Source organism: Talpa occidentalis, unplaced genomic scaffold (genome assembly GCF_014898055.3).
Source record: "Talpa occidentalis isolate TD23 unplaced genomic scaffold, MPIMG_talOcc4v2.1 talOcc4.2, whole genome shotgun sequence".
Taxonomy (NCBI): domain Eukaryota; kingdom Metazoa; phylum Chordata; class Mammalia; order Eulipotyphla; family Talpidae; genus Talpa; species Talpa occidentalis.
In genome coordinates, this window is record NW_023602073.1 from 35,523,224 (window position 1) to 35,593,538 (window position 70,315).

Genomic DNA, 70,315 nt, shown 5'->3' on the forward strand with positions numbered 1-70,315 from the left:
GGAGACGGGCCCAACCCCATCCATCTGGCCCCTCCCCACCCTGACCTGTGTCTCTCCCTGGTGACTTTCCTGCTCCAGCAGAGGCGGGGCTGACTCCACTCCTGCCTGTACTCTGTGTTTTCCTGAGGAATAATGTCCACTTCCCTACAGAAAATAGACACCCAGACATGAAACTTTTTTTTTTTCCTGGATTGTTTTTTTGATGGGTTAATTGAAAAGATTCTTAAAATTTAACAGGATATAGGGAGGAGCCACAAGGACCAGCCTGAACTGCATGCAATTGCTGTGCTGAGTCTGTGCAGGTCAGTGGCGGGAGAGGCTGTGAGGAGCCAAGGGGAATGGGGGCTGTGTCCAGTCGGGGCTCAGTGCATCGTGGGCTTTGATGTGGTCACTCCTCAGGGTCATCTCTCTGCTCCTTTGTCCCTGTCCTTCAGGAGCACCTGTCCCAGCAGGGCCTGCTATCACAGGGATTCAGATCCCACCTGGGCGTCCTGTCTCCAGGATGTCAGTAGGGCTGCGTGTGGCTGGATCAGGGTTTGCTAAGGTCTTGTTGAGGAATTTTGCTTCTGTGTTCATCAGGGATATTGGTCTGTAGCTTTCTATTTTGTGTGTGATGTCCTTCTCTGCTTTTGGTATCAAGGGAATGCTGGCCTCATGAGATGTGATGGCAGCGTTCCCATTTCTTCTATTTTTCTGAAGAGTTGAGGAGTCAGGTGTTAGTTCATCTTTAAAGATTTTGTAGAAGGTACTGAAAATGTCTGGTTCTGGGCTTTGTTTTTTGGGAAAATTTTGATTCGTGTTTCAGTGTCTTTGCTTGCAGTTGCTTTGTTCTGAATCTTCCTGACTCAGTCTCAGAAGGTTGTCTACTTCTAAGAATTTCTCAGTTTCTTCTAGGTTATTTGAGGTTATTCAATCAATTGACATATAGATAATTAGTATTTTCTTATTATCCTCTCTATTCCTGAAATGTCTGCTATAATGTCTCCCCTTCATATCTTATTCTATTTATTAGAATTTTTTCCCTTTTTCCCTCCTTGAAAGTATAGCAAAATATTTGTCTGTTTTGTTTATTTTTTGTCAAGAACCAGTTTTTGGTTTCATTGATTTTTGGATGCCTTTGATTTCTGTTTCATTTATTTCAGCTTTAATATTTTTCCTTCTACTGTCTCTTTGTTTCATTTGTTCTTTCTAGCTATTTTTAGGCATAAGGTTAGATTCTTTCCTTGAGCTGTCTTGACTCCAGGTGTGGCCTGAATTGCTCTATATTCCCCTCTTAGTGCTGCTTGTGCTGTGCCCACTGATAGGTTGTCATTTGTCTCAAGGTATTTTTAATTTTCTTCTTTGATTCCCTCCTTAACCCAATTGTCATGTGGTAGTGTGCTCAGTCATTATGAATTTATTGACACTTGTTCTGTGACCCAACAAGTGGTTTATTCTGGAGACTATTCCCTATACACTTGAGAGAACTGTGGAGTGCAGTGCCCTGTAGATATCTATTTAGCCCTTGGGGTCTAACACTCACTTAGAGGAAATTTTCCTTGTTGATTTTCTGTCAGGTGATGTGTCTTTGATCAAAGTGGGGTGTAGAGTTTCTTTACTAGTACTGTGCTGCTGCCAATATCTGTTTTCAGATGTGTTCATAGTTGCCTTATCTATTTTGCTGCTCCTTTGTTTGGTGCATGTGTATTGATGAGTGTTATGTCTTCCTGATGTAGGATTCCTTAATCAGATGATGGTCATCCCTGTCTCTTGTTACCTTTTTTAGCTGGAAGTTTATTTTATATTTTATGGCATTTTGGGGTGTCCCATTTTCTTGTGTTTTTCCCAAGAACTATTTTGATCCTGTCTCCTGGAGGCAGCATAAAGTTGGGTTTTGTTTTTTGGTGCAACCAGTCACAGTGTGTCTTTTTCTTTGGTGAATTCAATTTGTTTCCATAAAGGGTGATGACATGATGACTTACTACTGCGCTTTTGTCTTTAGTCAAATCCAGGCAAGAAATGTGTGGTATCTGGAGAGGGTGGTGAGGGCTCCAGGGTCACTGCCTCCTTGGTCCCCTGGTCAGTTTGGAGGATGGTGTCGGTCCAGAGGCCCAGACATTAGCCAGGTGGCTGGGGTTCAGATCTGGGCACTGCCATAACCCCTCAGTCTCCATATTCTTGTCTCTGAGAGGGTGTTGGGGAGGGGTGTCAGGACAGTATCACTTCCCAGTTCACAGAGTGCTGGGGAGGAATCTCCAAGGTCACATGGAGAAAGTAACTGCTGAGGTCATGTAGTCAGCCTTTCATCAGCTCCCTGAGCCGCTTCTGTTCCTGTGCCCACATCTGGCTTTCAAGGCCCAGCTCCCATGTCCCCTTTCTGCTGAGGAAGGAACCTCCCTGGCTCTGCCCTTGGCCTCCTCTGAGGCAGCTACTGCAGCCCTTCTCTCCTCACACACCCCAGGCTGCAGGGCCTCCTAGGTGGGGTCATGTGTTTCTCTGTGACCTAAACACCCTGTGGAGTATGTTCCTGGGCACCAGCATGCATTGGGTTAGGGTACCCCAAATGTCCACTGCAGGTCTGTGTCAGCAGAGTCGCCTGGGATGTGTTTAGAGAGAAGTTCCCAAGCCCATCCCCAGAGGCAGAGAGTGGGCTCTGGCTGCCCAGGGCTGGGGAGGGGAAAGTGGGGGTGGTGCCCATGGGCCCAGGCCCAGGAAACAAGGTTGTTGTGGTGATGGGGATGTTCTCAAGGTAGAGTATGGGATGATTGCTCTGCTCTGCACTTACCAAAAGGACATGACAAGTGAGCCTTCAACAAATGACTCAATGGTCAAAAGTTATATTTCAATAAATTTGCTTTAAAAACATTAAAAAATGGGTCCACAAGTTGCCCTGTGTCTGTCCTCCACTGTATCCTCATCGAGGGCTTGTGGGGCAGGAAACTGCCTCAGCCCACGAGGAGCTGAGCACAGACAGTTTCACTGCACAGATGCTGTCAAGGTGCTTCCTCTGCATGGTCCAGAGTCACGCGATGAGATGCTGACGTCACGCTGCTTCTGTGATGGGAGACACTTTTAGGGGCCTTGGGTGGGAGGCAGCTTATTTTTCATGTGGGCAGAATGGAAATAATTAGTGTCCAGAAGGTCTATTGTGTTGGTTTTCAACTTTCAATTTTCCACCAATTCTGGGATACACAGGAGGGGAGACAGTGCCCCCGTGAGTGTGTCTGACTTGCTGGCTCTTCCTCGTGAGGAGAATGAAGCAGAAGGGACGCACCACGTCACAGAGTCAGGCTCACAGGGGCTGAGACTTCCCGCCCGGGCTCCCCCCGTCCCTCTCTGGGGTGACTCCCTGCACACGGTGGACCCTCAGCTAAGGGGACGCCCACAGGACAAGGACCTGAGGGTTTTCTCCGGGAGCCACATGCATGAGCTCTGAGGCAGGTCCTTCCACGCTGATCACGACCGTTCAGATCCACCAACATCTCGTCCCCATCGCAACCTCGTGGGACCCGGAGCTGGAGCCTCTGAGAGAGGCCCCTCCTGCCGCCTCCCCCTCAGAGACTGTGGAGACGCCAGATCTTTGTTTTAGGTGCAAAGTAGGAAGTGATTTGGTACAAACCAGTAAAATATTCAGGCGATAAAGTGATCAGTGGCTGTTTTCTCACAAGAAACAGTGGAGGCCAGAGGAGCTCACGTGACAGTCAAGGTCCTGATTGCAATGAGCTGTCAGACAAGGATTCCACGTCCTCTGAAGTGTCCTTCAAAATATGTGATTTTAAAAAATTAGTTCTACCGTTTTTAGATTCCCATTTAATTTTGCTGTTTTGTTTCTTTATACTATCCCCAGAGCGGTGTCTGCAGGGTCACGGCACAGAGGGGCTGTCAGCAGCCTGGAGCTGTGAGCAGGGCTGACTCTGACCCGCCTGCAGGGAGTGGGGCCTTGGAGGCCCAGAATCAGGCCCCAGGGCTGGCCCTCCAGGACAGCACAGGCCTTTCTCCTCTTGATTCCCTGAATCACCTCCTCTTGATTCCAGGAATCTCCCTGCCACCCCAGCATTGGGGAGTTGGGGGGGATGTTGTGGCTCAGGAAATGGGGGCCTCCTCCTAACCATCTGTCCTCTCCTGGTCTCCTTCATCAGCCTGAGTGTGCGTGTGTGAGTCACACCAGCCCTGCACGGACAGGAAAGGCCCAGAACTTAAGTGATTCCCTGGTCAGTTACAGCACCAGCCCCTCTGCAGTCCCACCAGGGGAGACAGAGACTCTCCCAGCCCCAGCCAGAGCTGCGTCACCCACACAGACCTTCCCCTCACAGTGTCCCCGATGCTTCCCCTTCCTGGCCCCACCCTTCCTGGTGCCCCCACCACTCCTTTTGGGCCCCATCCCCTAGTCCCCATTTTCATCCTCTGCTCCATTTCCAGGAGCTTCCCCGTCTTCCTAGTGATGCCCTGGGGGCTCTCCTCAACCTCACCTCATTCAGGGATGGAGAATTTTTAAAAGATGTATATTTATTTATTTATTTCCTTACAGCGTGGGTCATCTTTCTATAGTTATTGTTCCTCTTAGGTGCGGCCCTTCCACCAATGATCCACCACACACCACCACCAGCTCCCCGGGTCTCTCCCCGGCTCTGATCACTCATGCTCCCCCTGCTGCAAGACGTGGATGGTGGTTGGCCCAGGGTCTTGGTGTTTTCCTGGAACCTTGTCCTTTTCCTGGGCGAGGCCCTGGGCTCCTGGGTAGAATTGAATGTTAATTCCCAGGAGGAGGCGCTTTCACCCCTGGAAGCAGAAGCAGAAACAAAGTACAGAGACTCTGGAGTCCACGGATCCATCCGAGACTGAAGGAACCTCTATATCTGGGGATCAGCCCATAATCTGGGAATCAGCTATTAGGACCTGGAAACCTGCTTTTGTCCTTTGTCCATAGGACTAAGAAAATTGAAGGACTTCTGACCTGACACTGGACTTGGGCGCCCCCTTGTGAGCAGATCCCTGTCCTGCCGCTGGGGGCCCAGGGAGCCCGGGGAGGGCCTGGCTGAGCAGGAGAAAGGGCAGCTCTGGGCGCCTGTGCTCAGCCCTGTGGCCACACGGGGGCGCTGCCGCGCTGCTCCGGATTCTGGTGAAGCCTCCAGGACGGGGCGGGGGCTGAGGTGGGCACAGCTGGGGATGCTGGAGGGCGGCGTCCTGGCGGTGAGATGCTCTGTGAGGAGTCAGAGAAGCAGGCCTCAGAAGAGAGGAGACTCCGGAGCCTGCCTTGTGTGTGAGGTTTCCAGCTTTTCTCCCAGAACCCCTCTCTCCAGTCCCTGGATACCTGGGAAAACTGGAAAAGAAAAAAAATTTCCATCTATAACCTATTAAATATTGAGAGTATTTTTAAAAATAACATTTAAAGAATACTGTTCGATTTACAGAAAAGTTGCAAAAGCAGTACAGGTCTTGCTTACCCCACACCATTTCCATTTTGTTAACATCCTACAGGAGTACAGATTTTTTTTTTTTTTACAACTAATGCAGCAATGTTGACATAATAACTAAACGCCATACTTTAATTCGTTTTTGCTAATGTCCATTTTATGCCCAATAATCCCATCCAATTTGCCTGGATGACAGTTTCTCAGACTTTCCTTGTTTTTATATCATTGACACTGGTGAGGAGTGATGTTTGGGAGAGGTGTTGGGGTCACAGTTGGGGGTTCTTGGGTTACCTCTAAGAAAAGCTTCACCAGAGTCCTCATTTCAGTGGCATGAGGGCACACACACACACACACACACACACACACACAAATGGAAAGAAGATGATGCTTACACAAACAAAATTGGCAAGAGGAGCTGCCCCTGGAGAGAGTGGGTGTGTTAGGAAAAGCCTGTTAGTGGAGGCTCATTAGAAATCTGTTGGTGTGTGTGATGTGGAATTACACATTTTTATAGGTGTGAAGCTGTATTCCAAATATTTATACAGTGTTACAAACTAGTGTAACACACACACATATATATATATTAATTATTGCCTTTGGGTATTGTACTCACATAACTGCTAAACGCCATGATCCATTATGGAGGTCTTACTATGTGGCCTCTAAGTTGAATCATAGTCTCTAGTATACTGTCAGCTTCCAATCCTCAGATATGGAGGAAATTTCTAATTCCGTTTGCTCCTCAGTTGATCTATATAGCCAACATCTGCATCAATAATAAAGAAAATCCTTGAATTTCCTCAAATTGTGTCCTGGAAAATATTCCTCAAATTGTGTCCCCTGCAGTTATTTCATTGTTTTCCTTTCCTTTCCAGTCTGATTTGGCTAATTTTAATGCCAAATTAAAATTCCAATAGGGAACAGCGATAGAGAACGAAATAGATGAGATAGTAATACATCAACTCCTTAAGTATTTTCTTGTAGCCCTAGGAAAATCAAGTGTCCTCCACGGTGGTGAAAAGAGGAGATGATTTCCTGATGCAGGAGCACTCACAATGTAATGGAAACGCAGGGTTGTATTGCCATGGGTTTGATCCCTAGCCCATTTTGGAATAGGGCCGGAGTCCTGTGTCATAAGCCTATATAACTAACCTGGGTGCCGGGTTCCAAGGAGGACCATGGATTTGTGGTTCATGGGTGCACACTTCTCTGCCCCACCGAGGGCATATTGTGGCATCATCCTTGTAGGGACTTTGGGCCCAAGACCTGTTTCCTGTGGTTTCCTGAGGGGAGGTTCCCCAAAATGTGTTTGCATGGACTAGCTGTGAGCCATCCTCAAACTTCTATAATGGATTTTCCCTTCACGTATTTCAGTTGTATTCTGTTGTATAGTGATTTGTGGACTAGGCAATGTAGCAGAAGTAAACTGAAGCAAGTCGATTAAGAGTTGATAAATGAATGTAATGTCACAGGATTAGCTGATTGATTTATTCTCAAAATGTTTATAATTCAGTTAGTTTATGCTTTAGTTTGAGTGACCATGTTTATCCCTTCATCATATTGCTCTGTACTATTCTCAAATAGTTTCTCATTTAAAGCCATTTCTCCTTGATCTGCTTTGCAGACTTTCCAAAGAAAGACTGCCACCTTTTTCCAATGTATTTTTTAAGCATAGAAGAACTGGGGTGTAGTCCAGAGGTAGAGTGGTTGAGAGGATTCACCAGAGAGAGTGGGGAGCACAACAGGCAGATGTACTGAAATACACTGCTCAAGGGAGAAGCAGGCATGACAGGAGAAGGCTGCTGCACCCTCTGTGGCTTAGCTCCCTCGTGGGGAATTGAACTCAGGCCACAGCAGTGATAGAGCTGAGACTTACTCCCTAAGCCACCAGCGAGGCCCCTTTTCCAATAATTTCTCACTGCATTGTTGACCGTATAGAATTTACTATAAAATGAATGTGTCTTGACTGATCAATGAATCATGTCACAGGCAAGTTTTAGATTTAAATTAATTGGTATGCATGTGTAAGGACTATATACTACATGGTTGACATGAACAGATTTTCTGGTTTTTAAGTGACTCTGAAATTGAAAAGAGTCTTTTTGGTAAATGTCAAAGTTAAAACTAACATGAAAATATTTAACCTTTCATTCTTATTATAGCAAAATGGAAAATAACAAATGGCAGGGTTTCACATGGTAGCCCTGAAGGATAATGCTTTTTAGATTCCTTTTATCCATCTCTTTTAATAAATAGCCCTTCATTACCTTTTTATGTTACAAGTTTGCATACTGAACCAGATTGCAATGAAATAACAGTCTAATGAAAAACACTATGTTTGAAATAGATGTAGGTCATTCTATGCCCATAAATTTTTAAGTAGGTGATGGAAAATTGGTCTCCAAGTAAGAGTTTTGTTTTATTTTCAAGTTAGGCTATAGTTTTTTCTGTGAGCAAACCATTTACTCTCTCTGGTATTACCTTTCTTCTAACTAATTCTGTGAGTCATAGTCTCCTCCGGTCCTACCGATATTATTGCAAATAGCAAGATTTAATCTGGTGGGTTTTTTTTAGTAGCTGAGTAGTATTGGTGTGCTGTGCGCCGTATCTTCATAAGCAACTCATCTGTTGTAGGACCCTTAGGTTGCTTCCAGAACTTTAGTATTGAAAATACTATTACCATGAACATAGGAGTGCACATATCCCTTCATATTAGTGGTTTTGTATACTTCAGAGAGATATCTAAGAATGGGATTGCTGGATCATCAGGTAGAACTATTTTTTGTATTTTCAGAAATATCTATACTATTTTTCTAGGAAGGGAAACAGTCTTCATTTCCACCAACAGTGGAGTAAAGACATGGATATAAGTTCTGAAATCACAAAATACACAGAAAAACAAAAATGACTGAGTTCCTTAATCAGCCTTAGAGATGACTTTTGTCATCCGGATTACATTGGCAAAGGAAACGAAAGCAAATATAAACAAATGGGACAATATTTTCTTTTTAAATTTTTTAACAGTTTTTTTTTTTTTAAAGATTTATTTATTTATTTATTCATACAAGCACTGGGCACAGTCAGAAGCGCAGGAGGGTGAGAGAATTCACCAGAGCCAGAGTGGAGAGCAGAGCAGGCAGAATGAAGTAGTACACTGCTGAGGGGAGCAGTGGGCGGCAGGAGAGGTCTGCGCACCATGTGGGACCCTTGCCTGGTGGCTGGGGATCGAACCGGCGCTGCAGAGGCTGGAGGCAGATTTGCAATCCAGTGCTCAACCGCTGCACCACCGGGAAGCCCCAAATGGGACAATATTAAACTAAAAAGTTTCTATAGCGTGAAAGCAACCACTATTAAAAAAAAGACAAGCTAATGACTTGGAGAAAATACTTACATATGTCAGACATGGGCTTAATATAGAAATTTTATAAAGAATTCATTAAACTCATCACGAAAAGAACAAACACCTCCATTAAAAAGTGGACAGAAATGTTGAAGAGCGACTTGTCCACAGGAGACAGAGATGGCAGCAGGCCCATGAACGTGTGTTTCTCCTCTCCTATTCAGAAAGCATATCAGGAGCAAAATGAGCGATCATCTCCTATTTGTTAAGAGGGTTATCATCAAAATAGACAAGAAACAAGTGATGGTAAAGTGTGGAGAGAAAAAAATCTTTGTAGATTGTTGTTAGGAATTTCAATTGTTGCAATCATGGAAAATAGTGTGGCAATCCCCAACAAAATTAAGAATAGAAATATCGGGCCTCCCCTGGTGGCGCAGCGGATGAGCACTGGGCTGCAAAGCTGCCCACAGCGTCTGCAGCGCCGGTTCGATCCCGGCCACCAGCGAGGGACCCACATGGTGTGACAGACCTCTCCTGTCGTGCGCTGCTCCCCTCAGCAGTGTATTTCGTCACTCTGCCTATTTTGTCTCCGTTCTGGCTTTGGTGAATTCTCTCACCCTCCCACACTTCTGGCTGTACCCAGTGCTAGTATAAATAAATAAATAAATCTTAAAAAAAAAAAAAAAAAAGCAAATAGCAATTACATCTACCAAGTTGCTCAGGATAGAAAGTTTGGCAGCATCTTTAATTTCTGTCTTTCCCTCACTTTCTATATCCATCCAAAGCAGCCCTATTAGCTAACATCCTAAGCAAAGTACCACTCTGACCCACTCCTCTCTCTTTGTCTACTGCAAGTTTCTCGGTTGTTTTCCTGTTGCATCTTGTTCTCCTACAATCTAGTTTCCCCAATGCAAAGAGATTTTCCTCAAACACAAATTATTCAATTCACTCCACTCGCCAACACCTCTCTCCGTTTTCACAATTATCATGACGTTCAGGCCATCCCCCTGAATTAGGAAGTTCTGAGTGACTAGTTTCTGGGAATATCTTTGAGCTTGTCTCACAATTCCTTCTCCTTTGTCCACATGAAACACTGACCTCCTTTTTCTTCCTGCAGGGTGATTCAGTCCTTTCTGCCTCTCTGTGCTCCCCTCTGCAATTGTGCTTTCTCCCAAACTTTGCTGTATGCATCCTGGTCTGTCAATAAAGTTCATATTGTCATTTATTGAAGTCTTATCATTTCCATGAAAGAATAATGTTTTCCTAGCTTTACAGATACATACATTTTATTAAAAATATCCTGATGGGTTTCATATTTTGATGTTATCCTAAATGGCATTGAAAATTCAATTGGTTTGTTTCGATCCTTTGTACAGTTCCTATCACCATTTGTTATTTCTCTGTTGGATATTTTAAAACTTATTTATATTGCTTTTATTCCCTGCCACTGAAAAGTCAGTTTTATCACAACAATCTCTCTATATCCTGATCACTAGAACACTATCAATTCTACAAAAGTACAGTGTAGTTTCTCAATAATTAGTCATTGTTTCTTTTGAGTGAATATCATATATAGGTAACCTTGGAAAAAGTAATTAACCTCTCTAAATCTCCTTCCTCAGATATTAATATATTTGTAAGTGCACATATTGATATATGTAATATACATAGAATTAAAACAATGATACTTATACTTCCTGATATTTATCACTATTAAATCACTTTATTTTGGTTGAAGTGTTAAAAGCAACCTAAAAAACAAAGTATTCTGAATTTCCTAACATTTTTGTTTAGTTTTAAGCACACTGGTACTGTTATGACCTATTGGATTTGTTAGTATATTCCTTCTCAAAGGAACTTTTGTGCATATAGTATTATTATTTAATGTTATTTTTCTACTAAACTGACTCCATGACACAATTATAGCCCCCAAAAAAGAAAGACAGGCTGAAAAAGAATCCTGAAATTACCTCTTGAAAATTTTAGAATTTAAACCTTACTAGTTCATTGCAACAGTAGCAACTGTGCCTCCGTTTTTTTTTTTTTATTTTTTTAAAGAAGTATTTTATTTATACAAGCACTGGGTTGCAGGCCAGATGCGCGGGAGGGTGAGAGGATTCCCCAGAGACAGCCGGGAACAGAACAGGCAGACTGACTGAAATCCACTGCTGAGGGGAGCAGCGGGCGGGGCAGGAGGGGTCTGCGCGCCACGTGGGCCCTCGCGGGCGCGGCAGAGGCTGTGGACAGCTCCCCAGCGCGCGCCCAACCGCCTGCGCCCCCTGTTTGCTGTTCTCCCCACAGTGTGAGCGCGACAGTAAAGCATCTGCACAAGGCAGGGCCAGGATGGGGACGCCTGGAAAAGCCAAAACCCAGGCCGGGATTGCTCGGGACAGATGAAAGGGCCTCTCGGGCATTCCAAGGGTTGTCGTTAAGCGGCAGCTTCTTCGTTAAGGCTGAGAAACCGCTGGCGGTTCCCTCTGCCAATGGCTGTGGCCTGTGGCTCTGACGCCACAAAGAGCCCTTGTGACGGCACCGGCACCGCCTGCATCAGGCCCGCCCGGACTGCGCCTGTGTCCTCAGGAGCCGGGAAGCTCTGGACAGTGACCTGTGCACTCCGGACGCCGAGAGAGACAGTGAGAGCCTGTTTTGGGGTATTTGGTTCTCTTTTGTTTTATTTATTGGCTTATTTATTTAATTATTTGTTTAGGTTATTTATTTTAGTTATTTTATTTTTCTTTCTTTGTTTTTTTCCTTATTTTCCTTGATTTTTTTGTATTTGCTTATAGTTTTTTTTCTACTTTTTCTTTTCCCTTTTATTTCTTTGTTTTTTATTTTCCTTTATTGTTTTGTTATTGGCTTTTTTTTCTTTATTTTTTTACTTCAGTTTTTAGTTTTTTGATTTTTATTTTTCGAGTGGTCTCGCCCATTTTCCCTTCTGTTCTTGTTTCGTTGTTTGTTCTTTCTTCCCCTTTGTCGTTTCTCTGTGTTTTTATTTTGGTTTGTTTGTTTGTTTGTTTTTTCAGGTTTTAGTTTGTAATTGTTGTTCGTTCTGTTGTTTGTTCTATTGGTCTTTGTTGTTCTGTTTCATTCTTAAATTTAGTGGTTGGTTTTTAATTAGTTTGTTTTTAATCATATTTTTACGTTGACATCTCTTTTGTCATTTTTTGTTTGTGTGGTTTCATTTATTTGTGTTGTAGTTAGTATTGCTAGTAAGCTGAGTGAGGTTAGTATTGTTGGTAGAGTTAAGTTAGCATTGTTAGTATTTAGTGAGGTGAGTGAATCCTTTCTGAGTACTATTAATACTAGATTAATAGTCCATTTGTTAATATCGTAGGAGAGTCAGCTGTCAGCGGAGGGAGCGCAAGGGCTGGGAACACAGTCAGGGCTGGTGAGGGTCGTCAGCGTAGTCAAGCGCACAGGCGCTATGTCCCAGGGACGTCAAGGGCAAAGCTACCTGGCGCTGCGGAAGCTGGGGCGGGGCTCCCACGCCAAGGTGACGCTGGCGGTGCACGTGCTCACGGGCACGAAGGTGCTCATCAGGGGCGTCCGCAAGTCCGAGCTGCCCGACCTCCGCCTCCTGGCCCGCGAGATGGGGTGCATGAAGGCCCTTCACCACCCGAACATCGTGGAGCTCTTCCAGGTGGTGGACACCGGGCCGGAGCTGCAGCTCGTCATGGAGTACGTGCAGGGGGAGGACCTGCAGGCCTTCCTGGACAGGCGTGGGCGCCTGGGCGAGAGCGCGGCCCGGCCGCTCTTTCGGCAGATCCTCGCGGCCCTCAGCCACTGCCATGCCAAAGGCATCGCGCACAGGGATGTGAGGCCCAAGAACATTCTGCTGACCGGAGAGGGAAAAGTCAAGCTGGCGGACTTTGGGCTCAGCGTCCAGGCCTTCAACCGGGCGCTGAGCACGTGCTGCTGTCGCCCAGAATACAGGGCCCCCGAGGTCTACCTTGGCCAGCGCTACAATGGCCCCAAGGTGGACATGTGGAGCCTGGGCGTCCTTCTCTACAGAATGCTGACCGGCAAACTGCCCTTCAGGGCGCCCCACCTCCCGGTGGTCAGTGTGCACGTCCTGGGCGCGTACCTCCAGCTGCCCCACTAACTCACGGAGCAGTGCCAGGACCTGCTGGCCAAAATGCTGGAAAAGGACCCCTGGAGGCGCCGGCCCCTGGAGTGCATCCAGCAGCACCCCTGGATCGCAGAAACGAGCGAGGGACTCCTGCCCTTCAGCGAGCCGTGGCTCAGCCCCCAGGACCCGGCCATAATCAAAGCTATGGAGCGCCTGGGCTACGAGAGGCAGGAAATTCGGGAGGCCATTGACGCTGACAAGTACGACGAGGTCATGGCCACCTACCTGATCCTCCGCTCCAGGAAGCAGGCGGGGGAGGAGGACTCTGAGGAGGAGGGGCAGGAGCGGCCCAGGCGCGTCACCTTCCGGGTGCCAAAGCGCGTCCCCTTCTGGGAGCCCGGTGACCCCGATTCCAAGGACAGCCTCCCACAGCCTGAGGTTTCGGGAAATACCCCAAGGCCGGGTATCCTGGAAAAGCAGGAAGTCCAAACAAGGGGAAAGGAAGCCACCCCGGGCACCAGGGTCATCTCCGCAGGAGTCCCTGAGCAGGAGGACGCCCAGAAGCACACCACCGCCGCAGGGTCAGGCCGCCTGTTAGATGATGCCCCGAAGGGCAGACCCTCTGCGCTAGGCCCGGTACTGGAGGACGCCTGGGGGGACACCAGCACCTCTGTGGCCAGACCCCAGCAGGAGGACACCAGGGAGCACAGTAGCACCTTGGTGTCAGTCCTCCAGCTGGAGGACACTGGGGAGCACGGCAGCACCACTGAGACAGGCCCCCAGCTGGAGAGGGACCAGGAAAGCAGGGCCAGCACCATCTGTCCAGCTCCACAGGCCTCCAGCACCCCCCTAAGACCTCCCCCAAGACGTGGCTGGCCTACCAGTGCAGTGGCCCCTTCAGCAATCATCAGGGCCGGAGACAGGGTATTAGAAATTATCCTGAAATTTTGTTGCTGCTGTGCAGCATTCGAATTGCAGAACAACAAAGATTAAAAATAGCACCACACCAGACAAAATCCTCCCCACCCCCAAAGCACAACCACTAAGTGGCCATGGGGAACAGGAGTACACCAGGGAAGGTTGAGGCTCTGGAGAAGCTCAGGGGCTGGGCCCAGTCACAGGGGCCAGGAGCAGCATGAGACGCACGGGACTATAGCAGAGAAATGTGGGCAAAACCGATGTCCCTGGAGCACAGATGTCCCTGGAGCAGAGCAGGTAAAGGGCCAGGAGGGCCACGGAACTGGTGAAACACCTGGAGGGGAACAGAGCGGGTGAGTGGTGGGGTGTGGAGGGGTTGGGGAGAGCTGAGCATGTACAGGGCCCAGGAGGGGTATGAGGCTTTGTGGGTGGCCCCAGGGCCAGAGGCCCCTGGGCCAGAGGCAGGAAACCTTGGGCCTCTCTTCCCCATCATAGGCTCAGTTCCCTGAGGACCATACTGCCCCCTTGCTGGGAGAGACCTGCTGCTCTATCCTGGGCACAGGGATGGCACAGAGGGTGCAGGAGCTCTTGCAAAGGCTTGGGTCCAGGTGGTGAAACGTGCAGATTGCAAGGAGCAGATAGAGAGGCTCTCTAGCTCCCCTTAAGAAAGACTCGGGGACCAGTATATTAGAATCCGAACAGGACTCTTCAAGGTGGACAGAGTTTATCCACAGACCAACCTTACTCCACCATGACCTGCTCAGCTGGAATATTCGCACATCTTCTTACTCCAGGAAGCCCTAGGCTATGATCAGTTTCAGTCCCGCAGTGAGCACGCCTAAGTGTCCATTGTGACCTCGAACTTTTGCAGCTTGGGATTCTTACACAGTGTCAGCCCAGCTGGAATTTCCCCTTTTAAAAATCCTCTCCAGGGCCTCCCCGGTGGCGCAGCGGTTGAGCGCTGGGTTGTGATGCTGCCCGCAGCCTCTGTGGCGTCGGTTTTATCCCCGGCTGCTCCCCGGCCACCAGAGGAGGGTCCCACAAGGTGAGCAGACCTCTCCTGCTGCCCGCTGCTCCCCTCAGCAGTGTACTTCGGTCCTTCGGCCTGCTCTGCTCCCCGCTCTGGCTATGGTGAATTCTCTCACCCTCCCGCGCTTCTGACTGTACCCAGTGCTTGTATAAACAAAACAAACAACCAAACAAATAAATAAATAAAAACATGCCCCTATGGGAAAAAAAAAATCCTCTCCAGACCGCCACCCACCCCTCCTCCTCCCTGGATTCAAACCCTGCAGGGTGACCTTAGCCAAATTGGAAACATTAATATCGCCCAACAGATGCAGGCTTTGGACACCAGTCTCTGCCAATTAAATCACTGGGTACAGGAATGAAAAGCTACAGGGGCTGTCTACCTTAAATTTGTGTTTTTTCATCATTGTTTAGATGATGTTCAATTCCCTTAGAAAACTAAGGTTTTGCTAAGTCTGGCAAATGCAAGTGAAGTGAGGTAGGTGTGTTTGAAAAAAGAAATGTATGGAAGAGGGATATTCTGAAGGGCCTTAAGATAATGTAAAGCCAGATGGGTAAAATGAAATGGCATTAGAATGAAAGCAAGCAAAAGAAAGTGTTGAAGGTCTGAGAGGGAGGTTTTGGTGAGAAATCGTGTGTACTCAGGTGTCTCCCCCTCCTCCAACACATTCATGGGCTTGCTCATCTGACCAGCAAAGCCCCCTCTGATCGCTACTTCATCAGCCGAAGCTGGGGCCAGGACATCCAAACATGGACCAGCTCTCCCTTACTGCCATGGATCCTGCCCCTAGTAGGCCCAGTGATCATGATGATGCGTTTCTTTGTTTCTACACCCTGTTTTCTCTTCTTTATCCAGGCCAAGCTCTCTGAGATGAGCCTTTGCTCTCCCAGACCCGGGAAAGCCATTCCTGTTATTGACAGATGAGCAACAGGGCGTTGCTCTAGGGGTTCTGGGCCAACCTGGGCCAGTCCAGTGACCAGTTGCTTATTTCTCTAAACAAATGGATCCCACTGTAAGAGGATGGCAGCCCTGCCTGCGTGCACTTGCGGCAGCATCTCGTCTCGCTAGACAGGCCTTAAAACGCACACTGGGCCAACCTGTAAATGTTAGTTCTCCCCATCGGCTCCAAGACCTGCTCTCAGCCTGGTAAATGAGCCTGAGCAGGGCCTGGAGCCGATGGGGAGAACTAACATTTACAGGTTGGCCCAGTGTGCGTTTTAAGGCCTGTCTAGCGAGACGAGAAGCTGCCGCAAGTGCATGCAGGCAGGGCTGCCATCCTCTTACAGTGGGATCCATTTGTTTAGAGAAATAAGCAACTGGTGACTGGACTGGCCCAGGTTGGCCCAGAACCCCTAGAGCAAAGCCCTAGTGTCAAAGACCCTCTCATTTCCCTCTCCCAATCCTCGACTCTCCATCCTGCTAGGCCTCACGGGTGTTCCACTCCCTAATGCAGATAACACCCTCTTCTTACTATGGTGGACACCATCACCAGTTGGACAATGGACCTGCCTTTATCTCAAAGATTATTCCACAGGTCTCCTCCCTGGGCATCACCTGGGAACTACACATTCCTTCCCGACCGCAATCCTCTGGTAAGGGAGAACGGGTAAATGGTCTGACCAGAGACCACCTAACCACTGAGCTGTGCAAATCCTGGGTGGAGCTGCTCCCACTGGCTTTAATGCACCTCTGAGCCACTCCCTGTGGCCCCTTGTTCCTGAGCCCCCTTGTATGGATGTATGGCAGACCTCCTCTTACTAACCATGAGCTCCCTGTCCAACTTAAACTGTTGGCTGCATATTTTTCATACTTCTCTGCTCAGACAGCTGCTCCAAGAACACACAGACCGTTGTCTGCCACAACCTGTGCCTCCGTCCCCTGATGCACCTGTCAACCTGCTGTGTCCTGGAGACCAGGTTCTTCTGAAAGCCATCTCTCCAAAAGCACTTCCGCCAAAGTGGATGGGTCCACACACGATCATCCTGACTACACCAACGGCTGTCACTGTCTTGGGCAACACGTCCTGGCATCAGCTTTGCAGGGTCAAACCAGTCCCTGTGGACAATCATTATGTATGCAACCACATGGGCCCAACTCAGGCACGCATCACTGTGCCCCTGGTCCAGGTTCCACTCAGCCTACAAAGCAGAGGCCCTCTTACTCTCCCTCCTCTGTTTCTAATCCCATGACTTCAAGCCACTTCCTGTTCTTGTGTCTATACCTGGAGATTCCAGACCAGCACAGCCTCAGGCAAGGTATTAGCACTCACAGGGCCTCTGATCCTGATCTTATTTTTTCTTTTTTGCCCCATGCTTACTGTATTTCATCCAACGCTGGATCCAAGACCCTCCCCGTAGCACCTTTAACCAACTCCTCCACCCATATCCTCGCGTCCCTGCAAAGACCTTCTCATAACCAGGCCTGAGCCCCCACCCCAGTCTTCGCCCCCGTCCAGCAGGAAGTAGCCAAAGAAAGAACCATCGCCCCTTTTCCTATCAACAAAAGGCTGGTATGAAAGGTCGATGCAGGGGCCAGGAATGGGGAAACCCACATAGAAACAAGATGGTCCTGACACCAGTACCCCAATTCCATCAAACCAAAACTGAAGACATAAGCAGGGGAAAACAACTCGGCTTCACGAAAAAACAACTTTGTTCCACCTACACCTGTTTCCCCCCTGCCAACCCAGTTTTCCTGCCTAACCTCTCCTCACCCTATGAAATGACATCTCCCCCCAACAACGGGTGTGACTTCAGGGACAACCCACCTTGGATCAGCAGAGCTCGCCCGGGGACGCAATGAATTTTCCCTTCCTTTGAGAAAGTTTAGCCTGGCTCCCTTTTCTTTGCCACGCCAAACATTTCATCTTGGTTCCTGAAACCTGGAAGGCTGTGTCCCCTGGTGCCAGGACCGCCTTCCCGTCCCTGGGACTCTCCTCTCCATGGCAGACGCCTCACATCCACCATCGGCCTTGATCCTTGGGGTGAGTCACTGCCTGACCCTCCTTCCTAGGAGGCCCTCACCCCTGGTTATCCGGGTCCTCTCCTCACCCCCATCCAGGTTGACTGTTCCATAAACCACGGGCCTATGCCAGTCGACCCCCATTGCTCCTGGTTCTGGATTTGAGGACGCCCGTGCAGCCCAGGTGTCCCAGTCCAGGCGACAACCTAGCGGTGGAGACGTCCCCCTCGCTCGCCTGCCCCCATTCCAAAGGCCAGGACCGGGTCGTGGGACACCGCGATTCGGGGCCTGTGCCCCCATAGGTTAGATGAGGAGGTGAGAAGCTGCGGTCCTGAGTCTGTACCCCCATTCGTTGGGGAGAGGAGCCCACTTAGCCATGGGGTTCACAGATTCCAAGCAGAGCCCGGCCACCCCTCTGGGACGCCTTCTCTCGAACCTCGATCTGCTGGGACTCGGGCCAGATCTGTGCTTAAGTGTCTCGTCTTCTCCTGCAACACTGCCCAGCCTCAGTGCCCATTGGAGAATGGCTCTCACTGGCCGGGACATGGCGCTTTCCATTTCATGGTCCTTACAGACCTAAACAGTCTCTGTCACCGCAATGGAACATGGTCAGATCCCTCATGTCCAGGCTTGTTTTCTCGTGCGCTCCAGTCCCTCCCTCCTGCAAACCGGTCGTACTTTCCAAGTCTCCAGACTCCTCTCACTCCTCGCCCTCTCCGGACCCCTCTTCTGCATCCCTGATCCTCTAGATGTTCAGTCTTCACCTCCTTCAGCTCCCCAATCCAGCCCCCGCTTCCACCTCCCAGCCAGCACACCTGCTCTCACAATCGTCCTTAGGGAGGTTTGTCCCCTTAGGGAGGTTGCGGGGATGAAGGAGCAGGTGGAGTCCAGGATCCTTTCCCTCTGTCTGATCTCTCCCAGATTGAAAAGCGTCTCGGCTGTTTCACTAAGGACCCCACTACCTACACCAAAGAATTTCGTTCTCTTACCCAAGGTTACACCTAAGGTTACACCTATAACCTTCGGTGTCATGACTACACGTTATCCTCTCTTCCACCCTGACCTCTAATCACAGAGAACGTGTTTTTCAGTCTGCTCGAGGCCACGCAGATCAGGCCACTTCACTGACACAACCATACCCCCAGGCCCTGAAGCAGGTCCCCGCCAGGAGCCTGGCTGGGAATCCCAGACTGACACTGACGTGGGTCACGGGGGCAGGGCTCGCTGAGACGCTTCATCCCCTGCCTCTTAGCCGGACTCCAAGCAGCAGCCGGTCTCCAAGGCGGTTAATTTTGACAAGCTGCGGGAGATCACCCAGTTCCACCCCATACAAGGAGGACGGTGACTACAAACAATGGCGAAGAGCATATGGCTGCTAGAACTTTTCATAAACCTACCCGGGATGCGTTGGTTGCGTTACAACTGGCGTAGACAGAGGGACAGTTCAAAGCAGGACGGCTCTACGCAGACGAAACCCTTTGGAACCTCTGGAGGGATTGCCGGGTGGCTGGCTAAGAGCAGATGGTACTCCGTGGCCAACCTCCTCGCCAAGTGGGCACCTCCCCAGGAATGGCCAGAGGTAGATGGATCGGCGGGGCAGTTGGAACAGGCCCTGTATGAAATAGAAGAAACCCTGAATGCATGCAGTGCCCACGATGCGGCAGGAGACGTGGGATGGGTGTTTCTCACAGCTCTGCTTGAGTCCAGGCAGAAAGAGCAATCTAGAATCCAGCAAGTATGAGATGAGATGCGGAAAGAGATGCAGAAACTGCAACAACATTTGAGGATTCTGGAGGAAGAAGTTCAGAGAAACCAACCCACCATTCCGGAGATGCCAGACTCAGAAAGGAAGGAGAGGGAGGCTGGTCCTTTGCCCCAATCTCAGCCGTTAATGGCAAACCAACCTGCAATGCTGGAGATGCCAGATTCCTATGGAGAGGAGGAGGAGGCTGGTCCCATGCTCTGGGTCCGCCCGGTGGTGACTCTGAAAATGAAGCAGCAGTGACCTATGGCCCCAAGGGGTCAGGCTGCTGGACCACCACAAATGACAGAATTTACTACCTATCGACCATACACCCAGGCAGAACTGGTGGACCTGGGCAAACATTTCCAACAGAAACCAGGGGAAACCCTAGGCAGCCTGGCTGCTACGTTTAGGGGACTGGGGGTGGATGGGATTATTTGCACAGCACAAGAGATGGACATACTTGACTGACTTTACACCCATCCTTGCAACAGAGGCTGCAGAACAGCCGATGGTGTTGCCAGGGCAACCACACCCTCCTGGAATGGATAATGGCTGCCATACGGACAGTATGGGCTGATGCGGGAGATGTGCCGGACACAGTAAGCGGATGACAGACGTACGCCGAGCTGGTACAGGTCCTTCGGGAATTGGGGATGCGGCAGGCCATGTTTTATGTGAATACCTGTGGTCCTGACGATGAATGTTTCACAGCAGGGATGAGAGACTTGGTATTAAAGAATGCCCCCTCATCCTCATTTGGATCTCTCATGGCAGTTCTAGCACCCTATGTGGGACGTCAGGTACACGACGTCACAAGAATGATAGCCAGCTTGGGCGAAGTAGAGAGCCGGCACTCTCAAACTCAGAAGGGAAAACGAGTAGTTGAAAAGTCAAAAGGAATGCCAAGGAGGGAAAGGAAACCTCTTGGCATCAAAGAACCTATTAAAGTCACCCGTAACCAAATGTGGACAGATTTAGTGAGAGCAGGTGCAGATAGCACTAAAATACACGCACAGCCCAATGCATATTTGTTGGAATTATGGCAGCAGCTGCAAGAAGACCAGAGGGTCACGCCCATGAGAAGGACTGCTGCTCAAGGGGAGCCTGGAAGCTCCAGGCCTCAGGAGTGCGCCCTGCGCCTGGAAGACCATTTGCTGCCAACCTCATCCTCGGGTAATGGCCTGATCACCTTCAGTAGGGTGAGGGCCAAGGGACCCGTCCACAGGGTACGGGCGGGGACTGGAGGCCACATGTGGAGCTTGCCATCCACTGGTCCCCAACTAACGTGCAAAGCGTTTTAGCTCTGGTAGACACAGGAGCAGAATGTACTGTGCTCTGTGGAAATCCAGGAAGATATCATGGGTCTACTTGTTGTATTGATGGCTATGGAGGCCAGAGTGTCAAGGTGACAACAGTGAGACTATCTCTGGGTATTGGGCGATTACCCCTGAAAGAGTATAAAGTGTATGTATCGCCCATCCCGGAGTACATCCTGGGGGTGAATGTACTATGTGGCTTATGGCTAGAGACCACAGCCGGAGAGTTTCACCTTAGAGTGCGTGTGGTAAAGGCAGTGGTGAGAGGACACGCTAAGCATCCGCCCATACAACTGCCAGTCCCTAGGCGAGTGACTCATTCCAAGCAATATCGGTTGTCCAGAGGGAACAAGGAAATTACGGGCACAATATCAGAACTGGAGAAAGCGGGCATTGTGCGTACTGCCCACAGCCCCGACAATTCACCGGTGTGGCAGGTGAAGAAGCCGATGGCTCTTGGCGCATGACGGTAGATTATCATGAGTTAAATAAGCTAGTTCCCGCCTTGCATGCTGCAGTGCCTTCAACAGCAGATTTGGTGGATCATCTGCTGGTGCCAATGAATGTCTTTTGCCGCTAGGTTGGTACCTCGCCTGGACTAACTTGTGTTCTGTTGTCTTTTGTTGTTATAGTGTGATGTGTACTATTTACTTTTGTGGGCCATGGCTGTGTTGTTTATGTTTGCTAAGAAACAAAATTGTCTATATGTAGATGTTCTGGCAGAAAACCCTGAGGGGGTGGATTGTAGGGTAAGGTAAAAAGTATCAGGCTTTTCTGCTCTCCTGCCATTAGGAGAGATGACGCATCCCTGCGGGCCTGAACGCAGGCCTGATGCGGCACCTGGAGTAGGGTGGGGGTGCGGTGTCGAAGGTGGAGGAGGGCAGTGGAGTGTGCGGAGGAGAATGGTGACTACAAACCACCCGGAATGGGTTGGTTGCGTTACAGCGGGGTCCTGGGGTTCACTCTGGGAAAGGTGTCTGCAGAGCTCCCCTGTCAGTGGCACGCGGTGAGTTTTCCGGGCGAGTTTCTCCACGAGACAGAGATGGTAGTTATATTTAAAGACCAGGTTTATTAGGGAAAGGGAAAGGGGCAGGTTTTGCTGAGAGAGGCCTGCATGGTTGAAGGCGGGCGGCCTTGACAGGTCACAGGCGGGCAGGAAGCTGCTGCCCTGCGGAGGGAGGGAGTTGGTAAGAAGAGGCACCTGCACAGTCCCAGGTGGGCAGAGGGAGTGCTGCCCCGAGCCAGTGCAGAGACTTTACAGACACAGTCCTCTTCTGTTTGGGGGGGTCACTCCTTGTGAGCCGTCAGTTGGTTGCTGATTTTGGATAACCACGCAGAATCCAAGAGGGACCGGAGATACCAGGATGGGGAGTGGAGATTCCAGGATGGGCCCAATCTCCGTATCTTTTCCCTCAGGTCTGTGCTCCACTCCCTAGAGCATCTGATCCTGCTTGGGTCTCACGCCTTGTGATAAGGCCCTAGTGCCTAAGGGTCACGACCTCTACAGCTGGGTTCATGGTCATGCTATTTCCCTCTATCCCTACCTCCTTGTGAGTCAGCTATGGTCTTAGGGCACCTCTGTTCCAGCCTTTCTATTCTGTCCGCCATCAAGGCCATTCCTATTATATTTTGTGAGGAGGGGAAGGTGGGTCCAGAATGCTGGGTGAGTACAGAGTATGCGGCTCTCGTAGCAATCAGAAAATTAATATCTTGCCAGTGACATCCAGTATTACCCCAGGCTCAACCACAAAGACCTTGTCACGGGGAGCTGATGACATCCTTGGGCCCTGTCACTTGTCTTCCAGGAGGTGTCAGTAGTCAGTCTGTTACAGGGCCAGAGAAGATCACCCCAGAACCCCCAAAGCTGCTTGCTCTAAATAGGTTCTGCCATCTGCCGCATCAACACAAAACATGTAAGACTTTAATGGAAAGGAACTTTAACACAATTAGTAAACAATACAGAAAAGACAAAGAATCTGTTACAGGTCAGGGAGAAGGGCAGCCCAGACACCACAAACCTGCCTGCTCTAAATGGGTTCTGCCATCTGCCGCATCAACATAAAACATGAGATTTTAATGAAAAGTGACGTTAATACAGTTAGTAAACAGTACAGGGAAGGTAAAGAATATAGTTTCTAAATCAAGCACCCAAAGTTCCCTGTCCCCTCGTGGGTAAAATTCCACCCAAACAGGATTGGCCCAGAGCAAGGCCCAAAGCCTGTCCCAAGTCTAAAGCACCTTCCAAGGGGACCCACAGAAAAGGATCAGAAACAACCAGACAAGTTTGGGAGGAAAAGAGTAAAACGAAAATCAAGACAAAATCCGCCATTGTCACCTCCCCATGGGTCTCTCACCCACATCTGTGTCACCCAGTCCACGACCAAAAGGCAAGGATAGTTTCTTCATGTGTTTCTTGGCTCCATGCGCCTCCTCCAGGTCTCCTTCTGGCTCCATCCTGCTTCCTTCCTCAGTCTCCTCTGCAACTTCTTCTCTCCCTGCTTAGCTCCACCTTCCTTCGGGTAGGGCAGGGAACCTGGAACTTCCCCTTTGCCTGGGGACCACCCTATTATCCTGGATAACTCATACAGAAACACATATTTTAATTGTCTTAATTTTTTTAGGTGAGATGTCATTAAATTTTAGTTTTCTTATAATTAGAAGCAAAAAGTAAACCTGCAAGCTCAATGATTTTTAGAGAAAGTGATATTAATTATTTAACAAATTCTCATTCTTAAACTTAATAAAACCTTAGTTTTATATGAAATTTGGTCACCATTTAAATAATGACAAAAAATACACACACCAGACTTTGCAACAGACCACATGCTAGACCATGAGAGGCGACCAGGCCAGGATATTGAGCCCTTGGGGGGTCTAGTTCCCTACATTTGGCAATTACAAGTCCCACCTCATACTGCTTAGGGTCCAAATCCAGCCCATGTGGTCTCTACCCATAGCACCTGACCCTACCACTCCCAGTCCAGACAGGGCACCAGCCTGGGTCACTCACCCTCGGGCAGCTCCTCCATGGGCTTGATGTATTTGGTGACCCCAGAGCCCACAGGATCACCATGGGCATTTTCTGTCTGACCCAGCAGGCCTGCTGGGCTCTCCTGTTGCTCTGGAACCGCACATGCAGGAGCAGATTCTAGTGTCCCTTCAGGTCCCCTGGTGACTGTTGGCTTCCAATCAGCAAATTGACTGGGTTCTTGGCCTGTCCCCTGGGCTACAGGGGAGCCCTGTTAACTCCTGGAGAAGGCGCTAGAGATGCAAGAGGACAATCAGCCGCACACCAGACTTTGCAACAGACATGTTGCACATACTAGAGCCTGAGAGGAGACCAGCCCAGGATAGTGGGCCCTTGGGGGTCTCGTTCCCTGCATTTGGCAACTACAAGTCCCAGGTCATACTGCTTAGGGTCCAAATCCAGCCCGTGTGGTCTCCTCCCATGGCACCTGACCCTACCCCTCCCAGTCAAGCCAGGGCACCAGCCTAGGCACTCACCCTCAGGCAGCTCCTCCATGGGCTTTATGTACTCTAGCCAGTTCCTATGGACATGTGCGACAAGCTCAATGTTGCGGGTGCACTTCAAACTGGGCTCTGCTCCGGGTGGGATCCCACAGGGATGGGAGGGCTATGGGAGGGCCATGGGAGGGGCTACGGGAGGCCAGCCGCTGAAATGCACTCCCTGGGCCTCCTCAGTTTCCTGGACACAGAGCACCTTCTGGGAGCAAACAGACACACCTGCTGGGTAGCACCGAGCTGGGGCAAGAGGGAGCACCATGACTCAGGGTCCCGCCACCATCCAGGCTGACCCTGGTGTAGAGATCACACACCTCCTGGGTGGGCCAGACCCTCCTTCGTTGAGCACGCACACACTCACTCTCACAGCTTGCAACCCACACTCACAGGGGGAAAGGGAGGGGTGGGGGGCATCAGAGCCCTGGCCTGGCCTCACCTGTCCCCAGGGTCCCCCTAGTTACCTTAGAGGCAGTGCTGCCTGCTAGCCTGAGATGTCGACACAGGCTCCTCATGACTTTCCTCATGACTTTACCCCTAGGCTACCATGAAGGCCCAACAACCCCAAATTTACATGTTCCATGTATACCACCTCTATTGTGTATTTGGGAAATTCCTAAAATGACCACTTATTTGGTTCCTTCGCTGGGAATCCCCCCGCAGGATTAGCAACAGAGGCAGCAGGCAGGTGAGGGCATCGGGAATTGAAGGGCCAGGGAAGTGAATGGTGTGGCTAAAGTGTTTCCACTGGGGAGATGATTTTCTGCAAGTAAAAGGAGGCCAGGCCTGTGAAGAGACTGGACTTCAAAGCATTAGACAACTTGGGTGAAATGAAACAAACTTTATTAGTATTTCCACAATGAACCAGAAACCTGAATGGAAAGAAAATGAAACCTCAACTTGAAACAATTAAAACCAAAAGATTTTGAACAACAAGACAAGACCCAGTTGTCTTGGGTGGAGACACGGTAGAAGCTAAACAAGGCATGTGGCTAGGGAGGAGGGCGAGGACAGGTTTGGGGTCAGCAGTGCTGAGTGGAGGCACCAATTGCATTGGATGTGGACAGGCAGGTCCAGGGCCATAGGCTGTGTCCTTGGAGGGGTGGTGTCAGGTGAGCACCCTCTATTTTGCTGCAGGATCCCTGCAGGGGCTGGTTCCCCAGGCAGGGCTGCTGCTGGCTTAGAACCCTCTCTTGAACCTTCAGGATGTTGGCCAGAGGTGGCTGGTCATTGTCTGGTTCCTCCTGCAATACTCCTGTTGCCTCAGATTCCTCAAAGAAGTGTGCAGGATCCCAAGTCAGAGGCCTTAATCAGAGACATCCTGCAGGGGAGGAGGCAGAAGAAGGACCAGAGGGAAGGAGGGAGGAGCACAGGGGACTGCGGTGATGGTGCACGGGTTGCCTTGCAGAAGGAACTCTAGGGGACTGTATCTGATGGGGTGAGGGGGAAGCAAAGAGTGTTTATAAGTGAAAAATGATGTAAAAAATAAAAAAAGAAGAATATCAAAAACAATACAATCAAGCCTGCGGGCTCCTGCTCCTGTCTTGGCTGCCCCAGCAGTGGGGGTGTGAACTGCCCACACTGGGCAGCTCCTGAAGCATCCTGGCCTATACCTGTCTCCCGCAGTGGGGCTGGTATGAACACACCAATGCCAGCATGCCCTGCTGGGGCCTGGCTAGGGCCTGGCTCCCCACAAACTGGTGGTGTGAGTTTGTGCCCACTAGGTTGTCCTGCAGTTTGTAGGTCCTGGCCTGGCTTCCCCAACAGGGCTGGTATTAGTTCAGCATCTTGGAGACCTCCGGGGGAACTCTGGGGAGTTTCAGGCTGACTGTGCAGGAGATCAGTGACCTCAGAGACACCAGGATCATCCTGGGCATTTTCTGCCTGACTCAGTAGGCCTGTTTGGGCTCTCCTGTTGCTCTGGAACCGCATATGCAGAAACAGATTCTCCTGTCCCTTCAGGACCCCTGGTGACTATAGGCGTCCAACCCGCCAGGATAGTGGGCCCTTGGGGGTCTCGTTCCCTACATTTGGCAACTGCAAGTCCCAGGTCATACTGCTTAGGGTCCAAATCCAGCCCGTGTGGTCTCCTCCCATGGCACCTGACCCTACCCCTCCCAGTCAAGCCAGGGCACCAGCCTCGGCCACTCACACTTGGGCTGCTCCTCCATGGGCTTTATGTACTCTAGCCAGTTCCTATGGACATGTGCGACAAGCTCAATGTTGCGGGTGCGCTTCAAACTGGGCTCTGCTCTGGGTGGGATCCCACACTAGGCTGAGGGAGGCCTGTCGCTGAAATGCACTCCCTGGGCCTCCTCAGTTTCCTGGACACAGAGCACCTTCTGGGAGCAAGCAGACACACCTGCTGGGTAGCACCGAGCTGGGGCAAGAGGGAGCGGCCATGACTCTCAAGGTCCTACCACCATCCAGGCTGGTCCTGTTGTAGAAATCACGCACCTCCTGTGTGGGCCAGATCCTCCTTCCTTGAGCACGCACACACTCACTCTCACAGCTCGCACACCCGCACTCATGGGGGAAAGGGAGGGGTGGGGTCATCAGAGCCCTGGTGTGGCCTGACCTGTCCCCAGGGCCCCCCTGATTTCCTTAGGGTCAGTGCCGCCTGCTGGCCTGAGACGTCGTCACAGGCTCCTCATGCCTTTCAGCAGAGGGTGACATGCGTTTCAGGGACCTGTTTTTGGGTCACTGTGGGGGGACCTGGGCATACAGCAAGAAAGCATGGTGCCTGGACCAGGAATACCAGTCACGTGAGCCGGGTAGAGTTTGTGTTCAGAACCCAGCTGCCTGGGGACCAGCGTTCTGAGTTCTGTGCCGTGTCATCTCATGGAGGTGATGTCACTTCCTGGGTCCCCTTCTCTGGACTTCCTGCTCAGGCAGATGCCCCCCCCCCATCCCTATGGCTACCTGGGCTCTTCCTGTTCACCCTCCATGCCAGGCCCAGTCCACAACACTGACAGCAGCACAGCCTCCCCGGGCCCTTGGATGGCGAGTCTTAGCCAGGGCCCCTGCTGGGTACTCTGGCCTCTGGCTGCTGACCTGGCTCATCCTCCCTGCCAGGGAGCAGGCCCGGCAGGATCAGCAACTCCAAGCTTCTGTCTTCCATGGGCCTGGAGGAGCTCCAGAGTATGGAGCCTCTCCCTGGGGCAGTCCTGGGGAGTGGGCCACTCCTCTCTGCTGCCCTTGGAGGGTGGTTGGTGTCAGGCTCACAGCACTTGGAGGGTCCCCCCTTGGGGAGGGCACCTGCACACGCCTCACCCAGGCTAGGCCAGCCCTGCTGGGGGCAGAGTCATCTCCCACCCGGTGTGCCCGTTCTCCTGAGAGGTGGAAGCCACCCAAACTCAGCCCTGCTCCTCTCTGGCCGTGCCCTACAGGGGTCTTGTGGGCCCGAATCAAAGGGCCAGAAGCCACACACATCGTGCGAGTGCCGGCCACAGTGTTCCCAGGGCGCCCTCCTTGCTCGCAGATGTCTGCTGACCCTGCCCGGCAGTGTTATTTACTGAGGGCTGGGTTACGGCTGGATGATGAGGCCCGAGGCATGGGGTGTCCACTCCTACAGTGATTAGCTCCTTGCTGTCCTGTCCACGCTAGCTGACTCTCCCTTTCTTCTGTCTCTGTGTTCCTCTCACTCTGATTTTCTCTCTGCCTTTTTGGTCCGTCCTCAGCTCCTTCTCTCTGTTTGTCCCGGTCCTTCTCTTCATGCCCGTTTCTGCCCCAGTGTTCTGTGTCCCCCTCTGTTTCTCTCTGGGTTCCCCGAGTGCTGCTGACTCTAGCTCAGCTCCCCTTAGGTGATCAGACAGTCCCCAGGCCCTGCGGCATCCCCGTGAGAACAAGTTGGAGATGCCAGGGTTCTTCTGCCGGTCGGGCAGGGTTCATACAGCTGAGGGGCTGTGGGGCAGGGTTGCTGGGAGGGGAGGACTGGGTGTGCCCTGTGCTCTCCAGTGAGGGCAGTGAGAGTGAGTGAGGGGATGGGTGCACCCCATGGGGACAGAGGCCCTTCCTGGCTCCAGGTTGCCTGAATGTTGATGAAAAAGTCCTGGACGGCCACAATCCATGTTGCGTGTAAACAAACTGGGCCCTGGGAGGAGGCCCTGAATTTGGCCCTGGAGTCTAATGCAAGGTTTTATTGATGGAACCTCCATCTAAACACGTGGGCTGAGCTATCACGAAGCACAGAACCTGAACAGAGGGCCTGCTGGGAGGCACAGGACAGCTCTGTGCTCTGGCTGTTCTGGCCACTATCCAGGCACCAGCCCTGAGGGCTGCTGATCCATCTCCGGCCATGCGGAGCCACTGTTTGCAGGGCTTGACAACAGGGTTCAGCAGAAACATGGCCCAAGAGGCGAGTTATCTTCAAATATTAACCACTGGATATTTCCGGATCTGCAGACAAAATCCGGCACTATGTGCTGCCATCTACACGTCACAAGCTTTACCTAATGACCTACAACCTGGCATTAAGACATCTATAATTCAAAAGTGATCATTTGTGTCCTAATAATTATAATTCCATAATAGACAACAATCTAGTCAATGAAATTGTAAAGTTGGATATCCCATTACAGCTCCACTCTGGATGACACCCTCTTCCTAAACTACATTCTTCTATAGACACATGTTCATAACATGGACTGTTGGATACAATAGTAATACTGTCCTGATTACACTGATGTCGTGATACAAATCTGATTTGATTAGCTATTAGTCATTTACCCTACTCTACTGTATACCTAAAATTCAAGAGATGGCAAATAATCATTTTTCTTTGGGTGTAGAAGAACGGGGGTGTAGGCCAGAGGTGTGGAGGGATTTCAGGATTCAGCAGAGACAGAGTGTGATTCATAACAGGCAGATTGACTGAATTACACCACTGGGGGGAACTGTGGGCAAGACATGAGGGGTCTGCTGCACCATAGATGGGTTTGCTCCCTGGCCTGGGCTTGACTCAGGATTCAGCCATGGCAGTGCTGAGACTTTACCCCTAGGCCACCACGGAAGTCCAACCAACCCAAATAGACAGATACCATGTATGCTATCTAATGTGTGGTTGGGATGATCCCAGAGTCACCATTTATTAGGTTCCTTCCTTGGGATCCCCGGGCAGAAATGGGAACAGAGGTGGCAGGCAGGTGAGGGCATCATGGCCTGAGAGGGCTGGGCAGTAGTGATTTGGCTAAATGGCTCCCACTGAGGAGTTGGTCATCTGCAAGGCCACAGGGAGGAGGAGGTCAGCCCTGTGAAGGGAATGGACATCAAAGGAGAAGACAACTTGGGTGAAGAGAGAACAAGTGTATTAGCATTTGTACAGTGAACAAGAAATCTTGGAGGAAATACATGAAAATAACTTGAAATGAATTAGGAGACCAAGATTTGGAACTACAAGAGAAGGGCCAGGTGTCTGTGGGTAGAGGCCTTGTAGAAGTTAAAGAAAGACATGTGGCTAGGGAGGTGGAGGAGGAGAAGTTGGGGGTGGAGCAGTGCTGAATGGTTGTCCTGAGTCAGTTGTCCCTAATGAGGACAGGCAGGACAGGGCGGAGGGGCTGGGTCCCAGGAGGGGTGGTGTCAGGTGAGCACCCTTGGCTTGTGCTATGAATCCCTGCAGGGCCTGCTTCCGTAGGCAGAACTGCTCTTCCTTTAGCTCCCTCACTTTAACCTGCAGGAAGCTGGCCAGGGCTGATCCTCCAGCAGGTCAGGTGTGAGCTCAGGATCGCCTGCACAGGCTGCATTCTCTGGGGCACGGCCTTGCTCTCCCAGCGAGGGTGGGGTGAGCTCAGCGCCATCCTCATGGGGTGCAGCATCCTGGTCATTGTCTGCTTCCTCCAGCAGCACTCTTCTTGCCTCAGAGTCCTCAAAGAAGTGTGCGGGATACTAAGTCAGAGGCCTTAATCAGAGACACCCTGCAGGGGAGGAGGTAGAAGAAGGACCAGAGGGAAGGAGGGAGGAGACAGGGGCCTGAGGTGATGGTGCACGGGTGCCTTGGAGAAGGAAACTCTAGGGGACTGTACCTGATGGGGTGGGAGGAAGCAAATAGTGTTTACAAGTGAAAAGTGAAGTTAAAAAATAAAAAAAGAAGAATATAAAAAAAAAATACAATCAAGCATGCAGGATCCTCCCCCTGTCTTGGCTTCTCCAGCAGTGGGGGTGTGAAATGCCCACACTGGGCAGCTCCTGAAGCATCCTGGCCTATACCTGTCTCCCGCAGTGGGGCTGGTGTGAACACACCACTGCCAGCATGCCCTGCTGGGGCCTGGCTAGGTCCTGGCTCTCCGCAAACAGGTGGTGTGAGCTTGTGCCCACCAGGTTGTCCTGCAGGTTGCAGGCCTGGCCTGGCTTCCCCAGCAGGGTCTGGTGAGTGACCCCTGAAAGCAGGGGCGCTAAGGCCAGTCCCACCCACTGCCTCTCTGAGTCCCCAGTTGCACCTGGGTGGGTACAGCCTGGTCTTCCTGTCCCCAAAGTACAGCCATAGTCTGCTAGAGGTAGAGGGATGGGGTGTCCTCAAGGTCGGGGGCTGGGCTCGGGTCTGCAGCCTCACCGGGCCCCAGGCCAGCTTTCATCAGCAGCGCCCCACCTACTGCACAAAGCCCAAGTGGATCAGAGGGTTGGCAGTGTGTTAACTGAGTCATCCCGGGGCTGGCACCCCACGACATCCCTTGCCTATGTTCTCGTTGACCTCTGGGGGGATCCTCATGATCTTCTGGCGGGATCCTGCCAGGAGCCTCTGATACAGATAAGAAAATCGCGGCTCAGAGAGAGGGAGCAGCTTGTCCCAGAGCCACTGCTGATCAGATAACCAAGTCAGCATTTGAAACAAAGTCCGCTGCATTCCCAAGCCAGTGGCCTGACATCCATCATTGCCAAACCCCAGAAATGCTGCGGAAGTTAACCCTTAGGTCCCCTGCCCTCAGATAAGGGATCTGGGTGCAGAGGGGTGTTATGATTCACCCAGGGCCATAAAGCAGGGAAGAGCGGCAGGCTGCTCTGAACTCTAGTCCTGCCATAATCTTGATGCCACAGGGGGACTACCCCTGCAGTGCCAGCCTTGGGGAGGGTGCCCTCACTTTGAGCCTCGATATGAATCTCTGCTGGGACAAACGTGTCCTTCACATCCTGTGGGCTGCTGGGTTCCGGGCCCCAGAAGTGGCATCATCTCAGGGCTGACACCGAGAAAAGGGCTGTGACTGGGCAAGGTGCCAGGGAGGCGCTGGTCGTCCCTTCCCCTCCACAGCCACAGGATAAAGGGTTCAGGGGAACCTGAGAAGCCTGTCCCTCCCTGGGTGGCACTTGGGGCAGATCACCCCAACTTGATGAAACAACTCGGTCCTCATGAAGTCTGAGGGAGAGGGTGTGAAAGGGGTTGGGGGGCGGCGTCAGGACAGCATGTGGAGCAGAGTGTCTCAGGGACAGTAGCTTCTAGAACGGTGGTTCTCAATTGCTCACCAGGGAGCATTTGCAAAGTCTGGGGACATCTGAGGTGGCCACAGCTTAGTGGCTGAGTGCTCCTCAACCTACTGGCTGGGCTGGGTAGGTAGGGGCCAGGGAAGCTGCCCAACATCCTACAGGGCACAGAACAGCTCCCACAATTGAGCATCATCTGGCCCCAAATGTCATCGGTGTCAAAGTTGAAAAACCCTTTTCTAAAGCAACCTCCACACATCCTTCGCCTCCTCCAGCCTGGGTGGCCCCTGTAGCTGGGCTGGGCCGCTTGCTTGCCAGAGGTACTCTGCCAGGTGGTATGTGTGGGGAGTGGGAAGGGGTCCAGCTGTACCCCAAATTCTTTAATAAATTAGATCACATTACTGTCCTGCTTGGAACCCTCCTAGGTCTCCCAGTGCTCCTCTGACAAAATCCAAACCCCTTTCCGTAGCTGCAGGCCCTGGCGCAGGTGACCTTCCAGCCCACTGGCTGCCTCCCCCAGAGCACACCTCGAGGCCTGTTGTCCTTAAGCACAGCCTGGCACTGGCGGGAATATTCCTCCTTGCTCTCCTCAGGGCGGGCTCCTCTCTTCTCCTGTATTTCCTCAGTGGGGCCTCTTCTGAGCCCACTGTGAGAGGCGGCCAAGCTCCCACCCCGCCCTTGTCCCGATCACGCTGGCCGGCCTCACCACTGCTCGATGGACGCTCCACACGGGCAGGCTCTTCGCTGGTTTCATTCCCTGTGTACCAACTGTTCTGGCACGTTTTCATTACTGCTAGTATCCGCCTGAATCCTTATGTGAATTTTCTTATTTTACAGCTTTCCTGTCTGCCTCCCCAACTACAGAATGAGCACCGTGAGGGCAGGAGCTACCTGGCTGGTTGTCTAGTTCCCCAGCACCTGCAACAACAGCCAGCACGGGGCAGGTGCTCGACAAAAGGAGTTCCTCAGGAGTTGGGGTTCCCCACCCCAGCCACTATCCTTCCTGCCTCGGGCTGGGAGTGCCAGTTTTGCCATCGCCAAGGGAGAGAAACACTGTCCCCCCGAAACAGGGGGACACAGTACACCGACAGTTAAGAACATGATGTGGGTTTGTCTCCATGAACACTGGCTGTGTGAAGGCAGCAAGTGGCTTAACTGCGCGGAGCCTGCCTTCTCCTCCATGGAAAGGGGATAAGAATAGAACAGACTTGATAGCATTGCTGGGGCATCTGGCATGCAGTAAGAGGTGAATAAATGCTGGCCAATATATTTCATAGAAGTGATGCTCACAGGCCATCTGCCTGCCCCAGAGAAAATGACAAAGCCTTGGCACAGAGCCTGACAAGCACTCCTGTCCCCGGTGGCAGTCCAGACTCCGCTCTACACTTCCTGGTGACCGCCAGATGTGCAGAAGCTGGAAACTCACATTCTCATACAGGAAACAGGGAGCTCTGAGGCCGGCTTTGGATCTTGCCTAGGTCGAGGGTGGACGGTAAGATCCGGGGACGTTCCCTGTAGGCAGAAGGCGGCACTCAGGTTTTGGGAGGGGGCGGATGAAGCAGGCAAATGGTTCAGCTAGAGCAAGGCCACGAGAGGTGACGGAGCAGCAAGGGAGCCACAAGCCCTAATGGGACGCCTGTTACTGGCAGGCCGGCGGCAGGAACTGAACAGAAGAGCACGAGCCAAGGACATGGCTCCTGATTGCAGGGCATGTGGGCAGGGTAGTCAGAGGGCACTGCCATGGGGGTAGGGGGTACAGCTAGTACATGTTATAGGAGCTCAGTGAAGGCACAGAGCTCCGTGGAGGCCACTGCATGGCACTACCCAGGGGTTGTCATGCTGTCTACAAGAATGGCACCAGTGGAGTCGGGCAGTGCCCAGCCTGTGCAGCACCATGACCGAAGTATCAGGATGAGCTCCCCAGAGGAAACAGTTTGATACAATATGACTCCAGAGAGAGCAGGATCCCCAGAGAATGCCCCCAAGCTCCAGGCAGGGCTGTTACCTACTGTAAGATCTGGGCACCCTCTGGATCCCTCCTCATCGGGTCTCTGAGGAGCTTCAATACACGGAGTCCAGTGGTCTCTCGTAGAACTGCAACCATGTCTGAAAGGAGAGAAGTGGGGACAGATGGAGGGTATGATGCCACATAAGTTACCTGGACTGTTCTGAGCCTTAGTTTCCCACCTGACGAAACGGGGATAATGTCCACCTGCACTATGAGAGTTCATTCCACACAAATAGCAAATCAGAGCTCCCAGGGCACAATATAATCATAGTTATTATTACTGCTGCTCTCTCTGGATAAGGTGACTCTGGCTAGCAGTGTGCTAAAGGGTTTGTAAATCAGAATATCACATCTCTATCAACAAGTACAGGCTTAGGCATCAGTGTTGGGTTGAGCCCAGGTGCAATCATTATCTAGGTGACCTTGTGCCAACCTCTCCGCATTTCCAATGTCTTCCGTGTCCTTTGGGGTTAATGTGCAAGCTCAACAACATCACGCATACAAAACAGCACAGTAAGCAGCCAAAAGGAGTGCTTAGTGAGCACTTAATATCACCATTTTTAATAGGAGCAAAGCTAGAGAATGTTCCATTCATGTTCCACCTCAGCAAGCGTTTATGGAGCATATATAACGTATCAGGCAAAATCCCATGTGCCGCTGACACAATAGGACATGTCTCTGATATCAAAGTTTAATTTCCAGTAGGATATTGTAATTTTGAAAGGTTCAGCAGGGGAAGATGAGGAGGGAAAGACGAGGACGACAGAATAAGTTTAAAGGGGGGCTTTGTTGCGTTCCCCGGGCAAACTTCACAGACCCAAGGTGGGGACCGGTGAAGCCGCGCCTATTGTCAGGGGAAGGCAGGTGTTTATAGGATGGGGAGAGGGAAACTGGGCTTGCAGGTAACGAGGAACAGTTGTTTTCTGATGGTATCAGCAGGTCCTCATTCTCAGCCTCAGGTGGCTTCCTACCAGATGCCTTTTCGCCCTAGTAACTCTGGTTCCCGCCAGACCTTTCAAATTTGACGGGTGCTTACGAATCATCTGTTTAGTCCAGAGGTTCTCCATGTAGCTGGGCAGCAGAAAAGTAGTTTAAAAAGTTTTCCTGCCGGAAAGTAGTGTAAAAAGGCAGGAGCTCAGATCCACGGTCCTCCCTCCCCACTACCCACACTGGCAAATTCGGATTGAGTGAGTTTAGAATGGAGCCTGAAAGGTCCATGCAAGAGGCCAGAATGCAAAAGCCCACCAGGAAGCCCCCTGGGGCAGGAATGCAGGAGCATGCCTAGAAAATTCAGACAATGAACCCCTCCCTGCTCTAGAATCTTTTCCCGCTCTTGCAAACCCAGGCTCCCACCTGCTCTCTCCTCACCCTGTAAAAGCCTGCTTCCCCCTGGCAACGTGTGCGACTCCACACAGGGGTCCCTGTCTTGGGTCCGTGAATTTCACCTGGGGCACAATAAATTTTCCCTTCTGTAAAGGTAGGACTTGCCACAGTGCAGGTTCTCTGATCCCATGCAGACCGGGTAAAGGAGGAGTCAGAGTCCTCAGTGGTTTTTTGCAGGTCTTTTATTGGGGTTCACCAGGCATATGGCAGGCAGGGGTGCTGGCTGTGGGGCTGGGAGGCTGGCAGGCCTCCCAGCCCCCCAGCAAGTCTTCACTCTATCTGGGCTCTCTGGCGTTCGTTCTGCTGCTTCTCAGCTTCTCTTTCGGCTTCTGCTTCGGCTTCTTGGCTTCTACTGGCGTCTCCGTGACGCCGACCTTAAAAGCACAGTCTTAGCCCAGGTGAATCCCATCTACCTATGCCCACACCCTACTCCAGGTGCCGCCATCAGGCATGCATTCAGGACCTCAAGGATCCATCATCTATCCTGATGGCGGGAGGGCAGAAAAGCCTGATATTTTCTTTACCCTACACCTTCCTTTGAGAAAGCTTGGCCTGGCTCTTTCTTTTACCATGCTGAACCTTTCATCTTGGTGCCCAAAACCCGGGAAGGCTGTGTCTCCTGGCACGGGGCCTCCTTTCCGTTCCTGGGACCTCTCCTCTCCATTGCAGACCCTCACATCCACCACCGGTCTTGACCCTTGGGGTGAGTCACCTGCCTGACCCGCCTTCCTAGGAGGCCCTCACCTCTGGGTATTCAGCTCCTCACCTAACCCTCTCCCTCAGTCGGCTGTTCCATAAACCATGGTGGGTCCATGTCAGCCGACTCCAGTTACACCTAGACCCCGAGTTTGGGGACGCCCATCCAGACTAGGTGCCCGAATCCTAGGCAACAAAAGAGTAGTGGAGATGTCCCTCTTGCTTGTTTGCCCCTCACTAAAGGCCAGGACCGAATCGTGGGATGCGGCGATTCAGAGCCTGTGCCCCCCGAGGACGGCCAGATCAGGTTCGTGGGACGCTGTGTTCCTGACTCTGTGCCCCATTAGTTGGTGTAACAAACATATAAAACTTACAAGTAAAATTGACAATATTAAGGTGCCTGCGAGCACTGTGAGTGTAAGTAGCTGAGGTCACATACTGAGGGGTAAAGACTGGTAAAGCAGACGGTGCCTGAGCCTAAACCTGATAAGAAGGTATAAAAGGAGCAGCTCCCTGACGCCGACTCAGAGCAGTCCTAACAACTGGCTCGGAGCTGAAACCTCTCCTTGCTCCTGCTCCTAGCTTGCTCCTGGGTTCGGCACACCAGGAAACCTGCACTTCCAGGCTCTGCTCCCCGCGGCCCCGGTGGCCTGCTCCCTGACAGCAGCACAAGGGGCCTGTCAGCTCAATACCCTGCACGACCATCCGCACTGCGGGCCCTTGAGCCTAGAGACTTCCACGGCCTATGTGGAAGGCCCGGCTAAGACACTTCGCAGCAACTGTCCATAGTCAAATGTACTTTGGGAACTTGGGATTAGCTTGCTTATATGAACTTAAGTGTGTGTGTGACCAATATAGGAATGAAATTCTCTTTGAGTGTCAACTCTGACTGGAGTTTATACGTCACTCTCTTGACACTGTATTGTTTTCTAATTGTATTAAAGTTCTTTTCCAGGGCCTCCCTCCCTGGTGGCACAGGCGGTTGAGTGTAGTGCTGTGAAGCTGTCCGCAGCCTCTTCAGTGCCAGTCCGATCCCCACTGGCCTTGGAACAACCCACATGGCGAGCAGACTCTTCCTGTCTCTCCCACTACTCCAGCTTCAGCAGAGTATTTCATCAGTCTGCCTGTTCTGTTCCCCGCTCTGTCTCTGGTGAATCCTCTCACCCTCCTGCGCATCTGGCCTGTAACCAGTTCTTGCATAAATAAAAAAATAAAAATCAATAAAATAAAGTTCCTTTCCATTAAAATCTCATATGTTTTATATTGATGTGGCGGATGGCAGAACCTATTTAGAGCAGGCAGGTTTGTGGGGTCTGGGGTGCCCCTCTCCCTGCACATCAGATATTTTAGAATGTGGATTTGAGGATGATCTTAAGCACCCAAAGTCCACCCAAATGGAACTGGCCTAGAGCAAGGCCCCAAACCGGCCCCAAGTCCAAAGCACCTTCTAGTGGGGACCCACAGGAAAGGATCAGAAACAACGAGACAAGTCTGGGAGGAAAAGAGCAAAATCAAAATCAAGACAAGAACCGCCATTGTCACCTCCTCACGGGTCTCTTGCCCACATCTGTGTCACCCCGACCACGATCAAAAGGCAAGCGCAGTTTCTTCACGTGTCTCTTGGCTCCACGTGCCTCCTCCAGGTCTCCTTCTGGCTCCTTCCGGCGTCCTTCCTTCTCCATCCCTTCTGCAGCTTCTTCTTCCTCTCCCAGCTCAGCTCCAACCTCTCTTGGGGGGGGCAAGAAACCTGAAACCCCCTTTCCTGGGGACCACCCCATTGCCAGGACACAGTGCTTGGGAATGCAGAAGAGCTCCCTTTGTCCTTCCAGGTCAGCACAGCAGGTATTTTAGAATGTGGATTTGAGGATGATCTTAATGGTTGCTGAATAGTATTCCATTGTGTATGTGTACCACATCTTCTCAATCCAGTCATCTATTTTTGGGATTTGGTTGTTTCCATATCTTACCTATTGTAAATAGTGCTGCAATAAACATAGGGGTGCAGATATCCTTTTTAATTAATGTTTTTGTGTCCTTTGGGTAGAGTCCTAGGAGTGGAATCCCTGGATCATCGTAGGTCCATTTTCAGTATTCTGAGGAATCTCCACACAGCCTTCCACCGTGGCTGGACCAGTTCACATTGTCACCAACAGTGCAAGAGGCTTCCTTTATGTCCACATCCTCTCCAGTATTTGTTGTTTCTGTTTTTTTAACGTGGGCATTCTCACTGGAGTGAAGTGTACCCCATCTTCTTGATCCATTCAAGATCCTCCAATTCAAAACACAATCAGAAACCACTTTACACCTGTGAGAAGGGCCCATATCAAAAAGACCAGACATAACAAGAGCTGGGAGGACATGGAGAAAAGGGAACAGTCCTGCACTGATTTGGGGAATGTAGACTGGTTCAGCCCTGATGGAAAACAGTATCCAGGTTTCCTAGAAGATTAACTGTGGATCTGCCCTAGGACCCAGCAGTCCCATTCCAAGGTATCTACCCTGTCTCAGACAGCCCATGAGAAGTTCTCAGCTCTGAAGGAAGACTCAGAGTCTAAGTGAATTAGCTGCAGGGGGAGGCTGGGGAGAACCCTCTAGAGCGGCTCTGCCTATCACTCTCCCAGCCCAAGCTCTTATTAAAGAAATGAACAAAGGGATGAGGAAATAGCGTGTATTTGTGTTTATGCTTATACACTTGAATAAGTTACTGCTGGAACAAGTTTTTCTAGTTAATAGGGATCATGCCACAAGTCAGCATGTCCTCAGGGAACAGGAGTTCATTTGGGGAAGTGCCGGGGATCAGCCTCGGCAAAATGTCGGTCAGGGGTTCCTGAAAGGATGAGAAGGCATTGGCGAAAATTTAAGGGCTAAGGGGAAGGGGATGAGGTAGTGAGGAGACAATGACACTGGATGAGGTGCAAGTATCTTCTGCTGAGAGACTCAGCAGGTCTTTATTTATTCATTTTTAGCAAGCAGAGAAATTACATCATCATGTGCAAAGCAGAGACAATTAGTGTATTCTATTCCCATGGACTCCTGACTCCTACGGGTCTCAGCTAGATGGTAGCCTTCAAGGTTAATAGATAAAAAAAAACAAACCTAACACTAAAACTTATTTCAGTTAGACCATTACCTAAGACACTGGATAGCCTCCCGTACACTCCTATCAGCTAAAGCCTAGGCATCCAATGACTCTTCTGTTTTTATGGCCTTCAGCCGGAGACCAGCTGCTTCTTAGCTATCAGAATTTTTTCTACCTAGAAACTCCTTAATACAGTTAACTTCATTTAAAAACTTTCCTGAAACCCCACCAACTGGGAGAACATTTTTGCACCCAACACTAATGATAAAGGACTGATCACAAAAATCTGCAAAGAGCTGATGAGACTCAGCAACAACAAAGAAAATAATCCAGTCAAAAAATGGGCAGAAGAGCTAAAAAGAAACTTCTCTGAAGAGGAAATGCAAATGGCCAACAGACATATGAAAAAATGTTCAACATCACTTGTAATCAGGGAAATGCAAATCAAAACTACCATGAGATACCATCTCACACCAGTGAGAATGGCACATATTAAAAAAACTAGCAACAACAAATGTTGGCGAGGATGTGGAGAAAAAGGAACTCTTGTGCACTGTTGGTGGGAGTGCAAACTGGTCCAACCACTATGGAGAGCTGTGTGGAGATTTCTGGACCTACTAAACATAGAGCTTCCATATGATCCAGCAATTCCACTCCTAGGTATTTACCCAAAGGACACAGAAACATCAATTCCAAAGAGCACCTGCACCCCTATGTTTATAGCAGCACTGTTTACAATAGCTAAGCTTTGGAAACAACCCAAATGCCCAAAAGTAGATGACTGGATCAAGAAGATGTGGTACATATACACCATGGAATATTACTCAGCATTCAAAAAAGATAAACACATGCAATTTGCAGCAACATGGATGGCGCTGGAAGGGATCATGCTCAGCGAAATAAGCCAAAAAGAAAAAGAAAAATACCGGATGGTCTCACTCATAGCAGGAATCTAGAAAACTTAAATAAGGGACCAGGAAAATGAATATAAGAAAGTGAAAATCAAAATCAACAAAAAACTATGAACCAGAGACACTTTTTGGGGGGTGGGGGGCGGGAGGGGAAGGATTGGGGTCAGAATGGGGCGTTTGCAATTGTATGGGGGAATATAAAAATAAAATTTAAGATTAAAAAAAAAAAAAAAAAAAACTTTCCTGAGAAACTTCTTTTAAAAAGGAAACTTCTAAAAAAGCAAAAAAATAATTGTTGTGCAGGCATGTACAATAAATTGTCCTCCATTGTCAAGTGGGCCAAATTGTTTAATAACTAATTTCTAAACAGATAATTTTCCGTGCCATTTGCTTGCAGTATGCTGATACATATAATTTATTGTCGAATTTACTTTTTGAGAAATTTTTTCTCTCTTTATGACCAAGAACAAAAAACAAAGGGATGTTATATCTTCAGCCCCACGGTGTGAGGCACAAGGAATCTCCGCCCCCACGGTGTGAGTCCCTTTAGCTTCGGCCCCACGGTGTGAGGCCCTTTAGCTTAACTACTTGCCAGTGTCTTATCTGGCTGGGGCATCAAGGTCCCCTGGAACCCCCTGTGCAGAGTAAGCAGGTGCTCTCAGAGACTCCGGCTCCCTTTAGGGCAGCAGGCGCCAACAACCTGCAGAGGACTTTACACTACTTCAAAGGAAACCTGCACCCCCCTGATCATGCAGCACTATTTACAGTAGTCAAGCTATGGAAGGGGTGGTACATAGATAATAGAATACTACTCATAAAGAAACATAAACTCATGCCCTCTGGGGCAACATGGATGGAGCTAATGGAAATAAGCCCAAAGGAGAAAGACAAATATGTCACTTAGATATGGATATAGAGAAATTAAACAAAGGGCTAGATTAAGCCCAACTTAAAAGCTATCCCTTGAGTCTCCCAGGTGGTGCCTGACTACTGGCTGGGGCTGCAGACCAGCCCAGACTTCCTGGTCTGGCAGCGCTGGATGGTAGACTGACCCTCTCTAGTTTGCCATCAAACTCACTTGACGACAAAGCCTGACTCCTGCTGACTGAATCCCCCATTGTGTCTTGTTTCACCTGCACCACCACTGGGTCCCCAGCCTCTGCTGTTTGCTGGGTCTGAGATGGATCTTGTACTTGATGCTGCATGTAATTTTTTGTTTGTTTTTAAGATTCATTTTTTATTTATTTATGCATACAAGAACTGGGGCATAGGCCAGAGGTGCAGAGGGGGAGAGGATTCACCAGATACAGAGTAGGGAGCAGAACAGGCTGATCCACTGAAATCCACTGCTGAGGGGAGTAGGGGTGAGACAGGAGAGGTCTGCTGCCCCCTGTGGGTTGCTCCCTGGCCAGGGATCAAACTCAGGTCTAAGCAGTGATAGCACTCAGATGTAAACCTTATCCCACCAGGGAGGCCCTGTTTTTAATATATTTTTTACATCTTTTGATATTATTTAAAATAATAGAAGCACTCCTACTGCTCTACTTTCATAATAATCACGCTCCTTCCTCCAAGCCCTTGGCTCAGGTTGGGTTTACATGTGTCTTTGTCACCTTTACTCAGTGTCCATCTCTCATGACAGAGCAAGCTCCAAGTCTCCAGGGTCCTCTCTCTGTTCCTCATTGTGTCTGCAGGGGAGGCAGCTTGGGGAGGCAGGAGCCAGCCAGGGAGAGGGATGCTGGCAAGTGAAAAGGAGGCAAAGGCTAAGAACATTTGGGAGATCCTCCCTGGTTCCCTGAGAAAAGCATTTCTCAAAGTGTGGTTGTGGAATCCTTGAAGTCACCCAGAGCCTGTCACAGGATCCACGAGGTCAAAACTATTTTCAAAATGTGACTTAGACACCATTGGCTTTTTCACTATTTCGCCATCTGCTGAGGTAAAACTTACTAAAAATGGAGCTTATATTACTAACTGCAGTAGTAGTTATTCTTCACAACTACTTACCTCAGAAACACAACTCCAAGCCAGTTTCATTTCAAAGTTTCTTGGTTGAAGCATTAAAAATTATCTTCACTATTCTATCATCCTCATATCCACATTTTACAGCACCTGATGCGAGGACATGCAAGTGCACACAGAACACTCCTGCTGCGTTCCCACCTATTATGTGCCAAGAAAAATATTTACATGAGATGAATTGGACTATTTTTCTTTTTTGTAGGCAATACCATCTTCACATGAAGGAATGAATGACAAAATCTGTGGCTATTTGATTTGGTTAATTAGCAGACATTGTCCTTAAAATGAGAGTGTGCTCCTTTAAGAAAATCAACTGACAATTGATAACTGACAGTCACTTCTCCTTGACCAAATGCAAGTGCTCAGAAAAAAACAGAATCATGGAAAATTGTGTCCTATCACTAACTTGACAACTTCCAGTACTACTTTTACTTTTTGGATTTGTGGTGAAAAATAAAATGAATTTTTTAAAATAATTTGATTCTGGTGTAATGAACATTGAAGAGCTTTATTAACTTGTGGAACAATATATTACTTTAAAAAAATCACACATTAAAACTAACTGCAGTTAGTTTTATGCAAGAGAGGACTATGAAAATGTAACAGAATAAGAAATATTCAATGACATTGTTTCAGGTTTCACTTTGCAAATAACCTGGGAGAAAATACCACCTGTATAGATTTAATTTAGTATCAAAGTGGAATATTCACAATAATGTGAAAACACTACTCCAACATATTTGTGTGAGGCTGTAGACATTTTTTTCATAGACTCCCACCAGAACCACAACTAAATGCAGAAGGAAACATGAAAATCCTGTCTTCTAATGAGACAGACAAGAAAACCAATGAGACAGACAAGAAAGACAACTGCAAACATAAAACACGTGAAAGATCCACTCTCCTCATTGCCCTGATTATTTTCAGAAAGAAGTTATTTAACAGGCATTGATTATTGATTATCTATCAACAGGCATTGGATTATTACTATTATTCTAAATGAAACAGCTGCATGATCAAACTCAGCTTTATTCCCAGTGTGGTCAATATGGGGAGCAATACCTCCTGAACAAGATTATACTTGGCGTCCTCCCTAATCTGTAAGACTGGACACGGATCCAGGAAGGAAAATGACTGAGAATCACTGACCCAGTCCTTGGGCCTGGAATCAGGGAGACAGGGTGACAAGCTTTGGGTGAGGAGAGGAGGGGCCAGAGCAAAGCCCCAGGTCCCCAGTCTGGTTCTCATAGTTCCAGGCCCCAGGGCTGTGTCTAGGGCAGGAAGGTTACTGTTGGGGACACCCCACTGCCCCCTTAGCCTCCCTTCTGTCTCCACCACCTGTGCTGGGCCCTGGACACTTGTGACTCCTCCCCAGTTCTCAGTCCCCAGTGCCTGGAAGGTTCCCAGAGAACCAGTCAGCATCACTGCCTGCCCAGGTAAGTCTCCACCCACCAGCCTGGAGTCAGAAGCTCCCCAGACCCCAGCAGTGCTGATCATGGGGTCCCCAACTCTCCTCCTGCTGCTTCTCTCCAGGGCTCTGGCCCAGACAGACACCTGGGCTGGTGAGTGCAGGGTGGAGGGAAAAGGCTTCTGCAGAGGAAGCTGCTGGCTTAGGCCTCTCTGTCACCCCTGTGGCCCCCTCAGTCCTGGTCCCTTTCTGTGCCCCCATCTGCCTCCTCCTTTTGTCCCCTGAGTCTTGCCCCTTCTGGATCCGCTGCCCACTTTCAGTCTGTGGAGCTCCCTCCCTCCTGGACACTTTCTCCCCTGCCCCATCTCCCCGGGGACTCAGGACCTGCCCAGGGGGGAGGGTCCGCCTGGCTTTCACCCCTCCCCGCCCCCAGGCTCCCCCTCTCTGAGGGTGTTAGAAATGGTGATGTCCCGCCCGGCCTCGGGGAGCCCCGGTGCATCGCGGGGGTGCTACGTGGACGACCCGCAGTTCGGGGGTTCGACAGCGACTCCCCGGGCCAGAGCGCGGAGCCGCGGGCCCCTGGGCGGGCGGGCGGGGCGGGAGGGTCGGGCGAGGAGACGCGGCTCCGCAGACACTCGGCGCGGAGGCTCCAAGCGCTCCTGGAGGCCCCGCGCGGCCGCCGCAGCCAGAGCCGGGCCGGGGAGCAGCGCGGGCCGGGGCGGGTCACCGCTCCCGCCCCACCCCCCGCCCCGAGTCTCGGGGCCCCGTGACCCCCGAGGCCGTGGCCCCTGCCAGGCCCCTTGACCGGGGAAGAGCCCGCGGGACTTTCCCCCTTTAGGTTTCATTTAAGTTTGGGATTATTCAGGGCGGGAGATCGGGTGCGGGCGGAGACCACGGGGTGACTGCAGGGCGGGCTCAGGGTCTCCCACGATCCAGAGGACTCTGGGCTGCGCCGCGGGGCCCGACGGCGCCTCCCCCGCGGGCACGACCAGCTCCCCACGACGGCGCCGGGGACGCGCCCTGGGCGGGGACCTGCGCGCCTGGACCCGGCGGGCCCGCGGCTCAGCTCCCCGGCGCGAGGGGGAGGGGGAAGGTCGGGCAGAGCAGCACGGGAGCAGCCTGGGGGGCGGGTGCGTGGAGGGGCCCCCAGACTCCTGGGGATGGGGAAGGAGGCGCCGCAACTCTGAGGTGAGAGGGCTGCGGGGCTTTGATCTCCCTGAGGCGCGCACCCCGCAGGGAAATGGGTGAGAAAGCGCCCCCTTCTGGCCAGAGAGGGAGCTGTCGGCCACGTTTTCCAGCTCTGGGAGGGAGACTGGCCTGGAGGCTCCTGCTTTTTCTGAAGGACAGTTAAGGAATCCAGTTTCTCCTGAGAAAGAGGGGAGACCACCCCTGAAATCACCCTTCGCAGGATCTTTTTGACCAGCAGCCATCGTAGGAACAGAGTTTCTCTCTCGAGATCTTGTTTTTTGGTCAGAGAGCATTTTTGGAGATCTCACTCCCGCCTGTCTGTGTCATCACCCTCCACCCAAGTCAGCAACAAAATGTTTAGAGACCTGCATCCCACCCTGGGCTCTCACCTGCTATCCCGGACTCCCAGACCAGGCTGGTTTAACTCTCACCTGCTATAACCAGACCAGGCTGGTTTCTGGGGTTTGTGCTTCCTCCCTCCAAGCATGTTGTCCTGTGCAGTCTGAGGATGGTCATGAGGCTGCTTCAGTGTCCATGGAGGAAACAAAAAGCATGAAATTTCTGACTCGTCCCACTCAGGCCCCCAAAGGGCACAGGTGACCCACCACCCCATCTCTGAGCATGAGGTCACCCTGAGGTGCTGGGCCCTGGGCTTCTACCCTGCGGATATCACCCTGACCTGGCAGCGAGATGGGGAGGACCTGACCCAGGAGATGGAGCTGGTGGAGACCAGGCCTGGGGCTGGGTTGAGGGGGTGGGAGGAGCAGAATCTTCCAGAAGTGGGCGGCTGTGGCGGTGCCTTCTGGAGAGGAACAGAGATACACATGTCATGTGCAGCATGAGGGGCTGCTGGACCCCCGAGTCCTGAGATGGGGTGAGAGGGGGACATGGGCACAGAGCCTGTTCTCAAGGGAACCAGGAGCCCTTCTGGAGACTTTCAAAGGGTCAGACTGAGGCCTGGAGTTCAGGGTCTCCACTTCCCTTCCCTTCCCTTCCCTTCCCTTCCCTTCCCTTCCCTTCCCTTCCCTTCCCTTCCCTCCCTTCCCTTCCCTCCCCTCCCTTCCCTTCCCTCCCCTTCCCGTGCCCTCTGAGTCCTCCATCCCCACCGTGGGCGTCATTGTTGGCCTGGTTCTCCTTGGAGCTGTGCTCACTGGAGCTGCAGTGGCTGCAGCTGTGATGTGGAGGAAGAAGCGCTCAGGTAGGGAAGGGAGTGGGGGATCTTGTCCACTGGGGGCTTTCAAGTCCCAGGGAGAACTTGCCCTGCCTGTTTAATGGAAATACCATCCACACACCTATTGCCCAAACTGGAGCTGATTGCTAACACTTAGTCTTTGTAAAGCACATGTGAATGTGAATCAACTTGTTCTCATTGGTAGTTCTTGTTATAGGGACCTGAATCCCAGAAAATATCAGAGGGCAAGTTTCCTGCCTGGGTAAGACTCCAGGAGGCAGTAAGCCCAGTCTCCCTTGAACTTCTTTTGTCATATTTCCCAGTCCTGACCTGGGTCTTCATTCACAGTTCTGGAAATGTCCCTGTGGTCCAGATTAGGGGATTCCTTTAAGACTTCAAGACCTGACCCCTCCATGGTCTCACATGATGTTTTATTCCCACAGGCTGGAAAGAAGGAAGCTACTCCCAGACTGGAGGTAAATGGATCAGGTTTATGATTACTCAGACCCTTGGGATAGTGTAGATGGAGCCCATAGGATAAGCTGACCCATCCGTTCCTCCTTCATTCTCATCTCCTGTGGACCCTGACCTGGTTCTGTTTTGTTATACCTCAGGCATGACAGTGCCCAGGGCTGTGTTGTGCCTCATAGCATAGGTCAGACCCTGGAGGCCTGCAGTGGGAGGGGCTGGGGCAAAGAGGATGGGGCCAGGTTATGGGAAAGCTGTGAGGGGGACATTCTGAGGATATGGTGGACTATTGAGAGTGTCAACATGGGCCTCCCCTGGTGGCGCAGCGGTTGAGCGCTGGGCTGCGAAGCTGCCCGCAGCCTCTGCAGCACCGGTTCGATCCCGGCCACTGGCAAGGATCCCACATGGCACGACAGACTTCTCCTGCTGCGCCCGCTGCTCCCCTCAGCAGTGTATTTCATCACTCTGCCTGTTCTGTTCCCTGCTCTGGCTCTGGTGAATTCTTTCACTCTCCCATGCTTCTGACTGTACCCAGTGCTTGTATGAATAAATAAATCTTAAAAAAAAAAAAAAAAGAATGTCAATACTTTTGTGCCTCACCTGAATGTGTTCCTGATAATTTTTCCTTTACAGTGTGACATAGCTACCTGGCATGGACTAAGATATGCAGATTTCTTCTGATCCCCATTTTGTGACTTCGGTATCCCCTAGTTAATCCACAATGAGATACAACCTCATACCTGTGAGAATGACCCGTAACAAAAAGACCAGAAACAGGATGTGGAGAAAAGGGAAAAGTTCTATACTGTTGGTGGGAATGCACACTGGTCCAGCTCCGATGGAAAAGGAAATGGTGGTTTCTCAAATATTAAAAATGGGGCCTCCCTGTTGATCTAGGGGTTAAGTCTCAGTGCTATCACTGCTGTGGCCTGAGTTCAATCCCTGGCCAGGGAGATAACCGACATGGCGCAGACCTCCCCTGTCTCGCCCACTGCTCCCCTCAGCAGTGTATTTCAGTAGATCCACCTGTTCTGCTCCCCACTCTGGTGAAGCATCTTACCCCTGCACCCCTGACCTGCACCCCAGTTCTTCTATGTAGAGAAAAAATTAAATTAAAAAAGTTTAAAAAAAAGATTAAAAATGGATCTGCCATGTGATCCAGCAATTCCACTCCTTAGCATCTACTTCCAGAATATAAAAAGAATAATTTAAAGGGAGACATGCACTCCCATGTTGATTACAGCACTGTTTTCAGTAGCCAAGTTGTGGAAACAACTCAAATTCCCCAAAACAGATATGGTCTGTCTACACTGTGGAATACTACTCAGTGTTCACAGAAGATAAACTCAGGGCCTCCCTGGTGGCACAAGGTGTTAAGAACCGCACTATGAATCAATCCACAGGCTCTGCAGCACGAGTTTGATCTCTGGCCGGCAATGGAGCAACCCACTTGGCGCAGCAGACCTCTCCTGTCTTGCCCGCTGCTCCCCTCAGCAGTGTATTTTCTTCAGGCCAAACACAGAGCTGGAAGGGATTATGCTAAGCAAACTAAGTCTGAGGGAGAAAGACAAATATTACTTGTGTCACTTCTATGCGGAATATAGAGAAACCAAACAAAAGCTCAGATAAAGTCAAACTAAAAAACTAACCCTTGAAATCTGACTAGAACTGCAGCTACCAGAGGGGAAGTGGGAAGAGCAAGAACAAAGTGTGGAGGAGCACAGTGGTGGATTATTACTTTATATATATATATGTGTATATATATATGCTCATATATATATGAGCTCATATCAGCATAATGTGAGGAGGTGGGGAGACTGGCCCAGCCCTGCCCACCATGCCCCTCCCCACACTGACCTGTGTGTCTCCCTGATGACCTTCCTGCTCCAGCAAAGGCGGGGCTGACTCCACCCCTGCCTGTACTTTGTGTTTTCCTGAGAATAATGTCTACTTCCCTGTTGAAAATAACCATCCACATATGAAATTATTTTTTTACCTTATCATGTGGGGTTGATGGGTTAATTGGAAATATTTGAGAGGAAATAAAGAGTCCTGAGGACCAGCCACAGCTGCAGGTTTGCTGTGCTGAGTCTGTGCAGGTGGGGGTGGGAGAGGCTATGAGGAGCCCAGGGGGACAGGGCCTGTGTCCAGTCAGTGCTCAATGTGTCGTTGGCTTCGATGTGGTCACTCCTCAGGGGTCATCTCTCTGCTCCTTTGTCCTTGTCCTTCAGCAGCACCTGTCCCGGCAGGGCCTGTGATCACAGTCCTGTCTTCAGTAATGTGGGTGGAGGTTGCATGGGGCCTAGTCAGCCTAGGCTCATGTGAGAGTTCGTTCCCTAGTCCTCATACTCTGTGTTTATGATTTTACTTCCTGCGTTTTATTGCTTTATGCCTGTTCTTTTCCATGTTTACAGACCAGGGCTTATGTCATCTGGGCATCCCTGTCTCTGACAGTAGCAGGAGCATCTGTCATTGTCCCCATATGGCTCAGGGCGGCCCCTGCTCACAGGAGTATGTGGTGTTAGAAATTAATGTCCAGACTCAAATAGCTTTGGGACTGTTTTTTTTTTTTAATTTATTTATTTATGAATACAATTACTGGGGTATAAGCCAGTGGTGTGGGGGTGAGAGGATTCACCAGAAAGAGTGGGGAGCAGAACAGGAGGATCTACTGAAATACATGCTGAGGGAAGAGTGGGCAAGACAGGAGAGCTCTGCTGCGCCATGTGGTTTGCTCCCTGGCCGGCTGGGGATTGAACTTGTGCTGCAGTGACTGGCAATAGCTTGATAGTTCTGTCTTTGACCCCTGTGCCACCAGGGAGGCTCCGTTTTGGAACACTTTTTGAAAAGATTTCCATCTTTTTCCCCACCATTTAAAAGGACCCAATTTGGGTATTAGTAGAGAAGAGGATCAGATAATTCCTCTTCTTAGATGAGTCCCTGTTGGGTTTCTGTCTTCTCTGCAGCTGCCCCCTCTCCCCACCCTCAGGTCTGATATCCCAGATCTAAGCTATGTTCACTGCTGGTTAACAATAAGATCCATAAACTTAGGATCTTCTTTTCTTTTTTTTTATAGGTTTTTTTTAAAGATTTATTTATTTATGCATACAAGAACTGGGGTGTAGGCCAGAGGTAGGGGGGCGGTGAGAGGATTCTCCAGAGACAGAGTGGGGAACAGAACAGGCAGACTGACTGACATACACTTCTGAGGGGAGCAGCGGGTGAGACAGGAGAGGTCTGGGGCGCCATGTGGGTCACCTCATGGTGGGGATCGAACTTGTGCTGCAGTGGCTGTGGATAGCTTGATAGAGCTGTGTCTTTAACCCCTGTGCCACCCAGGATCTTCTTTTCTAAATGGACAAATATTCTTGTGAGCTGTGGTGTGCAGGTTTGGTGTGGGAGAAAAAGATGGGGGTGGGGGGAAGGAGCAGTATTTGGGATAAAATAGAGGGGACACTGACGTCTCTGAGAGTGGAGGTGTGTGTAGAATGTGGTCTGAGGCTACCTTAGTAAAGACACTGTCTCTGCAATGGGGAGGTGCTTTACCCTGATCCCTGATCATTCATAAATTAATTGCTGCATCAGATGTGTGACAGGCTGTTTTTGCACCTAGGAAACCTCAATGAACTAAATACAGCCCAACTTGCTGGTCTGTGGAGCGTGTGTCCTGGTGGGAAGGGGAGGCTGGAGACTGTGACAGTAAATAAGGGGCATGTCTGGTTAGAAGTGGGTAAGGATGTGGGGAGGTGGCCCAGAGTCAGGGTGCAGGGACAGGGAGGATGGCACAGTCAGTGTGGGAGGTCTGTGTTCTCCACATGTCCCCAGATCTGCCAGTAGGAGCCCCGGCAGGTGCTCCGGGTCCTAATCATCTCCCATTTCCAGCCACAGCCCAGATCCTGATGGTGCAGGACGTCCTCACAGAAGCAGCCTGGGTGCTGAGAGGGTCTATGGGCACCCGAACTCCCAAGTGAAAACGGGCGTGTGCGCATGTTGTGCAGGGAAAGGGGCTGCAGCGGCAGGAAGGCACAGAGTAGGATCTCTAAGACCCTGTGCAGATGGGTAAAGGAGGGTCCTGGAGCCCTTGGTCACTTTCTCAGGCTTTTATTGGGATTTACCAGGTACACGGCAGGCAGGTGTGGTGGGGGGCAGGGAGCTGGCAGGCCTCCCAGCCCCTGGTGAATCTTCACTTTTCCTGGACTTTCCGGCGTTCTCTCGAAATCTCGTTCTCTCTCTTCTGCTTCTCTTTCTCTCTTCTGCTCCTGTGCTTCTACTCTTCTCATTTCCTTTCTATTCTTTTCTCCTTTGCTGTTCTGCTGGTGTCCCCGTGACACCACCCTTATAAGCCAGTCTCAGCCCAGGTGTCCCTACGTGTGCCCACCCCCCACTCCAGGGGCCTCCATCAGGCATGCAATTCAGGACCGCAGGGTCCATCATCAATCCTAGTGGTTGGAAGGCAGAAAAGCCTGATAATCACTTTCCCTACAGGGGCCTTTCCTGCTGGTAGATCCAAGAATAGGTGAACATCTTGAGCGAGGGACAAGGCCTAAGGCAGGCCCAGGCTGGGCGAAGGAAGCCACCAGGTGAGTCACTTAGAACCAGCCCCGTCTGAGAGAGACCCCACAGCTGTCCCTGGAGCTTAGCCCTTGGACTCACAGCAGAGGAGCAGATACTGCTCTGGTGCTCTTCTAGCTATTCATCAAGTCCTTTCCGCCAAAAAGGGTCCTGGGAACCCCCTGCACACATGCTCGGGGGCTCACTCCCCATATTCATCCCCAGGAGGGAAGATGTGACAAAGGATGCAGCAGAGGCCCCTGAGGAGACACTCGGGGACTCTCCTTGGGCCAGGCTGTGAGGGAAGGGCCTGCATGGACACCACAGCCTTCCTCTGACATGTTTCCTCCAGTTCCTTAAGATACAGCAGAAAATGATACAAATCTAAATTCTAGAAAATAATTCCCAAAAATGTAGCTGCATTGCTGTTATCAAATCATAAACAATACCAATTATCACACCAAAGAAGTAGATGTGACTTCTCATCCCACAGGGTCTTCTGTGAGCCAGAATCTAATAATTAGGTAATGTGCAAAAAAATTCCCATTGGAAATGACACATATGTTTGAGGGCCACACTGAGACCCCTCCAAAGACTGCAATATCTAAAGAAATGGAAAAAAGAGAAGTTTCACAGGAAGAAAGCTGGGAAACTGCCTTAGCCTGGTGTTGAAGGTTAACACCATCAGTGATGAGTCAGATGGACATGATGTGCCCTTTTTGTGTTGAGTGAAGAATGACCCTGCATCCCTATGGTCTACTTCCCCAAACCAACAGTCTCAGTAAGAAAGAAAGAAAGAAAAAAAAAAAAACCCTAAATTAAGGGACAATATTCCTGAGCAGGACTCTGATGGAGGCTAAGAGTAGAAAATTCAGGATGGAGGAGTCACATGACCAGAAACTGGAGGAGGGGACAGAAGTGATTAACATCATCATTAAACCCACTACAGAAATGAAAAAACACTTTGGGCCAACTGCTATAGCAAGTATCAGACACTATAGAAGTATAAGGAGGCTCAGACCAGAGCTGGGATATGGGGATGGAGCCATTGCAGAGACTCACTGCTCCTGACAAATCAGCCTAGTCACATCATAGAAGTGATTAAAAACAGATAACAATTGCACAGGGGAATGAAGCCCTCCCAACTAGAACACTAAACCAGTGCACTGTGGGAAGACTCAGCTGGGCTCCCAAGGCAGCCACCTGGGACCTGCAGGCTTCCGCTAACACACCCGCCCTCTCCAGGTGCAGCTCTTCCTGTCTGCTTGTGTCTGCACAAGCATCTTCTTTCCGTGTGTGTGTGTGCGCACACGCGCGTGCATGCACACGCAAGCCACTTAAAGGGGGACTCTGGGGAAACTTTTCTCAGAGGTGACCCAAGAACCCCCATCTGTGACCCCAACACCTCTCCAGAGTATCACTCCTCACCAATGTCAATGTTATAAAAACAAGGAAAGCCTGAGAAACTGCTTTCTAGGCAAACTGGATGGGATAATGGAGCATAAAATGCACATTAGCTTTTGCTAATGAAAGCATGGCGATTTGTAATTATGTCAACATTGCTGCATTAGTTGTAAAAATAAAAATTTTACTCATGTAGGATGTTAACACTGAAAATGGGATACACAAGACCTGCGTGGTATAAACAAAACCTGTACTACCTATGCAACTTTTCTGTAAGTCTAACAGTATTCTTTAAATGTTATTTTTTAAATACCCTCAATATTTAATAGGTTGGAGAAGGAAAAGTTTTTCTACTTTCCAGTTTTCCCAGATATCGTTATCCTGGGACTGCAGTAGGGATTCTGGGGGGGAGGGGGGAATTGGAAACCTCACACCCAGGGCAGGCTCCGGAGTCTCCTCTCCTCTGAGCCCTGCTTCTCTGACTCCTCACAGAGCATCTCATCCCAGGACTCCCCCCCCCAGGACCCCCAACTCTGCCCACCTCAGGCCCCGCCCCGACCTGGCAGCTCCACCAGAATCCGGAACAGCGCGGCAGCGCCCCCGTGTGGCCACAGGGCTGAGCACAGGAGCCCAGAGCTGCCCTTTCTCCTGCTCAGCCAGGCCCTCCCCAGGCTCCCTGGGTCCCCAGCGGCAGGACAGGGATCTGCACACAAGGGGGCGCCCAAGTCCAGTGTCAGGTCAGAAGTCCCCAAATTTTCTTCCTAGTGAGTCCTATGGACTAAGGATAGAACCAGGTTTCCAGGTTTTAACAGCTGATTCCCAGATTATGGGAAGATCCTCCAAATATTCCTTGAGTCTTGGAATGGAGCCTTTGACTCCAGAGTCTCTGTAATTTGTTTCTGCTTCCAAGGGTGAAAGCACCTCCTCCTGGGAATCAAACTTCAATTTCCCCAGGAGCCCAGGACCTCACCCAGGTAAAGGACAAGTTTTCTAGAAAAAGACAAGGCCCATGAGCTGACCATCGAGCCATGTCCTGCAGCAGGGGGCAGCGGAAATGATCCAATGGAGAAGAGCTGGAGGTGGTATGTGGGTGGATTATTGGTTGAGCACCACACCTAAGGGTAACAATAACTATAGAAAGATGACCCACTATGTAAGAAAATAAATAAATATATATATTTTAAAGTTCACCACCTTGAATGAGGGGCAGACAGAGGAGAGTTCCCAGGGCATGACTTGGAAGATGGGGAGGCTCCTGGAAATGGAGCAGAGGATGAAAATGGGGACTAGGGGATGGGGCCCAAAAAGAGTGGTGGGGGCACCAGAGAGGATGGGGCCAGGACGGGCAGCATCGGGGACACTGCCGGGAGAAGGTCTGTGTGGGTGACACGGGCTCTGGCTGGGGGCTGGGAGAATCTCTGTTTTCTCCTGGTAGAACTGCAGAGGCATTGTCTATAACTGACCAGTAAATTACTTGTTTTGGGCCTTTTCCTGTCCGTGCAGGGCTGGTGTGACTCAAACACACATACTCAGGCTGATGAAGGAGAGAGATGAAGAGAAGACAGATGTTTGGAGGAGGCCCCCATTTCCTGAGCCAGAACATCATCCTCAACTTCACCAATGCTAGGAGCCAAGAGGAGAGCAGAGCAAGGCCTGTGCTGCCCTGGAGGACCAGCCCTGGGGACTGATTCTGGGGTTCCAGGGTCCCACTCCCTGTAGGTGTGTCAGTCAGGCCTGCTCACATCTCTAGGCTGCTGGACAGCCTCTCTGTACTGTGACCCTGCAGACTCTGCTCTGGAGATAGGGTGAAAAAAATAAAAGCAAACAGCAAAATTAAATTGAATCTGAAAACAATAGGAACAATTTTATTCAATCAGATTTATTTTGAAGGACACTTTAGGGGCTGAGAGACACATCAGAGCCCTGGGTACTGTCATTGCCTGAGGGAGAACAAAACAGAACCTGGTCAGAGAGGAGATCACAGGAGGGACTGATGGGGGTGACTTTCCCATTAAATCCACCTATACTGTCCTCAGGGGCTCAGGGATCCAACTCCTGATCCACACTGACCTGCAGCCTGAGTGTAGCTTCCTCCGTTTCCACCTGTGGGAAGAGACATCATGTGAGACCAGGGAGGAGTCAGGTCAGAAGCCTAAAGGAATCTTCTAATCCTGCACCGCAAGTAAGTTTCCAGAACTGTGAGTAAAGACCCAGGTTAGGACTGGGAAAAATGAAGAAAGGAGGTGAGGGGGGTCTGGACCAAATGCCCTCTGGGCAACACACGTGTGTGGATGGTACTTCCCATTAACCAGGCAGGGCAAGTTCTCCCTGGGACTTGAAAGCCCCCAGTGGACAAGATCCCCCACTCCCTTCCCTACCTGAGTGCTTCTTCCTCCACATCACAGCTGCAGCCACCGCAGCTCCAGTGAGCACAGCTCCAAGGAGAACCAGGCCAGCAATGATGCCCACGGTGGGGATGGAGGACTGAGGAGGGGGCACTGGAAGGGAAGGGAGAGTGAGACCCTGAGCCCCTGGTCCCCCATCCTGAGCCACTAGAGGTTTCCCAGAAGGGGTCCTGATTCCTCCAAACAGATGCTCAGTGCCCATGTTCCCTCCTTACCCCATCTCAGGACTCGGGGCTCCAGCAGCCCCTCATGCTGCACATGGCATGTGTATCTCTGCTCCTCTCCAGAAGGCACCACCACAGCCGCCCACTTCTGGAAGGTTCCATTCCCCCCAGGCCTGGTATCCACCAGCTCTGTGTCATGGGTCAGGTCCTCCCCATTTCGCTGCCAGGTCAAGGTGATGTCCGCAGGGTAGAAACCCAGGGCCCAGCACCTCAGGGTGACGTCATGCTCAGAGGTGGGGTGGTGGGTCACGTGTGTCTTTGGGGGATCTGAGGTAGTAAATCAGAAAATTCACATTTTGGGTTTCCTCCATGGACACTGAAGTATCCTCATGTGACCATCCTCGGAATGGACAGGACAACTGGTTTGGAAGGAAGAAACATAAAACGTAGCTTGCAGGGTAGTGGGGGGTGGGGGGAATCTATGAGATTCCGATAGAAATCTTATTCGTTAGAATAAGATTATTCGTTAGAAAGTTCTAGAATCAGGATAAAAGCCCAGGCTAGGATGATGCAGGTCTCTAAGGAGTGGAACACAAACTTTATTTCCCACGAGGGGGGAGGGGAGAGGTGAATGACACAGAAAAGCAGGAATCACATAACTGAAAATGTTCTCAGACCAGAAACAAGACTGAGAGAGAAACTCGTGGTTCTCAAACAGGCCCCTGGTCAAAAGGACCCGGTGACGCGTGATGTCAGGGACTGTCTGTCTTTCTCAGGAGAGACGGATCCCTTCCCTGTCCTTCAGGAGAAGCCGGAGTCTCTGGGAGTCTCTCTAGTGCAGAACATGAACCCCAGGGGAGCCCCCCTCTCGGGACTAGAGAGAGGACTCATTTCCCGCAGTGACTCCAGGCAGGGGGGGACCGGGAGGCCTCCAGGCCCCTCTTACCCGTGCGCTGCAGAGTCTCCTTCCCGTGCTCCAGGAATGTGCGCAGCCACCTCAAGTCCTTGTTCTGCAAACCGTTCCTGATCTTCTCTGCCTCACCCTGGGCCTCCCACTTGCTCCGGGTGATCTGAGCGGCCGTGTCCACCGCGGTCCAGGAGCGCAGGTCCCCGTTCAGGGCGATGAAATCGGTGCCGTCGTAGGCGAACTGACTGTACGCGTGGAGGAGGCGCCCGTCGGGCCCCATGTCGCAGCCATACATACCCTGGAAGGTGTGAGACCCTGTCCCCGCCCAGTCACCCCGCGGTCACCCCCCCCCCCCTCCCGCCAGGAATAAACTAAACAAAATGAAACGGGGTGAATGTCCCATGGGCTGTTCCCGGGCAGGTTGCAGAGAAGCCTGGAGGGGGAGACCCTGAGCGACCCCCCAACACCTGTCCGTGGGGATGGGGGTGCTGACCCGGCCCGGACCCGCGCCAGCTCACCAGTCTCGCTCTGGTTGTAGAGGCCGCGCAGGGCGTCCAGCTGCGCACGGTACCACAGTGTCATTTCCCTTAGCATCTGCGTCCTCCTGTCCCACTCCTCCTGCTCCTCCTGCCCCAGGTGCTCCGCCCAGGGCGCCCGCGGCTCCAAGCTCTGGCCCCGAGAGTCGCTGTCGAAGCGGTCGAACAGCGTGTCGTCCACGTAGCCCACGGAGATGAAGCGGGGCTCCCCGAGGCCGGGCCGGGACATCGCGGTGTGGAAAAACCTCAGGGAGTGGGGGCCTGGGGGCGGGAGGGGAGACCCGGGCTATTCTTCTCCCCTTCGGGGGCTCGAGTCCCAGGGGGCGCCCACGAGACAGAAAGTGGGTGAAAGACGAGTGAGACCGAAAAGCGGCTGCGGGACGAAAATGGCCGGGACTCGGGGGGCCAGAGGAGGCTGGGGTCTCGGGGGACGGAAAGGGGCCAGGACGGGGCGGGGCCGAGGTGGGGGGACACCTAGGGCGGCGGCGAGGTCGCGCCTTTCCCACCCTCGCCCACGCCCTCGCTCCCGCCTCTGGGAGCGCCCTGTCCCCTCCCGACCCGCACTCACCCGCCCGGGTCTCCCTCGGGGCCGCGGCCACCGCGAGCAGGAGCAGGAGGGCTGCGCCCCCCATCCCCCAGGACGCGCCTCCCCCCGGGCTGGGGAGACGGAGTCCAGGCGGGCGGGCGAGGGCTTTGGAACGGGAGCCGCGGGGCTGCTGATTGGCTGCTCCGGAGACCTCCAGGCAATGGGGAGTGAGACCCGGAGTGAGTCACCAGTATCCAGGCAGGAGGACCCGCCCAGGCTGTGAGCCCAGACGTGGAACCGAGGGGAGAGGGCGAATCCCCAGCAGTCACCTTCCAGCCCTGCACCCCGCGCTGGGGACTGAGACCCAGAAAGCCACACCCCGAGACCTGGGACTTTGCCATCTCCTTCTCTCCTGCTCAGAGACCTTTGTCACACCGTGTCCCTGAGTCCAGGCCCAGTTGTTATAGAGCAGCCCGGATATTGAACGGGTTCCTGGCTGTGGGTCCTCACCCGCACGCTTAAAAGGAACTTATTAATACTCCACTACAGGCACACACAAAAGGTTAATAAAAGGTTTATTTACAAGGGAAAAGGAAATAAGGAAAATGTACAACTCAGGGAGAAAATAGGGAAATAAAGTCTTTAATGCGTCCTACCCGATCCGACGACCTGGAAACCCAAAGTCACTCTCAGAGCTGGCCAGAAACTGCGAGCTGGCGGAGAGCCAAAATGGGGAACCCCCAAAGCCCACGTGTCTGCCTTTTATATCAACCTGGCTGCTTAACCCCACCCTCAGGTCCCAGCCACCTTCCCTTTGGTGGTGATGGGATTTGGAGTTCCCAGTGTCTTTGGCTGTGGCCTGGGGTGGGGGTGGAGTCCACAAAGCCTGTATGGAATTAGCTTTAGGACATCCTTTTCCCCCTAACAATTCCCCCCTTTCACTTTTTGCCACCATTTCCATGGTGATGAAGATCGAATATATGGATGTTGGGATGCAGTCTCAGATGAACATTTTTTACCAGGTTCCAGTGTGAAAGAAAACCTGTCCTTCCAGGTATTTGTCCATTGTGGAAAGCAAAAGTCCTCTATTCCTGGAAAAATAGTTCATCAGTTCAAGCCAAAAAAAAACATCTGGAGGCATTAGCCAAAACAAGACAGCAGATATGTCAAAATCACAGGAAAAAAAAAATCTTAAAATGGTTCAACTGATGTAAAACACAAATTTTCTCAACCTGATCCCAAACTTTTAACAGCATAGCAAAAGTTTGCAAACTAAATCTACTTTTAAACCATTTTTCCTATTTTTGCATAAAATCACAGGGCAGAAAATAACTAACAGCAATTTTTAGCTGGCTTTGTTGAAATACTCCATACAGGATCAGAGCGAACCATTGGCATCCAGTCGATGTAGGCTTCAGGTACAAATTTGGTCTCATCAGACTCCACCTGGGCTTTTCCTCTTCTCGAGGGTACCAGGGCTTTTTCGTTGGCGGGGTTGTCCAGTCCTGCCAATGGAGGCAAGCTTCCTCACCTTCTTTGGAGGTTTCTGGAACCCTACAAACAAGGCAAACAGGTTCTCCTCTTCTTGGTTCAGCTCTTTTTCAACTTTCTGGAAGAACTCCACACAAAGCCACACAATCAAACTCACGTCCAATTTTTTGTTTAAGCAGACAAAATCCCTATGGAAGTTATGCAAAAACAGACTCTGAGATAAGTAGCAAAAATTGCTACCACTATTTGTATGCTGTGTTGGTATCAAGGGGAGAGAAAATGTGATAAGTTAGCTTTGCTGGAAAAAATTGCAACCTTGCTGCAGATCCTGGTTACTCAAAACAAAACAAAACAAAACTTTGTGGATTCAGGACAAAATGCATAAAAAATTACCAGTAATATGTCAAAGAACACTTAGTAAATGTCAGGTGTATTTCCAGGTCTATTCAGTCCTTTGTAGGAAAGTTTTTACTCTCAACAGTTCCATCAATAGGAATCTATTGAGACCTTTTCTCCCTATATTTCCAGAAACAATTTATGTAGATATGAAACAATTGAATTACACAATATTACAAGGTGACAATCACCATTGACAATTTACATACATACCAGATACTGAGAGGTTTTTTTGGTTTTTTTTTAAAGATTTATCCATCTATCTATACAAGCACTGGGTACATCAGAAGTGCTGGAGGGTGAGAGAATTCACCAGAGCCAGAGCAGGGAGCAGAGCAGGCAGAAGGATGGAAGTACACTGCTGAGGGGAGCAGCGGGTGGCAGGAGCAGGAGAGGTCTGGGCAACATATGGGACCCTCCCCCAGGAGGCCGGGGATCGAACTGGTGCTGCAGAAGCCGCGGGCAGCCCCGCAACCCAGCCCTCAACTGCTGCGCCACTGGGGGAGGCCCCTGAGAGGTTTTTTTATACACATTATAGAAAACCACTGTTAACATTTTGTACATACCAAAGTTTTACCATTTTCCCAAGTGACAATGCTTCCCTTCCAGTTTTACTTCATTAGGTAAAAGCCAAATAGAACAAATTCATCTAATGCCTTCCCAGGAGGAAAGGGAGAAACTTCGTGGAGTGTCTCAGGAGCTCTACTGAGGTTCCACAAAATTTCCTTGCATCAGCCAAATGACAGGCTACCAAATTTGTACTTGAATTTAGATTTCTGGGAAGCTTTGCCATAAATATCAGAAAATTAACAGAAACAACAATATTCAATCTCTATGAAGGCACCGGCTTAGTTAAGTAGCACAATGTTGACAATCAAACCATAACTTTTAGTTTTTCTCATAACTGGAGACTTTTTTTTTTTTTTCAACGTCTATGGGCACCATGTATACCAAGTTGTCAATCACTGGAGGTCAAGACAGCCAGACACAAGGACATACAGAAAGACAACATATAGACACAAAGAGCTCTTTAGTTACCATTAATCACGAGTGGGATATCCCATATAACTGCAGTTTCACTGATAGGCCAAAGTAATAGCAAAAAAACAAGCAGAGAAAAAAAAAACCTCAAAGTGAAAAAAAAAAAAAAGTTGATAGGAAATAACAAAATCAAGATTGAAAAACCTTTCTATGTAAAAAAAAAAAAATACTGCCAGCATATGCATGATCCTAGATGTTATTTCATATCTCCTAAACTTTGAAAGGAAGAAGATTGGTTAGAGCATGTTAGTTTTTTTCTCAGGGTATTTTTCAGAAAAAAAAAAAAAAAAAAAAAAAAAAACGAGTCCTTGGGTATCCTGCAACAATAACTGGAAAAGAAGTCAGTAACATTCAAGGTTTTTTCTGTTTCTTAAACAAATATCTCAAGTCCTCAATGGGTTCACAAGGCCAGTGGGACTTTGTCTCTGGGTCAGTTCCTTCTGGCGCTTTCTTAACTCTGGAATGATGTACCCAGGGTTTTATGCCTGCAAGTTTCAGAGAAGTATGTGTGCTCAGCAAAACGTCATATGGACCAGTTCATTTTTCTGACAGCTGGTTTTGGGCATCCCCACTCTGCCAGGTCTTCAGTAAGACCTGATCTCCAGGTTTGAAGGGATGCAATGGTTGATCAGGAGGCATAGAGATTCTCGAGGTTGCAAAGTTGTGAATTACTGCCAGAACCTCCTGGATGTGTTTCACATATTGTGTGATCCGGCAATCTTGTGCTATTTCCGGACTGGCTTTCAGAACTGAGGCCTGGAAGGGTCTTCCGAACACAATTTCAAAGGGGGCTTAATTGTAACCCACTTCCAGGTACCATTCTTATCCGGAGGAGGGCAAGGGATAGTACCTGGTTCCAACGAAGCTGTGTTTCTTGGCACAGTTTTGCCAAGGTTTTCTTTAAGGTGTGGTTCATTTTCTCTGTTTGCCCGGAAGACTGCGGTCTCCATGCAGCATGCAATTTCCAGTTGATCTGTAACGCACTGCTTACTGCATGAGTAACGTCAGAGACAAATGTCAGCCCATTATCACTCTGGAGAGAATCCGGCAACCCAAAGCGAGGAATTATCTCCTTCAGCAGCTGTTTTGCAACCTCTGAAGCTTTTTCCGACTTTGTGGGAAATGCTTCCATCCATCCCGAGAACGTGTCCACAAAAACCAATATGTATTTGAAGTTGCCTGTTGTTCTAGGCATTTGTGTAAAGTCGACCTCCCAGTCCTCAAAAGGGCAGTTGCCTCTATATTGAACCCCAATGGCTTTAGGGTGGGCGTTAGTCTTGGTCTTATTCCTGGCACATAGTTGACAACCTCGGGTGATCCGTTGTGCTATTCTATGCAAATATGGGCCCTTCAAATATGGGTGTACCGTTTCTAATAAGTCATCTCTCCCATAGTGAGATCCTTCATGAAGATGTTTTAGCACTGGATATACCAGGGCCTCCGGGAGGAGTATCATCCCATGGGAGTTTACTCTCCAAGTAGAGCTGGGGTCAAACTCAGTAAATCCCCATGCACGAGCTCTCTCCTCATCCCGCTCGGTGTATTCAGGAGCATACTGAGTCAGGTCCACAAGAGGGATGAGTGCACCCTGGAGGGCAGAACGAGCAGCGGCCTTAGCCACCTGATCAGCTGCCCTGTTGCCCTTTCCCAAGTCAGACCCACCCTTTTGGTGGCCAGGACCGTGCATCACAGTGACAGCTGATGGTAAAGCTACTGCCTTTAACAAGGCCAGGATTTCTAATGGGTGTTTGACATCCTTGTTACTAGCGGTAAGAAGTCCCCCCTCCTTCCAAATGGCCCCATGCATGTGGAGAATCATAAAAGAATATTTAGAGTCAGTAAATATATTGACTCTTTTACCTTTTGAGAGTTCCAATGCATGGGTCAGGGCTATTAATTCGGCTTTCTGTGCTGATGTACCTGCCGGAAGAGCCTTGGCTTCCACGGTGTTCTGGAGCGTCACCACTGCATATCCAGCACATCGACGGCCTTGATCCATAAAGCTGCTGCCATCTGTAAATAGCTCCCACTCTGGATCCGGCAGAGGCTGGTCAGTTAGATCTGGTCGGCTGGCATACACTGTGTCTATGGTTTCTAAACAGTTATGGATTAAAGTGTCATTCTCAGATCCGTCTGCATTGCTTGGAAGCAGTGTGGCAGGATTCAGGGAATTAGAAACCTGCAGTTTCACATTAGGATTGTCCAACAGGGCTGCTTGATATTAACCAAAGTCCACCCTTCTGCTCCAGCAATGTCAAGACCTGATGTGGCACACACACAGTGATGGGCTGACCCAATGTAAACTTCTCTGCCTCATGTAGGAGGTCACAAGTGGCAGCCACAGCACGCACACATGGAGGCCATCCCTTAGTGGTGTGGTCCAATTGTTTGGACAGATATGCAATGGGCTGCATTTCTGGCCCCAACAATTGGATCAGCACTCCTAGGCCAAACCCCTGTCTCTCATGTACATAAAGTTTGAATGGCTTCCTAAGATCCGGAAGCCCTAATGCTGGTGCTGAAATCAACTTTACTTTCATTTCATCAAAAGCCTTTTGACATTCCGGAGTCCAAGACAAAGGTTCAGAGTCCAGGCCTTTGAGAGCATCATATAAAGGTTTTGCTATTAGTCCAAAATTAGGAATCCAAATCCTACAAAACCCAGCCATACCCAAAAATCCGCGCAACTGTCGCCAGTTACTAGGGATTCTAAGGGCTGAAATTACCTGTTTTCTTTCCGTCATCAGGCTCCATCTGCCTTTCTTGATTTCAAACCCCAAATACGTCACAGTTTGTTTGCATATCTGTGCCTTGTTAGGTGACACCTTGTAGCCACATTCTACCAGGTGGTTCAGTACCACTATGGTATTTTCCAGACAAGATTCATAGTCTGGACTTGCAATCAATAAATCATCGACATATTGCAATAAGACACCCTGGTTTAGTTGAACCTTCCTGAGATCCCTGGCCACTATTTCCCCAAAAATAGTTGGGGAGTTCTTAAATCCCTGTGGAAGCACAGTCCAGCAATACTGGAGAGTGCTCTTGGACTTAGGGTCCTGCTACTCAAAGGCAAAAAGCAGTTGATCCTGGACATCAATTGGAATACAGAAAAAGGCATCCTTCAGGTCTAATACTGAAAACCACCCAAAGTCACCAGGTATGGCAGTTAATAGGGTGTACAGATTAGGCACAGTGGGATGTAAATCCTGAACAATATCATTAATAGCCCTTAAATCTTGGACAAAACGGTTCTCGCCTATATGGGGTTTCTGCACTGGGAGAATCAGAGTGTTGTACAGTGAGCGGCAGGGCCGAATGAGTCCAGATTGAAGGAACCTTTTCAATACTGGCTCAATTCCCCTCAAGGCCTCCTCCTTTGAGGGGTATTGTTTCCTTCTCGGGGTTTTGCTACCCTCTATCACTTCTATCTTTACAGGCTCCGCATTTTTCACACGCCCTGGGGTTCCATCAGCCCATACCCATTTACTTACTCTTTCAACAATTTCTGGAGGTAAAATTTCACCTTTTGGTGGAGCATCTTGAGTAAGCAACATCTGGAACCGCAGAGCATGCTCTGGAGGAAACTGTAGGTGAAGCCTCTGATTTTTGAGTGAGAATATAATTCGTGCATTGAGCTTACTTAAAAGGTCATGACCAAGGAGAGGGATCGGACACTCTTCCATGTATAGGAAGCTGTGCTGGAGCTGTGTGGTGCCCAGCCAGCACTCCAAAGGTTGCAGGAAGGGTGTCTGTTGTGACCTCCCTGTAACCCCAATGATTGCTGCAGTCTTTTTGCTCATTTTAGTTAATTTTGAATTTAAAACTGAGTATGTTGCTCCAGTGTCCACCAAGAAATCAATCAGACAATCCCCCACAGCGAGGGTTACCCGGGGCTCCGAGGGGGTTATTTTGATGGGCTTAAGATCTAGTGGAACCCCTGGGCACCCCTATTCTTCATCTGAACCTTCTCCATGAACTATCATTTGTCTCCTTTCCTCCACACTTGGCTCCAGATTCCTTCTACTCTGTCTGTATTCCCTCCTATCTTCACCTGAGACCCTACTCTGTGCTATCACTGGCCTCCTGTCCTCTGTGCTGGGCTCGATTCCTTCTCCGTCCATATTCCCTATCATCATCTGAGCCTCTACTCTGTGGTAACATCTGTCTCCTTTCCTCTCTCCTTGGTTCCTGGTTCTGTGTACTCCTCCTATATTCCCTCCTGTAACCCCTACGTGAATCATCCTGTCGTGGTGTCCTCAGTCTTCTATCCTGCCTTCTGTAATTACTGCGTCTGCCGCTTCCCTGTAACCTGGGACAACTGTACTTCCAATGTCCCTCTTCCCTACAGAAAGCACACTGATCTCTTCCTAGGGGTTCACGTCTCTGTCCATTACAGTTTTCCCGAAACCCTGGCCTGTGCTCTCTTTGTACAAAAACAGTCGCAGGTTTCAGTCTCCTGTCCTCTCTCCTGTCCTCTCTATTATTATAAACCTTAAATGCTAAGTCCACTACCTGGGACGGACTCATCTCTGTGATGCCGTCTACCTTTGCTAACTTTCTCCTTATGTCTGTAGCACTGTTTGTGACGAACGTCATAGTGAACAAACGAGCATTTTCTGGGGCATCTGGATTTATATCCGTGTGGTTTGTATACGTCTGAATAATCCTCTCAAGGAACTCTGATGGATCCTCATTAGCCCCTTGTGTAAGTTCCAACATTTTGTTAAAATTTTTTTGTTTGGGGATTCAGTCCTACCAATAAACATTTTTTATACAGATTCAACTTCACCATTCCTCCATTGTTGGGGTCCCATTCAGGATCTACCTCTGGGACAGCAATCTCTGTCTCTGGGGATTGGCTATCCTGTTGCCGGAGACGTTCAGCCTCCTCCCTGGCTTTCCTCACTACTATTCTCCGCTCATCTAGACCTAGTAAAATTTGTAACATTATCTGAATATCTGCCCAGTTAGGGCGGTGGGAGAGAAAAATGGAGGCAAACAAGTTTGCCATCCTCTTAGGAGCCTGCCGGTACGGGGGAACAGAGCTCCTCCAATTTAGGAGGTCCCCAGTGCTAAAAGGATGGTGCCACCAAAAGTACCCAGTAGGTCACCCATGTTCATTCAAGCCACCTTCGCAACTGGCGAAGAGGAAACTGTCCTGCCACAGGGCGATCGTTACTGCCAAAATGGGTGCCGCTCCTAGTGTGGGGAGGAGACGCCATTATAACTACCTCCCTGGAGGGCAATGGAGGCTGTGAAGCCTCAGGATTCTGTGCGGGAGGGGCCTGGTCACGTGTTGAAGGCCTTTGTCCTGAAGCCTCAGGAGTCTGCGCAGGAGGGGCCTCTTCACATGGAGAAGGTGTTTGTCCCAATGTGTTTAAGGCGTTTGTCCCGATGTGTTAAGGGACATGTGTTTAAGTATCATTTAGCAAATGATACTCCTCCTCCTCTTCTAACTCTGCCCTTCTGCAGTCCTCATGGGAAGGAGAACGTTTATCTCTTCTCTGCACCATTAGCCTAGCCTTCGACTCTGCCATATCCCATTTATGGAGGGCGGCCTGTATCTGGTCCTGCATACTTTTAAAAGCTGACTCAGAAACGTTACGATTTTCATCCCTCACACTGTCAATAGTTAAATCAAAAGCCTGATTTTGTCGTTGCACTTGATCCCGCATGCTTTAAAAGCTGACTCAAAAGTCTGATTTTGTTGTTGCACTTGATACTGCATGCTTTGAAAAGCTGACTCAAAAGTCTGATTTTGTTGTTTCATGGCTAAGTTAAGAGTTTGAATTTGTTGCAGCACATTCTCAGTATGTGAAGTATAACCACTTCTCACAGAAACAAGAATGTAGCACATGGCGCCTATGCACATTACCAAAAAAACACCCAAAAGCACAGACTGCAAAGGGATGGCTTGTAAACCATTCACATATGTATACAGAAGTAAAATCATGTGCCATACACTAGGTTTAATCCAATTATTTACACTTATCAAACTGGTGGTAATATTTAATGGAAAAAGGCTACTTAAATTCAAGGCCGGAAAAAAACTGAAAGAACTCAGGTTAGGGATTAAACCGCTGAAGTTCATGGTTGAGGCCACGTTTGGGTCAAAACCACACCCACAAGAGCCGTATGTGCGGGGAAAAAAAAAACAGACTTTTCAAGATGTGAAACAAAGAGTTTCACTGTGAGTCCTGCAGACCTAATGCGCTTTATGGTGACCAACGCAAGAAAAATTACTTTGGGCTGGTCAACCACGGGTGAAGCTTGCAAAGCACGTTGGGCGCCAAGCTGTTATAGAGCAGCCCCGATATTGAACGGGTTCCTGGCTGTGGGTCCTCACCCGTGCGCTTCAAAGGGACTTATGAATACTCCACTACAGACACACACAAAAGGTTAATAAACGGTTTATTTATAAGGGAAAAGGAAAATGTACAACTCAGGGAGAAAATAGGGAAATAAAGTCTTTAATGTGTCCTACCCGATCCGATGACCTGGAAACCCAAAGTCACTCTCAGAGCTGGCCAGACACTGCGAGCTGGCGGAGAGCCAAAATGGGGATACCCCCAAAGCCCACGTGTCTGCCTTTTATATCCACCTGGCTGCTTAACCCCACCCTCAGGTCCCAGCTACCTTCCCTTTGGTGGTGATGGGATCTGGAGTTCCCAGTGTCTTTGGCTTTGGCCTGGGGTGGGGGTGGAGTCCACAAAGCCTGTATGGAATTAACTTTAGGACATCCTTTTCCCCCTAACACTACCACAGTCAGTTTGCACGAATTCAACAGGAACAGAAATTATTATGCAGACCTTTTAATTTTGCTTTGTTGCAACTTCACCTAGGAACCCTCAGACTGAGAGCTCCTAAAGCCAGGAGTCAGGGCTCAGGACCATGCCAAGCTCTCACCATCAGACTTGGCCTGCGGTAGCTGTATCTTCGGGGAAATCCCTCCTGAGGATCCCAAGATCCCTGGGGTTTTGGACCTGTCAAGGCATTGCCTTCTTTACCCTCATGACAGACCCTTGTACCCCGAAAACAGGTGTGAGTTTACTGTTTTCTTGTAGGCTCTGAGATCAGTCTGGTTTCTGAAAACACAACATTCCAGACAAAGCCTTGGTAAAATACCCATATTTCCAATTGTCTATTAAAGAGAAAGGGAAGAAGAACTTTATTGGATTTATGCAAACAAACATTTTTTTTTTTAAGATTTATTTATGCATAGAAGAGCTGGGATGTAGGCCAGAGGTGGGCGGGGGAGGGGAGTGAGAGGATTCATCAGAGACAGAGTGGGGAACAAAACAGGCAGATCTATTGAAATGCCATGCTGAGGGGAGCATCGGGCAAGAAGGGAGAGGTCTGCGGCGCCATGTGGGTAGCTCCCTGGGCAGGGATTCAACTCAGGCCATCACGGTGTCTCTTCCACATGTTTCCTTCCATGTCTCTAAGTTCCTGGTTCAAGTCCAAAGCCAAGAAGCAAGGCAGCCTTCTCTACATATCTCTCTCCTGTGAGTCCTTCTGGTGCTCTCTGTGCTGACAAACCTTTATGTTCTGAGCAAATCGTCCATCAAAACAGCCCATCACAGCTCACACTCCTGGCATCTGTCATGATCAGCCCCAGAACTTGCCGTCAGCCTCCAGGTTATCCTGCCCCTGGTACATCAGAGGGCGTCAGTGTCCGGCACTCTTTGGGGCATCAGCAGGGCAGGATCTCAGTTTAAAACAAGAGCTTTAGTTCAAAGAAAACAGATCATGAGTCATGTAGCGTGTATGTGCAGCCTGTGTGTGCGCAGATACCTGTAATAGGTATGGGGCCTTCCTCCCTGGCCCCTCTCAGAAGGACAGAGCTAAGGCAGAGCACAGGGCACTGTCTGTGGGTTCTCACCCGTGTGCTCAATTTCAACCACTCAGGCTCAGGGAACAGCAGTGAGGTTTCTCTAATGAACAGGAGAGCAGGGAAATAAAGAGTCTCTAAGGCCTCTGTGGCCAGCTGTGTCACCCCAGATAGTGTCCACAGTGTCCGATAATCCTAAATTAAGGCGGCCCGTGTAAGGTGGTACAGTCCCATCAGGGAGGGCCTGAAGCTGGTGGAACAGCTGCAAGCACTGGGCGAGGATCCAACTCACAGTGGCAGCAGGAGGTGCTTCCAGGGGGTGCTCACCTCTGAGGAGACACCCCAGCAGGCACAGCCACAGTCTGATGGCCTGGCTAGATGGGAAGGAAGCAACAGCATGGAGAGGTAGTGCCGGACAGTCAGCAGCAATGACAGGTCTCAAAGGGGACCTTGCTGCTGTAGCCCCAGTGGGCTGCATGCCCTGGGGCAGTATGTGGGGGTACAGAGGGCCTCTGCTGCCAGATTGGCTGCTGCCTTTGTCCATAACACTGATGGTGGCTGATGGTGAAGTGGACACAGCTGTCAGGGTGGCCTGGGCCCTATCCTCAAGCAGCGGCCTCCTGGAGCCTGCCAGGGTGGGTGGGCACCATTCAAACCAGCTGTGTCCCCAGCTCTCATCCCTAACCCAGCGAGTTGGCCTCAGCGAAGCTGTCTTGTGGCACCCACTGCAGGGCGGTAGCATTGCCCAGAAGCAGCTCCTCTGGGGGGGCAGGGAAGGGAGCCTAAGCCTTAGGGGCTCCTGTGCTTAACCCTGGCTTGCTCTGGGGGAGGGGCCCTCTGAAGGCTGCCTGGCCCCTGACAGGACACCCCTTTCTGCCACCACCTCTAGAGCTGTGCCCACCAGTTCCCACCTGCACACACAGGTGCCAGGGCAGGAAACCACCACTGCTGCTGCCAGCCCTTTCAGACTCCTGCTCCCACTGTTCTCTGGCTGTGCCCCTTGAGGCAGCTGCACCAACAAAGCCCGCATGTCCCACCATTCAGGGGGTAGGAAAGAGCTGGGTAAGCCACAGGGGTCTGGAGTCAGTGTCACACACTGTACTATTATATACAGGCATATACACATTCACATGTATCTATTATTGCCTTTAGTAAATTTTACTTGGAAAATTTGTGTTGTGAATTTGTATCAAATGAGTGAGAAATCCAGGGATAGTGACAGGCCCTGCACATCTCTACTTCACAGTCTGAAATGTTGGGTGGCATCTGATCCTTCTTTCTCACAACCCAGATGTCACATTAGGAAATGCTATAAAGTCCATCTCTAAATACATCCAGCTCCAACAACTTCCTATTATTTTCGTCATCACACCCCATAAAGCTACCAAGTTTTCCATCCTAGAATCTGTGCTAGTTTCCTACATTTATCTTCCCACCTCTCACCCTGCACTGTTGATTCTGCACAGCAACCAGACTGGGGCTTCTAAAGAAAAGTTGCACCATGTCACTCTCTGTCCAGAAAGATCCATTGATAACACATCTTACTCAGAGAAAAGATTATGAATTCCAAACCAATCTTCAGTGTCAAGCCTAAATATCTGGCAATTATTTCCTTTTATAGAAAAGTATAGTTTTTTTCACTTTCACTTTAAAACATAGCAAAAGTGCAGTGTATCAGTTCAGTGAAAAATCCAGTAGCCAAATATACAACTTAGGCATGAAGTTTCCCTTTGTAAATACATTTAGAATCACATAATTCTACGCTTACTACATAATGGTTTTAAATAATAACCATCAAAATCGTTAGTGAAATAATCCCACATGCGGATTGAATCATGGTAGTATGGATATTTTTTAGAAATTCCAGCTTATTTCTTGATCAGTAACATGTAACATTTGACAATGTCCCCAGAGAAGAAGCTTCCTGTGTGTAGGGAGATGACAGTGTCATCACACCTGCTAGCAAGTGGGTCTTTTGCACAGTCACTACTAGATCCTATCAGACCTGCTGTCACGCTGAGGCTTCCCCGTGAACTGCTGGACCCGCACAGAAGATGGAGCTCACTCCTGACACCAGGCACCACCTGAATCCTGTATTTGTGTTTCCTTGTTATGGCGCTGAGCCTTGGTGTTATTAAACACAATGGGTTTTTCTTAATGAATGCGGTGAGTTAAATTAAAGCAAAAGGACATAACCTGGTCCCCTCCATCATGTACTTTCTCTCCACCTTTTTAAAAATTAGTGCTGAGGATATAAGTTACAGATTCACTGGCTGGAAAGACACAGTCACCTCTTAGGTCACCCCTGGTGTTTACGCAGGAGGTTGGTTTCTCTTGGTCTCTCAGCATGACCATCCCTCAGCAGGGCCCTCAATGGGGAGTTTCAGATGCTGCCACCGCTATGTCTCCTGGCTGGATGTAGAGTATTCTCCCTCATTAAAAATATTTATTAATTGGGCGATTATCTGCTCAGCCTTTGTAACTTCTCCCTGGAATAACTTTTATTTTTTCACCATTCCCTGCTGGCTGCTCTGCTTTTCTTCTGTCACCTTCTTCACATAACTGTGGTCCTTTCCTTTCAAAGGAGGAAGAATTTTTGAATGAGCCTCCAATTCTATCCCGCAATGTAAAATAGTGTCCACAGTTGTAGTCAAAGAAGAGGTGAAGGTGTGTCTGGTGAGCTGAGCCATTAATAAATAGCCTTAAGATTTGAAGATATGAAAATCACCATCATGAATGGAAACTGTCCAGTAATTGACCGAGATGTACACCCTAAATAAGCCAGCTTGTGGGATGAAACATCATGTGAGTCCTAAAGGAATTTCTAATCCTGCACCACAGGGAAGTTTCCAGAACTGTGACTAAAGACCCAGGTCAGGGCTGGGAAAAATGAAGAAAGGAGGTGACGGGGGGACTGGACCAAATGCCCTCTGGGCAACATACATGTGTGGATGGTACTTCCCATTAACCAGGCAGGGCAAGTTCTCCCTGGGACTTGAAAGCCCCCAGTGGACCAAGATCCCCCA

General features: G+C 50.1%; 2 protein-coding genes, 1 long non-coding RNA gene and 1 pseudogene across 14 annotated transcripts in view; 1 reads left to right on the forward strand and 3 right to left on the reverse strand.

Moving 5' to 3' along the window:
• The window catches only part of LOC119251209 (lathosterol oxidase-like), a 15,588-nt pseudogene extending 2,753 nt beyond the window's left edge, over nt 1-12,835 (forward strand).
• A 19,594-nt stretch (nt 12,836-32,429) lies between these two features.
• LOC119253178 (uncharacterized) lies at nt 32,430-41,998 on the reverse strand. Its single transcript, XR_005126999.2, has 4 exons — nt 41,785-41,998; nt 33,713-33,809; nt 33,130-33,215; nt 32,430-32,621 (listed from the first exon to the last, which is right to left on the reverse strand). It is a non-coding gene; the product is annotated as an uncharacterized LOC119253178 (long non-coding RNA).
• Nucleotides 41,999-53,820: 11,822 nt separating this feature from the next.
• Nucleotides 53,821-56,669, reverse strand: LOC119252033 (class I histocompatibility antigen, Gogo-B*0201 alpha chain-like). Its single transcript, XM_037519268.2, has 7 exons — nt 56,570-56,669; nt 55,984-56,262; nt 55,505-55,780; nt 54,610-54,885; nt 54,368-54,487; nt 54,060-54,092; nt 53,821-53,929 (listed from the first exon to the last, which is right to left on the reverse strand). The coding sequence occupies exons 1-7, from the start codon at nt 56,631-56,633 to the stop codon at nt 53,886-53,888; spliced, it is 1,092 nt and encodes a 363-aa protein (XP_037375165.2). The 5' UTR covers nt 56,634-56,669; the 3' UTR covers nt 53,821-53,885.
• A 9,990-nt stretch (nt 56,670-66,659) lies between these two features.
• LOC119251210 (popy Class I histocompatibility antigen, A-1 alpha chain-like) overlaps nt 66,660-70,315 on the reverse strand; it is an 8,907-nt gene continuing 5,251 nt past the window's right edge. For 9 of the 12 annotated variants that reach the window (XR_008553116.1, XR_008553117.1, XR_008553107.1 and 6 more), the window contains one exon: nt 66,660-67,663. The gene's annotated coding sequence lies outside the window, so the exon portion shown is untranslated. The remainder of the gene's footprint in view (nt 67,664-70,315) is intronic. The other 3 variants (XR_008553113.1, XR_008553112.1, XR_008553114.1) reach the window with 3 other exon arrangements.

Bases quoted from the DNA above. Each gene is read 5' to 3' on its own strand.
- LOC119252033 (XM_037519268.2), bottom strand. From the start codon at position 56,633: ATGGGGGGCGCAGCCCTCCTGCTCCTGCTCGCGGTGGCCGCGGCCCCG. The intron at 56,263-56,569 runs GTGAGTGCGGGT...TCCCGCCCCCAG, and splicing joins CCCGAGGGAGACCCGGGCGG to GCCCCCACTCCCTGAGGTTT. The intron at 54,886-55,504 runs GTAAGAGGGGCC...TTACTACCTCAG, and splicing joins GGAGACTCTGCAGCGCACGG to ATCCCCCAAAGACACACGTG.